Source organism: Ctenopharyngodon idella, chromosome 24 (genome assembly GCF_019924925.1).
Source record: "Ctenopharyngodon idella isolate HZGC_01 chromosome 24, HZGC01, whole genome shotgun sequence".
Taxonomy (NCBI): Eukaryota; Metazoa; Chordata; class Actinopteri; order Cypriniformes; family Xenocyprididae; genus Ctenopharyngodon; species Ctenopharyngodon idella.
Window position 1 is genome coordinate 16,792,869 of NC_067243.1, and position 71,830 is coordinate 16,864,698.

Sequence of the window (71,830 nt, forward strand, 5' to 3'; positions counted from 1 at the left end):
CAATTGGGAACAACAGCAACTCAGCCATGAAGTGGTAGGCCACGTAAAATCACAGAGCGGGGTCAGCGCATGCTGAGGCGCACCGTGCGCATAAGACGCCAACTTTCTGCAGAGTCAATAGCTACAGACCTCCAAACTTCATGTGGCCTTCAGATTAGCTCAAGAACAGTGTGTAGAGAGCTTCATGGAATGGGTTTCCATGGCCGAGCAGCTGCAACCAAACCTTACATCACCAAGTGCAATGCAAAGCGTTGGATGCAGTGGTGTAAAGCACGCCGCCACTGGACTCTAGAGCAGTGGAGACGTGTTCTCTGGAGTGACGAATCACGCTTCTCTGTCTGGCAATCCGATGGATGAGTCTAAGTTTGGCGGTTGCCTGGAGAACGGTACTTGCCTGACTGCATTGTGCCAAGTGTAATGTTTGGTGGAGGGGGGTTATGGTGTGGGGTTGTTTTTCAGGGGTTGGGCTTGGCCCTTTAGTTCCAGTGAAAGGAACTCTTAATGCTTCAGCATACCAAGACAATTTTGGACAATTTCATGCTCCCAACTTTGTGGGAACAGTTTGGGAATCGCCCCTTCCTGTTCCAACATGAGTGCACAAAGCAAGGTCCATAAAGACATGGATGAGTGAGTTTGGTGTGGAGGAACTTGACTGGCCCGCACAGAGTCCTCTGACCTCAACCCGACAGAACACCTTTGGGATGAATTAGAGCGGAGACTGTGAGCCAGGCCTTCTCGCCAACATCACTGCCTGACCTCACAAATGCGCTTCTAAAAGAATGGTCAAAGATTCCCATAAACACACTCCTAAACCTTGTGTAAAGCCTTCCCAGAAGAGTTGAGGGTGTTATAGCTGCAAAGGGTGGGCCAACTCCATATTAAACCCTACGGATTAAGAATGGGACGTCATTAAAGTTCATGTGCACATAAAGGCAGGCGTCCCAAAACTTTTGGCAATATAGTGTATGAGATCCAGTAAAGATTAAATAATCCCGAATCAGTGTGACAAAGTCGTTTTTTTTCTTTGTTATCTATTCTAAGATCCAGTATCTGTTTTTGTTGTTATTTTTATCATTTTCTGAGGCATGAATGCTGGGCATTAGAATCTCATCACAGTCAGAACAGAAGCTATGGAGATTAAGATGTGGTGTTTTGTATCTTATTACCTGATTTCACAGCGGCTTGTAGCCTCAAACACACGAAACACAGGGCAGTGAGTCCTCAGGATGGATTAACTCAGGTCTGCCTCTCTCATTAACTCCATCCCAGACAGCAAGGCACTGCTTCAGAAAAGAGCTCCGAGCTCTATGAAGCCATAATTATCATCTCTACAAAGAGATTATGTGCTGCATGCAGAGATGGGAGGCAATGGGCTGTAAACTCAAATCATTAGGCAGGCAGAGAGAACCTGAGGAGTAATTCAGAGACCCAGGGAGAGGGCGAGCTGTCTCCAGAGCCCACACTACACTTACACACTGAACTACACGCACTTACATGCTTAGCATTTCCCTCCATCTGAGAGGTACACACAATAGATTATGCTGAGAAGAAAGAAAATGGAAAAATATAATGTTCTTGCACATGTTGCCCCCACCCACCATATGCCCCTTCACAGGAACTTGATTAATTGTTCTCACAGCCACTTTTGCTGTATTGCAAATTGATTGACCACATGTGGAGAGCTTCATCTAAATCCACTCCACTTCCTCTTCATAGCAAAGCCATTAACCCACTCCAATCACTGTGGCGACCTACGACCGGCCACCCGCAGGTACAGGAAAGTGCTTCAGCAGTGTAAAAAAAAATGTCTGGCCATCCCTGGATGCATAACTAACTCTATTATTACTAGCTTCCTAAAAGCTTTTCAATTTGAAGTCCGAAACCCTGGAAAAGATTTAGCATTTTCAAGCCATCTTTGAATGGATTTTTACAATGGTGGATTTCTAGCACTACTACAGTGTGTTTACATGTTTGACAATCAGACACACCATATGTAGCCCTGGTAGCTTGTCAGCAACTTTTAGTAATGTTTTAAAGCACAAATTCATGTTTGAGGTATGACAGTGTAATTACAAGTTGTTATAAGGTGTACACAACAGTTGTAGTGTTTATGTAGCATTGTTAGCATGTTAGCAGCTTTTGATTGTAAAGCACAAATTCACATTTAACTGTGTGTTTCTTCTCTACAAATCAGACAGACCAGCTTGTTAGCAACTTTTAGCAACATCTTTACGTAAAAATTCACGTTTGGGGTACAACTGTGTCATTTTAAAAGTTGTGCAGGCCATCGGAGTCCTTATGTAGCATTGTTAGCTTGTTAGCAACGTTGTTTGAGTGCAAATTCACATTTGAGGTGTCCGACTGTAGGCTTTATGCTGTAGAACAAAACTAGAAAGTTTCTTTTTTTACAAATCAGACAGGCCAGCAGCATTTTTAGAGTGCAAATTCACATTTGATGTATGACTGTGCATAATTTATGCTTTACAACAAAACTAGAAAGTATCCTCAAGTAAAACACCCCTATTTTACTTATAAAAGGAGAATCACTAGTCTAAAAAATTTAAAATCCTAGAGTCAGCTGAGTTCTTAGCCTTCAGGTTGGACTAGTAATTGAGCAGCTCTTTTTTTAATACAAACATAGCTTGTACTGTAATATTGAGGATAATTTCATAGGTCCTATATTAAGTGTTCTGGACACGTATCTGTTTGATGTGGAAGTCCCAACACTGAGGACATCAGTACGCTTGTTTGAAAAGCAAATGTCAGAGGAATACATGTTTTTATGACAATACTGTCCAAATAGAAGAAGGTCACCACAAAAGGTCAAGAGACAGAGATGTGGAATGAAAGGAAGCTTTGAAGTCTTGTGTTCATTCCTAAATAAAGCATAAGAAAACCAAATTGGCCAAAAGGCACCTGAGGAGAAATAATAAGGCAGCCCTTCCTCAGCAATATTTCACAAGCCAATGTTATATAAATTCAGACTGATGATTAAGGAAATGTATTCACTCTTAACATTTGCAATGACACTAATAAATTCTCTGAGCAGTTTTAAATGGCAAGCCTGTGTCAACTCTTATAAATGACATGAAAGCTTTAAAAAAAATTATATTACCCCAGACTAAAAATGCATGCTCCATGAATGATATGCTTGCTTTGATCTTCAGTCATTACTTATGCCATACCATGTTTTTGCATTGCATGGGGTCATTAAAAACAAATTAAAGGACTATGGCTGTACTTTTACCTGGCACAGAGAATGGATCAGCATATCACCCAGTGTGTGTGAGTCTGTGATGCAGCTTGCCGACAGCGTTTGGAGTTCATCCTATGACATGATGGATAATTGCTATAGAACAAGTGTTTATAGAAATAGTTGATCCACGTCCTGAGAGAGAGAAAGAGAGAAAGAGAAAAGGATGGCACAGTGATAAATTAGGCTTATGTGAATGCATAAATATGTTCAGTACGCTCTTCCAATCCATTAATGACGGTCAATAAATTCAGGTAACGACTCCATGTCAAGACTTCAGTAAAGGTCATCTTGACTCTAGAACTTTGGAGTCCTTTAGAGCACAAATGTAGAGTTTTGTGGAGTTTTTTTGTGAGCTGCTTATTTGCTTTAGTAACATTTTCTTAGGTCAATTATCATTTCATGTCTGCATAAAAAAATCCCATAGATTTACATGGTACACTCTAAAAAATACTGGGTTAAAAACAACCCAAGTTGGGTTGAAAATGGACAAACTCAGCAATTGGGTCATTTTAATCCAGCGGTTGGGTTAAATATTTGCCCAACATGCTTGGGTAGTTCTTTACCCAACTATTTAAACCAACTATTGTTTAAAAATGACTATATGGCTGGCTTAAAATGAACCCAAAATAGAAATTAAAAATCAGACACATAATTACTAGAGGCAACAATAATAATCAAAAGGTGAACATTTATTACACTGTAAAAAGTAATATGCTATATCTACTCCATAAAATTTTGGCAATAGACTACAAGCAATATTATTAATTAAATTCAACAAACAAAATTGAGTTAGAATTAATCAAATTAATTCCTTAAATGTCAACCATTTAAAACTAGTAAAATTTAAGTAAAATTTAAACAAAAATATCTGAATAACAGACAGACGTCAAAGATGAATTAAGAATTCTTTATTTTTTATTGCCTGATGAAAACAAGCAGAATCACTGAAGGAACGAGAAACACAAGAATTAACAGAGGCTTAGATGTTGATGTTTGATCACCATTATTGTGATCAGTGTTTCATTTAGTTGGCCAGTTTGACTCTTTACTTTTTATGTCAGTTTGTGGTTTTTGTAATGTTGTTTGCTAATTTTACACATTTTAAATGGTTTATGTTGAATTTAATGAACAATATTGCGTGTAAACTGTTGCCACAGTTTTATTGAGTAGATAGAGCATATTACTTTTTACAGTGTAATGAGCAATTAAATAAATGTTTATTGTTTAATTATTATTTAATTAAATTATTTAATTATTTAGTTTGTTAAATTTAAATAATTTAACAAACTAGCTTAGTGAAGTTCCTGTGATGCTCATTGTCAAGAGGATGCATCATTAAACTTATTAATAAAGGTTAATTTATTAAACATATTAATACATGCTAATTTCCAACATATTTTGGGTTCATTTTAAGCTAGCAATACAGTAATTTTTAAACAATAGTTGGGCTAAACAAAACTACCCAGCAGGTTGGGCAAACATTTAACCCAACCGCTGGGTTAAAACAACCCATTCGCTGAGTTTGTCCATTTTCAACCCAACTTGGATTGTTTTTAACCCAGCATTTTTTAGAGTGTATGGAGACCGGATCGATATCTAGAGACCAAAATATAATAGATTTGGGACCACATCCACCTAGCAACAGCAACACCTTGGTTCACATTATTAAGTTCACATTACAAGCTTTGCATGTGAATCACAGACTTGTTTTGCCCATTTCTGTCCAGGATTAAAACTGCACAGGACGGTTGCCTCACTGACTGTCTCTTGCAGTAATGCAGATCTTTATATGGATCTGAAGAATTGTGACAAATTGTCTGAAGAATTATTCTGCATATGGAAGCACCATGAATGCCGTTCTGATGGATCTGAGGGCTTTGCTCACTGCCCTCGTCATCCTTATGGCAATGCTTGCCCAGTGTAATGGTCGCAAATACATCATCAATCCATATTTATTCAAGCTCTTATATTCTCTACCACATATCAACAAGACAGTGTGGATCACTGCAGTCCTGTCGACCCTGAAGATGGATGGTTTCATATGAGCAGGTAAAACTGACTTCAACAGAAGAACAACAAGAGACTAGGCCAAAAAGTGGGAAATCTTTTATTCATTGATTTGTATTCTGCATAACATCAAGTTCTGCATGAAACAGTGATATTTCATTCTTGACATTTTCCTGAATATTAGAGAATTTTTTTAGTCATGATCCAGTTTACAAAGACCAAAGCTAACAAATCCCTGTCAAGCACGTTTCCTTGAAATGGAAATTAACAGATAACTATTTTTATCCTGCTGTGTATACAGTAAAACCAAAAACATCCTTCATTCCAAATGAGTGAGGAATAAATGACTGAAGGTGTGGCTTTTTGATTTCACTTTTTTAAGGTATAAGTGGTTATAATATATATATATATATATATATATATATATATATATTTACTTACATTATTTATTTCATAGAATGTTTAAAGCTGTACAAATGCTCTTTTAAAGATCAAACTGTAAAAGGCACCTGTTTAAGAGAACAATCCATTTCATTTTTTCGTGCTGTTGGAAGCCCAGGGCCTGATTACCTATGGAGATGCAGTTCAGCTGACACATATTCATTATTCATGAGCTTTGGGCATTTCTTATTACTTTTGTTTGTGATGCTTTATATTCACAAAGGAAATATGAAACAAGATATTGGTTCAGACACATTGCATGGGACAGTATGCAAATTAAACAAGCATCAGTCAAAAGACACCAACGTGTATTTTGCCAGCAAGGAAGGAGCCACAGTAGATCTACTGGTAAAGTAGGACTCAAACTAGCTTAGTGAAGTTCCTGTGATGCTCATTGTCAAGAGGATGCATAAAAAGGTAATTAATAAAAGCAACAGACATGTAAATGCCACTGAACAATCAACTAACAATGTTTATAGTCACAAGAACAAAATTATTCAGGTACAAAATGATTTTTTCTAAAAGAATTTTCTAAAAGCCTGTTAGCCTATTATATGAGTGAGTTGTAAGCTAGAAATTGCTATTCAAAAAGCACTCTTTATATAATTAAATATTCATAATGAATCTGTGCATGAGTGCTTTAATTGGCCTGAAAAAAGAATAAAGAGTTTTAATGAGGAACAGATTACCAGAGGCAAACTATCCAAGAAAAAAATAAGACTACTATATGCTGGACATCTATGTTTGTACATGCAGTAGATGTCTGGCTCATAAATTTGTCTGGCAGAAGAGATATTGCTGCATTGTAAGTCTTTAATGATAAGAAGTTCATATGGTATAAGTAAAGTAAATATGGATTTCAAGGTGAATGTATTTCTATGCTTCATACAGATTGTAAACACTATAATGACAGACTAAGAGCTTGGTTCAAAAACATTCAAACTTGCAGAACAAGTGCTCTGACTCATCTTACAGTGTATGTGCCTACAACTGTCAAACTATAACCGCCTGGTTGACAGAAATAATTCTCAGCTATGCTAAAAAAAAAAAAGTGGTATTGTTGCTTATACCAAATATCTAGTACTAATTAAACATCTATCATGTTGGCTAACACTTTCAACAATCTTTCAACAATTAATAATGTGCTGTGAATGATTTTAAGATTGTAATATATACTGTTATCTCACAGCTCCTCTGTTCCACCCTTGTAGCTGCGCTAAAAAGCAATGAACTGAAATGCCTGTGTACTAAATCATTTCTGACAAGTCAATTTCCTTTAATTCACCTCTTTAATGAAGATAAACAACTTTTGTTTTGTTTGGAATTTGTAGCTTAAGTAAACAGAGCTGAAACATATCTGCATAACAGCAGCAAACTGAAGAGGTTTTTTTTCGGAGCTAAGCTTGTCAGTGGCACTAATGTGTGGGAGTGAATGGATGAGCGATATAGAGACTGAGAAATACTCTATATATTTGAGGTCTGGAGGAAGTTTATCTAAAATCCAGCCTCTCATGGAAGAAGTCTTTCACAGATCAGGGCTTTTTGACTAAGGAGCAAAAGTTCAGAGCCCATCTTTCCGATTTGTGCCGATTGCAGGCAGCGCTTTTATTTGAATGAGTTCCATCTGTATGCACTCAGCTGGCCTTTGATATGATTTCTCAAGCAAATAACTCAAAGGCTTTTGCTGAGTCTATAGAATTTTTATTTGAATAGAGAATGTTCTGAGAAGTAGACATATCAAACAGGCTGTGAAAATCATAATTTATAAGACTAGCCTACATTTATGCCCAACTTCAGAAAATGAGGTTTGTTCATCAAGTCAGAAATGTATGAATCCACAGAAGTTATTAAAAAATAACAATTTGCAATATATAGTTTTGCTATATCCTGCTGCTCAAAATGCCTGTTTATTAAATAAATAATAAATAAAATAAATTGTTACGAGTCAAGATACTTGAGCTCAGAGAATCATATCACTCTCTTGACTTGTTTTGAGTCGGACTAGACCGATTCAGTGATTTGTGAACTTGAGCTCGCCCCAATCATTGAATCAGTGAGTGTTAAAGGGTTAGTTCACACAAAAATAAAATTTCTGTCATTAATTACTCACCCTCATGTCATTCCAAACCCGCAATACCTTCGTTCATCTTCAGAACTCAAATTATTTTGAATTTTTTTTATGAAATCTGTGTGCTTTTTGGTCTCCAACAGACTGCAACATTATTACCACTTTCAAGGCCCAGAAAGGAAGTAAAGACATCGCTAAAATAGTCATCATAAAGCGATGAGAATACTTTTTGTCCTCAAAAACAAATAAAAATAACGACTTTATTCAATGGTAATAACGTTATAGTAATGTTGCAGTCTATCGGTACTCAGAAAGCTCTCGGATTTCATCAAAAATATCTTAATTTGTGTTCCAAAGATGAATGAAGGTCTTACAGGTTTGGAACGACATGAGGGTGAGTAATTAATGACGGAAATTTCATTTTTGTGTGAACTAACCCTGCAATTGTAACTGCTGCAATTGACCCTTCGCAAAGACCCACCCCCCCTTAGTTACTGTTGCTTTGTCCGACAAGCCATGGTGCTGTCACGCCACACAGAGTGAAAAATACATCAAGGAGCAAAGAGGACACTGACAACACGTCAACCGACAAGACAGAGCAGGTTACTTATAATATTATTCAAAATCCCAGTTTTGAAAAGAAATTCGAACAATAAAAACCGTTTTGTGGCTCATTAATGTGTCCTAACAGATTGTTGTAGCGCCTCAGCTTACGCAGCTCGTGAACTGATCATCTCTTCCTACTAGTTAATTTATAGCATCAAATAAACATGAATGAACATCAGAAGGAATGTTGTTTCAAACGCGGAAAGACGTCAGTACACACCATTTTTCAAGTTCAAGTCCACCAAGGTTAATCTTCTAACTCCTGATGACGTTATGATTGGTTAGATCGATTGTCAATCAAACTCCCGGCAAAGGGTTCAATTGGATCAATCGAATTCACAAATGAAGCATTCAATGTGATATGTGAATCACACTCAAAAGAACTGTCTCAAACAAATATTTGTTCACGAGACAGACATCATTGTCGGGTATCGGAGCACGTCGTTTTCTCTTTTAAGTACAATAATTATGTTTTTTAAAAAATGTTTCATTAGAAATTACAGCATTGCATAGGCCAACATTATACGATATAATGAACAAGATAAACGATGTGTATGTTATTTCCAGCTATTTCAGTCTGCGCATATCTACATTATTTTCTTTTAACTGTGTTCCTTTGTGATTCCTTTTAATGTCAACAAGACTAAACCTGTGAGAGAACATTGCTGAGTAAGTCACTGAAGATCATGTGACAAAAAAAAGCTGAGACTGGGGAAAGCAAACGGTTCTCTTGCACCTGGTTGATCCAGAGCCAGAGTTTTGTCCCAGGAACTTTTCTTTTGGACTTTTCAGCAATACTGTCATCCTCTTAAACTGGAGAGGTGGCGAGGAGTGTCTGTTTACAGAGAACAAATGTCTTTTTCCTCAATGTAAGTGCAAGTAGGCTATCATACTTAGAAGAAACACCTCAAATGTGCCACGAATTCAAAGAGAATGAAGGGAACGTTTGTCACAGTGTTGCTTAGCCACATATAGTGATATAAAGCTGAACAATTGATGTCATGACATTTGACCATATTTGATTGTCGTGTTTTTCGTTTACTCTTTGCCAGTGGACAGTAACTTAAGTATTTAAGTACATTTTTCAAGTAATCTGTACTTCATTAGAGTATTTTTATTTGGAGAAACTTTACTTCACTACGTTCCAAAGCATAATATAATACTTTTACTCCACTGCATTTCACAAACACATGTTGTTACTTGTTATTTTGACCTGAAGAAATCGTAACGTGCTCTGAGACGCAAAAGCAGTGTCCGATTCGTGGACGAACTGATTCTTTTCAATTAAAGGGTTAGTTCACCCAAAAATGAAAATAATGTCATTTATTACTCACCCTCATGTCGTTCTACATCCGTAAGTCCTTCGTTCATCTTCGGAACACAAATTAAGATATTTTTGATTAAATCCGATGGCTCAGTGAGGCCTCTATAGACAGCAATGCCATTGAATAGCTCAAGATCCAGAAAGGTACTCAAAACATATTTAAAACAGTTCATATGAGTTCAGTGGTTCAATCTTAATATTATAAAGCGAAGAGAAAAAAATTTGTGCGCCAAAAAAAACAAAACAACGACTTTTCAACGATATCTATTCTAGTGATGGCCGATTTCAAAACACTGCTTCGAATCTTTTGTTTCGAATCAGTGATTCGGATCGCGTGTCAAAATGCCAAACTGCTGATATCACGAGACTTTGGCGCTCCGAATCACTGATTCGAAACAAAAGATTCGAAGCAGTGGCCATCACTAGATATCGTTGAGAAGTCGTTATTTTGCTGTATAGGGCCTCACTGAGCCATCAGATTTAATCAAAAATAACTTAATTTGTGTTCCGAAGATAAACGAAGGACTTACGGGTGTAGAACGGCATGAGGGCGAGTAAAAAATGACATTATTTTTATTTTTGGGTGAACTAACTCTTTAACCTGTTAAACCGGTTCACAAATCGCACCCGAGTTAACAACTCACTGATTCAATGATCCGTTCATAGCCCTTCAGACCGAGTCTCTAGTTAACTTAATTTACAAGTCTGTCTGACTCGAAACAAGCCAAGAACCGGGAGATCCTCGGAGCTTGAGTGCGCGAGCGACTGATGGCGCGAAAAGTAAGTTAAATGCCTAATTTTAGGATTGATTATTGTAAGTGAAACTCATCTTTATGTCACAACTGTCAATTGTTTGTGAACTAAATCTGCTGTAAAAGGGCGAGTAATGCTTGAATGCAGGCATGTCCATATCACCATCTCATCGGTGTAGATTTTAAGTAAAACCAAAAAACAGCATTAAAATAACGCAAATTGTTGCACTTGCACAGTTTCAAATGACATAAAACTAGTATGTTTGCATAGCGTTAATTTTAAAATGTTATGCATATAGCCCTATGTGACGTCTGTTTTTATTGTTTGTCAACACACATTACATATGCCTATTATACATCCACTAATCTTCCTTACTGTCTAGTGCTGGCTACTTGACAATTCATAATATTTCATAATGATGTCAGACCCAGACCCCCCTCCCCCAGATATTTTGAGCAGTAGGATAATATAAAATTTATTTAAAAGTATACAAAACAAACATTCATTGATCAGTACCTTTTACTTTTAATACTTAAGTACATTAAAAATCAAGTACTTTTGTACTTTTACTCAAGTAAAATTGGAAAGGAGTAATATTTTATTAGGGTATCTGTACTTTTACTCAAGCACTTGATTTGTGTACTTCGTCCTCCACTGCTCTAGCTGAATAGTTTTTAGTAAACAAGTTTCTGTGATGAAAAGTTCTCTTGAGCTTCTTCTTCAGTTTAAGTTGATGTCATGATTAGGTTTCTAAACCAAGCAAGCCTAGAAATATATTCAGCTTCTTTGCTGACAAAGAGATATATATGTCCTGTCCTCCAGTAATACTGAAGTGAAGCTCATGAATACACCTGGAACAAAAGGGTTTTTTTTATTTCCCATAATCTGTTTTCAAGAGCATTCACTCCATTTCATTACCTAGTGCTTCACCATTGGGGAATCATGTCAGCATTCCTATTTGCATCTCTCTGTAGAGAACACCACAATGTGGAGATTGAATGTGGTTGCAGGGGTGAATTGTGGAAATGAAACTCCTTGAAATCCATTGACTTGCCTCAGCATGGGGCTCAGAGTTTTGTAATCGCAACCTGGTGGCACATACTCTAAAAAATGTTGGGTTGTTTCAACCCAAATTTGGGTCAAAAATGGACCAACCCAACCGTTGGGTTAATTTTTTTGATTAAATAGGTTTGTCTTGGTTTGCGGTTGTTTCACTTGTTACCTATGAATTATCGGTATCTTTTAAAATTATTAATAAACCTTTGCTTATTAACCAATTGTGCCAATATCTACGTTTCCATCCACCTATTTTTGTGTACATTTTGGGATATTGCATAAAAAAAAAATGCTGGATGTAAGCACCAAGATGCGCATAAATTCTAAAAATGCGCATAAAAAAACTAGTACGCTCGATTGAGGCCGATAGTTTTTTTTATCCGATAATAAAAACTCACATGACGTTGCCTCAACGGTGGATGTGATTGGATAACTGAACTAACCAGCGGACCACTTTCATTGTACAGCATCTCAAATGATGGATTGATCATTCTGAAATGCCTGAGCCAAAGTCTAGCATCACAATGATTTGGTTTAATTCCCTCCCAAAAATGTCTCACATGCGTTCCCAAACAGCAGCATCCGAATGCACGATAACATGACAGCGTTTATTGAGTTTCCTCTGAGAAGCAAGCCATTTATGATGTAGAAGAAAGAGCCACAGTCGCTTCCCTGATTGCAGCAACTTTCATTTTATTACAGATATTTTGCACCAATTTCCCAGGAAGTGACGGATTTTGGATGGAAACATAGCTAATGTTGATGTTGCACAGAAGAAAGTCATACAGGTTTGAAACGACATATTGGTGAGTAAATAATGACAGATTTTCATTTTCTCTCTTTGTCAAACGTCATTATCTTTTAACATGCTACAAGAGTTCTGTATAGATTTGATCTCCAATCTTTATTTGGCCATGTTTATCTTGTACTAAGTGATTTTTAGACTTAAACAACTCCCATTTTTTTAAATGGTGAAAAGACTAGCTGAATTAGGTCTACTTCAAAGCACTGCAGACCTTTACCCAAAAAACCTTGTATGTCTAAGATGAGCTCCTGGAGATGTAACAAAATGAAGTATTGACTGCTTGTCAGAAAAAAGAACACAATCATTTGTCTCCACTGAGAGGCAGGAACCAATCTTGAGAATGCAGGCCAAACAAATGATGGTGTGTTTGTTTGAAATAACGGAGTGTCTGCCACGCCAAGGTGAATACTGCAAACAGTGAGGAGAAAAACTTCTATTGGATCATCAGGAAGCAACAGAACCAACTGCAGTTTGCAGTGAATGTATTTTCCCACATCTCTATGAATAATTATTTATTGATCATTGAAGGAACTATGATTTATGAAACTGCTAGCCTAGACAAAACCCTCCATCATTGAGTCACCATGATTAGTATTTCAGAGTAGGGTGAAAATGCAGTGCCACGCCTGGCAAGAAATGTAATCATTTTCTGTCATTTACTCGGCACATGATTTAAGAGACTGCTGCAAGAGGATCCTTGACTGCTTTAAGCAGGGACCGTATTAGGGAGGAAGTCATAACTTTAATAAAGATGGCACAAATAAACATTTAAAGCGGTAGCTCACCAGAAAATGAAATGATGTCTTCATTTATTTACCTTGATTTCTTCTGTGAAATACAAAAGGATAAATTAGGAAGTCTTGCACTGCCTTCTTTTGTGTTTCACAGAAGAAAGTCATAAACAACATTCAAACATCTATGACTTTTGTTGGAACTCTTGCCATTCTATTATCAAGAAAGATATTTTATAAGTCAGAAACTTCATATTACTTGAAATTGATGTGACTCAAAGGTGGTTATTTCAATTTCCCAGACTTCTCAACTGTGAAAGGAAGCAGAGATAAAGCAGTCAGTGATCACGGTGGTCATGTCGACTCTGATCTGCTATAAATAAAAGAACAATCTTTGATTATTTCTGCATCAATGCACAATTATTGAATGCAATATACAAAGGTTCAGTACTGTTGTTGTTACCTTTAATAGTTTATCTTTTGAATCTATTAAAATTCTTTCTTTCTTTCTTAAATAGCCAATAGCATTTAGATACATTACAGGGGGCGGGACATTCTCATTTTATAGCATTTGATTGGACAACATATTATGTAGTGCAGGATGAGTCATCAATATTTTTGATCCAGCTTCCCCGGAAGTGAAAGACTACATTTTTAAATGCGTTTCTGTCTATCTCCTAAAACATAACACACTAGCATATATATGGCTTCATTTTGATTTTATAAGCTCTGTGAAAGTTCAGATTTATTTAAACTTGACTATTTTATTGTGTACTCTCAAACTACGCATGAAAATTTAAAAAGACATGATACAAACAGTATTAATTAAAATGATGCACAACACAATATTTTCAGACAGTATTATTCATCTGGAAATAAACAAACATTGCATAACTCTGAGCAGAAAAAACAAACCGTTTGCCTGAGGGCAGCAAGGAAAGTGGGAACTGGCTACAGGGTCATTTGTCATCTCTGTACAAAGCAAAAGCCCCCAGGACCTTCATACTGAGACACACTCATATATAAGGACTTGCTCACAGTGAGAGGATCCTGGAAAGCAATATATAATGATTCTCATTCAGACAAAGCAAGAGATTGCCGCCTATTAATCATCTTAGTCCTAGACAGAGAACAACGGCTTTTCGTTGAGCATGTCTCCTATTGTCAGCCTCTTTATGGGATTTGGAGGAAATGGGTCATGACTTCCTGCACTCATTTTATAGCTGAACGATCTCACCTCCAAAGGTGAGGTTTAACAAGAACTTATGAGCCTGTGTGTGGGGAACATAAAGTATGTAGGGAAAATTCTCCAAGAGAGGCTGGTATAATGCCATTCAGGGTTGGATTTAGTAGAGTGCTGGGGTGGGCTACGCCCCCAAAATTTCTCAAAATGAAATTCATTCAAATTATTATTGTTTGCGGAAGTGACAGATCATGTTATTCATATTCATTTAGGAGTGAGTATGCATCTTTTCTACCTACTGATTTTATGTCATGTCGGTGTAATGGAGGCCAGCTAGGGTTATCTGAGATTTTGTTGTGCAGATAAACACTAGCGACTGACACTAGAGGCTGTAGTATTTAGCCTCATTGTTAGCTCGCCCTCCTCCCTTGCCAGAGACCCGGGTTCGAGGCCCGCACAGAGTGGGGCGAGTATGACCTGAGAGGTTACATTGGTGCCGTGACCCGGATAGGAGTGAGGTTTAGGGGGGTGAATGTAACAGAGGCCAGCTAGTAAGCGTGCCTGCCTCCCATGCCAGAGACCTGGGTTCGAGGCCCGCACAGAGCGGGGCGAGTATGACCTGAGAGTTTACATCGGCATGAAGTTGTGATAGTCTTTTCTTCCCTATTGTGCCATTTGTCAGAGTGAACTGACTTCTTTAAAAAGAAAGTCTTGATTTTAAATGAATGACCGCGTGTCCCGAGTTAGTAATTTGCATAAAACACGCACACACCATAAGGGTTTTCCGTATACCTCACTTTTCATTTCCTGCTCGCTCGTGCTCTCTAGCATGACAGGATTCACGACAAACTCTTTAAGTTGGTTTAACTCAAAACATGCCATTCTCAAAACCAGTCAAACATAATAAACAATTTTTATCTATGTCTAGACTCTATGTCATCTATGTCTAGGCAATCATGTTTCGGACCACCCATTTCCCAGCTGCATTTTGTTATGTATTTTTACACTTATATTTTATGTATTGTTACTCAGAAATAATTAATACTTTTATAGAGCCACTCAGCTATCCCATTTTTATTAAAATGTTTAAAAAAGTATTTTGAATGGCCATCATTGGAGGAAGTTTTTTTTTTTTTTTTCAGAATGGTGTAGTTACATTATCTTACCAGTAGGGTTAAGCAGATAAACCCAGACACCTTGTTCACAGCAGTCTAGATCCAGATATAATTTATTTTTCATTCAGCTTCAATAGCGCAGTCTTTTCACCACAAGATCTGATTAAATGTAGTCTGAGAGTGTTGCTGAAACTCAACAAGATGCACCTGACAGCCTGAGGAGTGGGAAATGATGAATATCTGAAGTTTTCTGCACAGCTAGAACAGCAAGCCTTGAGGCAGTCTGAACTGAGCAAAGGCACAGACAAAGAACAGTTGCACACTGCATATCAAAGATCATCTCCTGCAATCAATTATTAATCCAATATCATTGATAGCCCACTAAAGAGAATGGCAGTTTCTCATTCTACCATTTGTTTTATGTCCAAAGTTGCATCAAAGCACAGCCACTGCCGAAATGAGCCAAAGTTTGGCTAAAAATCAGTCAAGTGAGAAGCTTTTGAAAAGCTAAGCCTGAACAAGTGTTCACTCTAAGATTTTTGTATTTTCCTCTTCCTTTTTGAAGTTTGTAAGGAAGTACATACTACCCAAACAATGTCCCTAGAGAGAATTAGGGTGTGAGCAAAAGCCCTAGTGAGCCAATTAAACCTTACAGAGCAAATGCAAAAACATAACATTGCATACGTAACAATCTCCACATGGAGTGCATGACTTCAGTAAACTAATAAATGTTTTATCAAACCATTTACACTGTCTGTCTCTATAGAGACTTTCTCTCTAGTGCACTATACTGGACTTTTCATTGTTTTTCTATTTACTATTCTGTCTGTGTACACTGCAAATATTGCTCTGAACATCTGAGCCACTTATCTTGAACTTGATCGGTGAATGGTGAAACATGGTTTCTTATCTTATATATTGAGTTTATAATGGTGGAGGTGAACTTTTTTTGCCTTATCTTTCAGTACTCTTAAGCAGAATATTAAAGAAAAAGTCACCTTGACCTTGTTTTATGCCATGCGCTTAAAGTAGAAAGACAATTCATTGACCGTTGGAAATCAGAGAAAATGTTATATCCTACTTGCCCTGCAAGTTTTAATTGTTGGTTTATAAATCATTGGCACCTGGACGTACAGGTCGTTGAACCTTCATCTGGGTGCAGTATTGCCAGATTGGGAAGGTTTTGATAAAAATGCTGGGCTGTTTTATGATGATTTTGGTGGGTTTTCAAATATTTTGGCATCCGGTTACCTAGTTAAAGGTACAATATCGAACTTTTTTTGTTGTTCAAAATGAACAAAATTTAAATAATGAGTCAATATATCTTCAATTATTCTTCCACAATGTGTTTTTGTCTTACTCTGATTTCACTATGGTAAGCCTATTGTAAGTTTTTATACTTTAGACCGGTTGGGATGGTTTTGGCGGGAAATTTCATACATGCGTCACTCACCTGTGCGTGTCTCGTCATATTCGTAACTAGAGAAAAGTTGCTCCAGCTACTTTGGTGTGGGAGTGGCATAGGTTAGTTGTCATAACGAGCGAGGAAGCTTTATTCAGAGCAGCTAAAACTCGAACCTGTAGGGAATTACCCGTTTAAAAAAAATGCAGAAAAGATGCAGAGAAGAGTCTGCTAACAAAAAGAAAACGTTCACACAGAAAGCGTATTTGGGTCTAAAAACGCAAGGAATGGTTTTAAAAAAAGTACAGCGCAGAGCGCAAGGGTCTCGAGATGCGCTTTTCAGGCATGATGCAATAACAGAAATATTTTTGACATGGAAAAAAAAGAAAATAATCGCACTGGCTATGGCCTCCTCCGCCATGTTGTCGTCAAATAAAACAGTTGCCATGCCAATTGCTACTGTAAACAGAAGCTCGCAACGCTTGCCCCGTCCCAAGTTCTTCTGATTGGTCCACTGTTTTGGAACTGATATTGATGAGCGGCACTGCGTGTAAAAGTTGAAATTCTTTTAACTTGACACGCCGTCTTAAAAACGTGGCACTCTTGTGCGAGGCGCTGCAAAAGATACGAGCATAACCGTCATACATGTCTGTCTAGCGCGTTTACATAGGAAAACAATGGAAAAGTAGCGCATTGGAATAGAAAAACGCATTCTGTGTGAACGATCCCTCAGAGCTCGTAATAAAACAAGAATCAACATTAGCTTGGCTTTTCAGAGATGGCATAAACTTAGGGTTTTGAAATGTTGTAAAAGCGAGGTGAGAAATGGGGTTTTTATTACTCAGCAGGTGAGTATTTTATTAAAAAGATAAATTGCTCTCTAACAGAGTTCATTGTATACGCATTATCTATTGTGAGGGTCATTTCATTATGGGTTGTTGTAGCGCTGTGCTGGAATTTATTTTCAAGGAAATACCCTGTCTGTTAATGGGTAAAGCTACAGTAACGTCTTTAGCTAGTCAGCTTGAGATCCTTTCCAACTAAACTGGTTATATCTCTTAACCCAAGTAGTAAATGTTTTATAAGCAGTAGGATAATCTCTTTCTCTTGTTTTAGTTATGAGAAAGAACATCTTCATCCACACAGTCACACAGAGCTGAAGCGCACACAGAGTTCTTCTGCGAAATGAAACCAGAAATCACATGGAATTAAAGCTTCTCTCCAGTGCGTCTGGCCTACTTGGGATATTATGGTTAAAATATTGAAATTCGTTTGATCATAGAGCATAGAAGAATATATTTAGGTTGAAAACTCAAACTATTCCAGGCCAAATTGTTGTTCAGTGTGGATCAATCTGCAATAAGAGGACTTGAGAGAAGCGTTATGATTAATGTGAAGTTTGATGTTTCGTGTGGAATGGAGAATGTTCAAAAGAATCTGTGATCAAAGGGAAGTTTCAAAAGCAGATGGGCTGATCTTCACGTCTACTTCAGACAAACAGGGCAGTTTCAGTGTTCTCATGTCAATAGTGCAAGCGTGCATTCGATCTAAAAGCTAAAAAAAAAAAAACATAAATTGATCTACTAAATAGACAAAATGCATTTTATAACAATAGCCTTAGGCTTAGTCTACCTTCATGCATTTTTAATAAAATAAAATCACCCTGAAACCTTTTTAAGGTGTGAAAGAGATCAAATTAGCCTGTTGTTATCTAGAGTAAGTATATTTTGGTGGAATCTAGTAACCATGGTAACTCTTTGTATGGGGTATATTTTTGTGTAAAATTAAAATATACTATTTGAATGAGCTCATTTTAGTCATTTTAAACATTACAGTTCTGAATGCTATGCATAAAATAAATTCTAGTTTTTCAAATGTTCCCCGTCTGAGAATCGAACCTCAGTCTGGGATCTGAAAACATATTATCTGTAATGCTTATCTTCCCTAAACTTATCCCATTCATTTTCTATGGTAGTGCTAAGCACTACCTATGCGATATATTTTTGGCCACACACGAATTTCATGGCGCTGTTCCGAGTTGGTTCCCCTTTTGTTTCTATTTAATTTAGCAGCCCATGAATCATAAACAGCGATTAAGAGCTGTTTTCGTTTAAATAAAATAACTATTTGTGTATGTTTCAGTTTAAAATGAAAATAACGTGTTGAGCTTAGTCATTTGTGTTTTAGTTTAAAATTTAAATAAAGCGTTCAAAACTATAAACAAGCTTAATCAAACAGTTTAAAGCCATCGCATGGCACGATGTAGAACTACTGTATAGACTCTATATGGACGCGGAGAAATTAAGAAAACAAATTGACCTCCCCGTCGGGGAATCGAACCCCGGTCTCCCGCGTGACAGGCGGGGATACTTACCACTATACTAACGAGGAGTGAGAAAAGGGTTATTTTTGGCCCTTTAAAAAATGTTGGAAAAACGTTTGGTCATGTGAAACTCTTAAATTCCTCATGAATGAAATTCGTAACCTCGCACTCAAATTTTGGATTCGTTATAATGTAATTTTGTCAATCAAGAAGCGTCGTCTACAGAAATGACAAGTTCTCGCACAGCCTGACGTTGAAAGGTTTTTCTTAGAAAAAGTAATACCATAGCGCCACCTGCTGGATTGTAAAAGGTGAGTTTTTCTGTGGATCTCGTGATGACAAAAAGCATCGGATTAAAGACAACAAAAACGATATAATGATCATGTTCCACTTTATTGTAACTTTGTCTTCACATTACAGAAAAAATGGCTTGCATGTACATAAGGCCAAGAGTAAATGTGTTAATGTGGAAAAAACAATGAAATGGACAAGCAGACTCCAATGGGAATGCTAAGAGTGAAAATTATTTGATGAGGATTGTGTGAGAGATAAAATCACAATACAAAAAAAAAAAAAAAAAATTGTCCATTCAAGACACATTTACAGTACATGTAATGTTTTAGATTAAAAGTTCCTAATAATAAACATTCAGGGGTACGTGCAGGGTGATCTGTACAAATGTTCTGGAGAGGGTTGCATTAAACCAGCGAGTTGGGAATGATATAACCATTGGCCCTTAATCTGTAACAGATTACCAAGTCAAATTATGTCCAAGTGTGTATGTAGTACATCAACTCCAGCACCTGAACATAAAGCACTTCACGTAGCTTAAAAATAAAGCACATCAAAGTCCCTCATGTCTATAGTAGGTAGAATACATTAAAATCTGAACAAGATGAGACATAAATGCCCACTACAGGTCATATTGAGGCACCGGTCTCCTGTGTACCATAGTTTTCAGACAAAGGCTACGTAACCTCGTCCTGTCTGTGACCCTTTACAACATCAACTTCCTGTCTGGGTGCTCAGAGCGGCCCGCCCTCTGATGCCTCACTTCCAGGTGTTTGCTCTGGACTCGGTCGAAGTGTTGGAGCAGTTCACTGTAGTCAATGTGCGGCTGGGTCAATCGTTTGTCCTTGATGGGTGCCTTTGGGTCTTCTCTGGAAAATTAAAACACTTGAGAATAGGCCAACTATTCAATTTAGAAGATATCAAACTATTTATGAAGTATGAGAACAGACCAGCTTTGGCTGTTCAGGTACTTACACGGTCCTCATGAGTTCAGGGTTTGGCACACAGCTGAGCCGATGCGAGAGCAGCTGGAAGGCCTGACTCTGAGGAAGCAACATCAACAGGCCGTACAGAGCCTTGATGAGATACGGGTTATGCTCTACATCCAGTAGCTGCAGACGAAGGTCTGCAAAGAGAATGAGTGTTAGCGTGGAGAGCTGAAAACGATCCTCAATATGAATAACAGTTTGCAGAAACACTCACAGGTGAAGATAGGGCTCTCGATTAGCTGCACAAGTTTATCCACCTCCATGAGGAAGTCCACAGTTACCTCCAGATCTCCGCTGATCAGCTCAAGTAAAGGGGTTTTTTCATAATTAAAAGTTTCAACACTCCTTGATTAACTAAATTCAGTAGTTTGTGACTTGATAAAGATTTTTTTTTTACATATATAAACTAGAAACTAGCAAACAAAATAGTCTGGAACAAAAAGATATATTATAGACGGTTTACAGCAAGGATACAATTTCTGGATGAGGTCGTAGGCATGCCGATAGTTCTGGGTCAGGAAGCAGAGGGACACAGTGGCTACTGGATTGTGACACCAAGAGCGATATAGGCAGCAGAAAAGAGCACAGCTTTCCTGAAGGGTAAAAAGGAGAACAATGATTATCAGCACGGATACACAACCTCAAGTAGAAACAATTTGACTAGATTTCAATAGTGCGTTGGATCTGTTTTAAAGATTCTAGACCTCAAAGCAAGTGTTACCTGGGTGTGCAAGTCCTTGAGCTGGTTCCTCAGCTGGAACAGTTCGGCCGAGGTAAGCAGAATAGCGTTAAGTGTCTGCACCATGGTGGAGGCAAACTTCAGATCTTCCTCCTTGAGTAAGATGTCCGCCATAGAGTGAAATATGTTCTCCGCGTGCAGGAGGAGACATAACTGCCTGTTGGGGAGTAGATGAAACTTGCTGACTTTGAAAGATTAGACTTACAGGAGTTTCTACTTGAACTACATTTCATATGGATTTGAGGAACTAGTCTTCATTAAATGGAACTAGGACGGTTTTACCTGATAATGAAGGCCCCTCTCACTTCTAGAAGTTTCCGCTCTAAACTGAAGCGCTTGAGCAAATTAATCATGAACTTGTAGAAGTATGAGTTCATGCTGGGAGTTGAGGGAGATAAGTCTGTCATCTTAGATCCTGGTAAATAAATGTTGGTTTGATTTCACAAATCACAATTTTGGTATTAACTGGCTTATAACCAGATATAAATAATACCAGGAATTGGTTACTCACCAACCACCATTGGCTGCCCATCTCTGACGCCACCTGGAATATGGAGCTCTGTTTTGCTATCCAAATTGTTGTCGCACAACCCAGAAGTGTCTGTCTGCCCAGCGGGTGATGATGCAATTTCTGCTAAAACCTCCAAGTCTTTTAAAATCACCTGTGAGACATATTTGTTCTTTAAAATAGCTTTCACCTTGTAGATTGACACTAAGATGATTTGAAGTTATGATGACTTACTTCATCAGACTCATCTGATAGTGTCTTCAGTAACATGGGGAACAAACTATCTGTGTGCTTGAACATCTGCCATGAACATACAGTGAAATGAATCAGCATTGCATGTTTTAGTATCACCTGAAACTGCTTATTTAAAATGACATTTAAAGAAACCTTGCGAGGGGTCTTGATGTACAAATGGTACAGCCACTTCAACACAGCGATGCGAGTCATCATTCCAGTGGACGAATCGTGTAAATGTCTGTCCAGTACTTGCACTATGCCATCCAGATCCAGATTTACCACAGACCTGTCAGAACTACACAACATAAATCAGAGATCTTGCAGAACTCCAATGGCTTCTGATCTTTTAACTAGACAATTTGTTGTTGCGTTTATACTGAGTAGTAAACGACTCAGGTTTAAAGCTACTGGTGGACTCTTCTATTACAATTAGTGTTAAATAATGAATTATTTACTGTTTAATGTGTCACACATCAAAAAAAGAAAGACACACAGTGTTTTCTAGTCAGTGACTGCCGAAAAGTACCTTGCTGGAGTGAAGAAAGAGATGTTGCTGAAGCCTACGGACTCCTGAGACTCATTTAGGGAATCTAAAACCAAAAACAAAGATATCAAATCAAAGCAGGCAATGTTTTTTTTTAAAAGTTTGAGTATTACAGTGTATTTAACATTAAGCATTTCTGGATCATTTAACAATAGAACTTTTACATTAAGAAAACAATGTGTAAACAATTGCTGGCAGTATTTATTTATAATCTCTTATAATTATCAATTATGAAAACATTGGGAACCATGATACATTTTCTTCAGGATTCTTTGATGAATAGAAAGTGCAAAAGAACAGCATTTTAAATTTTTTGTAACAATGTAAATGTCATTTTTGATCAATTTAATGCATTCTTGTCGAAAAAAAAAAAAAAAACCTGACCCCAAACAGTGTAAATAAATGACCTATTTGGAAAATATAAAGGAGCATATGCAAAAAGAAAAGTTTGGATGCATTGGCCGGGAATCGAACCCGGGCCTCCCGCGTGGCAGGCGAGAATTCTACCACTGAACCACCAATGCGTTCCTGAAAACTTCACGTCGCCCCCTGGCTTCCAAAGTGAGGCCACTGTCAAAGATCCCTCGCATGACCTTTCCTCCTGTTGATAGACAGGGGGCGACAGAGTCTTTGCAGAAATGCATTGGTGGTTCAGTGGTAGAATTCTCGCCTGCCACGCGGGAGGCCCGGGTTCGATTCCCGGCCAATGCAACAGATTCTTTTCATACTCTTTCCCCTCAAGTTTCTTTCACAAATATAAATAAGTAAAAATTAAATTATATATATTAATTATATAATTTAAAAAAAAAAAATTACCATTCAGATCTCCCTCTTTCTTTAGAGTCTCATCACTTGGAGGGGAAGTTTTGGTCTGTGATTCTTCATCATCTTCATCATCTTCAGGAGTCACAAGCTTCATCAGGCTATGATTACATGCACTGGCAGCCTCTTTAGTACCTGGAGATGGTTTATTGAGGAAATAGATCTGAGCGGTGACAACCTAATATTAACAGAACCACATTAACATCACAAAAACAGTTAGCTAAAAGCCACTGCACACAAAACATCTAATATAAAATGGATTCCTGAGAGTATATGCAAACACAGTGTAGGATACTCTTTTTGCGGTCATCATATGAAAGGCAAGGCAGCACTGCTGTCAGTATGCCAGAGGAATATGGCAATACAACCCTCCCAGCAAGCTGGATGAATTCTCTCATCCATGTCATAGACGTCAACTGTATGAGATCGTTAGCTGTGGAAAGACAAAATAGATAATTACACTACTTACTTATTCACTACTTATACATATTTTTTACATCTGACTCACTGGACTTTGATTCATCAGACACTTGACAGTGAATGACTAATATGTTGGCCATTTCTGCAAATTTGACGCTGGAAGGATTCTTCTTAATTTCTTTCAGGAATTCCCCCAAAACCACCTCACACCTATTGAACAACAACTGTTAATGCCTTTTAAAAATGAGAAAAGGAAACAGAAAAGAGGAAGAGGCAAAGACAATCTCAGGTTAAGCAGAAGATAAAGAGACACACATCCGCCTGATCTCTTTGCTGCTGTCTCCGAGAATCTGAAAGAGTCCGTCTAGAATTTCTGGAAGATAATCCAGGAGGTTGATATCAGGAACTGACTCCAACACATGGATCTGGAGCAGAGTCAAACCATCACAGGAAGTCACAATAGCATAATGCAACTATTATCAGTGTTGTTAATATCAACTGAAACTAAGTCATTTTCGGTTATCGAAAGCTAAATAGATAAAAATAAAAGCTAATTCAAAATATGAATAATAAATACTATAAGATTGGGGAAAGTGCTCAACTCACCCAGGAGATAATGAATTGGCGGGCATACTGGTTGTTCGAGTAAATCCTCTCACGCAACAAGGGGACAAAAGCCACTAGGTCAAATTTGTTGCTCTCTGTAACAATGTCCTTAAAATAAAAGACAAATGGAAGTCAGATTATGTCACCATTTCATTTGATATCTTCAAGCTTTAACTGTTGAAACCACACGTTTCTCATCAAACTCACCTTAAGAAGCCGATCCAGGAGCTCAGATCCACTCTTTACGTTTGGATCAGGATCTGCAGCAAGCTGTAAAGAGCAGATCACACGCGAGGTGAGTTTGTGGGTCACTCAACAAAAAAACTGACTGAAGCAGGAAAAAGGTATAAGAGGAATGATGTTCAAAATTTCAGTAACACAGTTAAACAGGCCTGTGTTATAACCTCTTACATATTAAATGTTTTTTTCTATCATTCAGTTTTTACTGTCTTTTAGAAAAGATTATAACAAACTTTTTACCAGTGTTATTTCAGTATTATGTATAGTATTTATTTTTATAATTAATTTTTTTTTTTTTAATTTTAGTAATTTTGTTTTGTGCGTTTGTAATTTTTTTTTATTACTTTAAGTTTGTTTTTAAATATTTATATTAGGGGTGGGACGGTTCAGATTTCTCACGGTTCGGTTTGTATCACGGTTTTAGTGTCACGGTTTCGGTACAGTTTGGTATGTGCAGTAAAAAAAAAAAAAATAGGACAGTTGTCAAATAAAGATAAAGAAAATAAAAACAAATAATCTAACTACAGGAAACAGCACAAATAAATACATGAGAACTAAGATACAAATAAAATAAACAATGCTTTTTCAGGTATCTAACAGCTTTCAGGTACAGAAATTGAATAAAGTAATCAAATATAAAATAACACTGCATATAAACTTCTTTGAATAGTTAAATAAAGATGAAACATTATTGAAGTTACAAAAGCTATTCAGTCAAGAGTGATTTCTTAGTGCTTTGTCGTTCGATTAACATTAAAACACAGAGAGCAGGAATATTAGACTGCTGTCCCTTTAAGACATAATTCAAAGATCCAGTACACTGATACTGATACACATACGCTGTCTGTCTCGTTTTCCTCTTAAGACATAACCTACTATGTTTGTTAGGAATTAGGATACTCGCTAAGATGGGCGTGCTGACATAATTTGTGAGTGAATTTGTCCGTTTAGGTGCAAGACTTGAAAGAGGATTTGAGCGAGAGTATTTGTGACGCGGCTCTCCATGTACGCGCTTCGGACGAACGCACACACAAATCTCCTCACAGCGCGCGAGAGTTCTCTTTCGCGTCTTACGGATGAATGTTTAAATTGGCAAGGTTTAAATGAGTTTAGTTTAAACACAGATAGCAATGTGAGATGTTCAGGTCTCACCTGCGCTCGCGTCGCGCGCTATCAACATCCGGGTGATGACGGTGTAAATGACTGGTCATAGATCTTTCAGCACGTCATTGAACATTTGTTTACAACGAGTGACTGTTTTGTCCATGTTCTTTTGATCATCGCTGTTGTAACGTATTGGGAAACTATAATGCATATCCATCGACTGAAACATACATTAGCCGAATCCGTCTGTCTGTTTTGCACATTGTTTTCAACAAACCAGATTATAGATGCGTCGTCAGATTTGGGATGAACCGCGGTGCAAGCGCGTGCCGAACCGTGGTTGGAGAACCTAACGGTTCGATTTATTACAGCGAAATGTCCCACCCCTAATTTCTATTTAGCTTTATTATTTATTTTATTTCTAGCAACTTTAGTATTTCAACTTAAACTTATTTCAGTTAGTTGCCAATGCAACATTTGAAATTGACATTTAAGTTTTTGACCTAATATTTATATTTTATTTCAATTACTGAAAAACGAGTCAATTATCGAGTTTCATTGAGTGTTATTTTAGTATTTGTTTTTTTGTGTGCTGTCAAATCCATTAATCGCATCAAAAAGTTGTTATATATATATATATATATATATACACATACATATATATATATATATATATATATATATATATATGTATGTGTATATATATATATGTATGTGTATATATATATATATATATATATATATATATATACACACACACACATACATACATACATACATACACACATATATATTTAGTTTACATTTTAGTAATTTTGTTTAGTGCATTTGTCATTTTTTTTTTTTTACTTTAAATTTGTTTTTAAATATTTCTATTTAGCTTAGTTTTTTTTTTAGTTCTAGTAACTTTAGCACTTCAATGTAAACTTGTTTCAGTTAGTTGCAAAGGCAACATTTCTAATTGTCGCTTAAGTTCTTTAAGTTTTTGACCTAATATTTATGTTTTATTTTAGCTTTATTTCAATTACCAAAAATGAGTCAATTACCAAGTTTCATTGAGTGTTATTTTAGTATTTAGTTTTTGTGTGTGCTGTCAAATCGATTAATCACGATTAATTGCATCTAACATAAAAGTTTGTAAATATGTGTGTGTGTGCGTATATTCATAAACTTTTATGTTAGATGCGATTAATCGATTTGACAGTTTTAGTTCACTATAATAACCCTTTATTTGATGACAACACTGCTTTTTACCCCTAAGAAATTTAAATACTTGGTATATATGGTACTGATTAATAAACTATTCAAAACTAGCATTAAATACCATATGTGATTCATTGTGACTGTGATTCACAGTTTACCTTGCTAAGCCCATCAAACAGCACATTGAAGTGGGGCAGCACTGCTCCCCTGGCAACCTTCACTATATTGTAAAGGGCCTCACAGGCGTAGTAGCGCAGACGGCTGTCAGAGTCATTGAAACAGGTAAGAACCGGATCAATGAGTTCCTTCAGGTACAATCCAGAATCCTGAGAAGCACAAAAGATAAACAAGCAAAGTCACCATATTTGCTTTGGAATTTCATGCATACTGAACATCTAGCAGTCAATTTCAATAAGTACCAATAAATCAAAGACTCTCAGTTTTCACATACTTTTCCCAGGGCAATGGAGCATGCCGCCAGCCCAATGAGGCCTCCTTTTCGGCTGTGAGGGTGCTGGGACAGGGCAAACTCTGTGGCCAATATCTGGATGACATGTCTGATCTGTGCAGAGTTGTTCTGGGCTACAAATTCTCGTACTAGCCTGGCAGAAAATTGGGGGAAAACATTCTAATGATTCATTTAAAAACACTGGCTAGACACTGTTTGGACTATGGGCTATTGATCATAAGCATGACTAATGAGATCATGTGGCATGTCAGATGACAAGCTCTCCATAGGAGCAAAATAACAAATGCCAACGACTTGTTTCAGAGAAACTAACTATGCATGTTAAACTACTTCATGCAGTGGAATGTTTTTCAGTGCAATAAAAATGAATAAATAAGTCTAACAGGAACTGAATGCAAATAAATATATCCATATCATCTTATTCATGAGTATTTTGACCAACTAAACACCGGATTATGACTCACTTTTCAATCTCAAGAGCTGCCACCTTCCTCTTCTCGTACAGTTTGTCGTTGAGAGCTCTCACAATGTTTGGTGTCAGTGGAGAAAAATCCTTTTCTGTGTTCATTTTTTCAAAGTATTTCAGAAAAACCCCTTAAATTACGCATAGAGCACAACTACAAATGTTAAAACTGATCTCTGAATACAACTCAGTGAGTGAATTAAGAGAAAGTCTCATTAGATGACAGTTCGGTTAGTGTATAACTGAATAAATGTGTCAATGTTTAATCTAAGAGATTTTCCTCATCACGCGCTTGTATTATTATAGACAAGACGACGCCCTAAAATTTGTTTCCGCGGGAGACTCTCATCACAAGCATCACTTATAAAATAACAGGACCTGCTGTCTGCGACACTGAACTGAAAGCGGAGAGCAGAGGATGAGCAGTTACAGCCAAAGCAGAATAAAAGCCTTAACACCTCTATAACTTAAATAATGTAGAGCCGATGATCCGGAAAAAAACGCGATTGCTTCTGTACAGAACATAAACCAGATGAATATTTCCTCGCGAGTTATGACAGAATCAGATCGCAGTGTTTTTCAATGTAAGAAATTGACCAAAGCCGCCATATGTCCCGGCTCACATGACTTCCTACAAACATCAACGCCTGGTAAATCGAGCGCCGATCATTGGATTTGTTTTGATTACGTCAAAAGAGTCACATGTTCTTTAAAAATATGACTGGTGCTGAATTCAAAACCGCACTAGGTAGCATACTACTTTCATGCCCGTAGGCAGGGGGGGGTTCGGGTGGTTCGAACGAACGGGTGTTTCTTTTTTTTGTGTGTGTGTGATTATTGTCATCATTGTTTTAATCAATGCTTGTGACAAATATTCTGGGTTGCTGTTTTAAATTAATATGATACATTATTGTAGCTGGACGTGTGTGTGTGTGCCGCGCGTGCAGTTCAGAGAGAGTTCTCGCAATACACTTTTCAAAGCAACGGTGAAGAAGCATCGCCTCTGAATGATGGGGGGGAGGGGTTACATATATACACATATATATATTTTTTTATTAAAAGGATTTTTATATTTTATCCACTCAATAGTCTACAATATAATAACCATATAAATGTAGCGTAATTATAATAATAAAATATAGTGGTATATTCAGTGATATTGGCTGTGCAATATCGACTTTTGTGATTGGCCAATACCGGCAGACTGGAGCCAATGGAAATGCTTCTCCTTCGGTGCGCGTCTTATTCAAAGAGGCATTGACAGAGAGTCAAGAAATGATGATGAGAAGAATTATTATTAATATTTCAGTAAAGTTCATTAAATCTATTCTGTTGTTAGTGTGGTCTTTAAACTTATGAACTGTGTATGGACTGACAAAGGTGGTACATGAGGAAGCAATTTGACAACAATGCAGTAAATATTTTAGGTGCATCAAAAAGCGTGCTCGTTAAGATACCAGCAGACAAGCTAATCCAGCACAAATTAGTGCATAAAAGGTCACCAAAATGAAGTATTTCATAATTAAATACAAAAGGAGGAGAAAACTGCAAAAAGGTCCACTTTTTGAAAAAAAAGACCCCCCCTTTTCAATAGGCTGGCTACGGACCTGACTTTTACTATTTCTGCCATAGAAAGATATGGTAAAAATAGCAAGATTAATAGCTGAGAGGTTTCATTTCTTGAAAAAAATAAAGATGTTGTATGTATATTTACATATTATAATGTTTGTATGACCTAACATATAGGCTATTATTTATGTGTCATTTTAAGAATTATGTTTATTAATCATCACTTTATTTATTTATCTATTTTATATTATTTTATTTTAGTTTTTATTTATTTATTGGTCTATACCGACTTCAAAAAAAGTGTAATTGTTGGTTTAAAGGATTCACTTTCTCACCCTCAAGCCATCCTATGACTTTCTTCTTTCTGATGAACACAATCGGAGAAATATTAATATCCTGACGCATCCGAGCTTCATAATGGCAGTGAGCGGGATCAACGAGAATGAGCTGAAGAAAGTGCCTCCATCCACATCCATTCATCATAAACGTGTACTCAACACGGCTCCAGAGGGTTAATAAAGTCCTTCTGAAGCGAAGCGATGCATTTGTGTAAGAAAAATATCCATATTTAACAAGTTATGAAGCAAAATATAGCTTCCGCCAGACCACCTTCCGTATTCAAGTTACGAATAAAGTGTAAACTGGCGTCACGTCCGTTAAGTTTTTTTCCGTAAGTTGAATAGGGAAGGCGTAGCGTAAGCGTTTTGAACTGCGAGAGTTTTACACTTTCTTCATAAGTAGAATACGGAAGGCGGTCTGGTGGAAGCTAGATATATATTTTACTTAACTTGTTAAATATGGATTTTTTATTTTTTATTATTTTTTTTACACAAATGCATCGCTTCGCTTCAGAAGGCCTTTATTAACCCCCCGGAGCCGTGTTTATGATGGATTAATGGATGCGCAGGGCCGGCCCAGGCTCTGTTGGTGCCCTAGGCGAGATTTTAGATCCCCAGCCCCCCACCCCCCCAACCACCCCCACCATTAAAAAATTCAGAATATGCAGATTTTTCAAAACTTTACTATAACATAACATCCTGATAAGTATTAACATAAATAAGTAGTAAATAAATTGTGATAATAAATCAACAAAATTGACAACAAAAAAGTGCAAAAAACTATATATTTTCAGAATTACAGTTTCAAAACTGAACACGCCTCAAGGCAACAAAATAAAGGCTACATATAGTAATTTATTTGTAGATGTTAGCCAGCAAGCTAACTAGTTAATCTAATTAGCTTACCCATTTCATTTCCATTTTGTGCACACAGTGGAAAATGGCACACTTAAACTTAAATTATTTTAATTAATGAATGCCTGATTATAGTCCTAGTCATGGTCTTTTTCAAAAGACATTTAGTGCACTTTTTGGTGAATTAAAAGCAAGCAGTAATGTAACTGAAATTAAAACAGCATTACAGAAGCTTACTTACTTAGCTTGTGATTCTTACCTCTATATTGCTCCTATATATCTGCTCCTCTTCTTTGCGTCGCTTCCTGCCTAATTTTCTTTTTTCACTCATTTTTTAGAAATGACACTTTCAGAGCACATAAATGTCAAAACTATTTTAACTGCGTGCGCCATGCATAATTAATACGTTATGATACTTACGTCATGACGCAGAAAGTGTTTAAATTAGTCTAACAACATGACATGTTGTCAAATCTTATGATTTTTCGTTTGTCAATTTTATTTTATTCTAACGTTATTTTAATCAGTTCGATGATCGATCAGTACTAAAATTGTTAATTGTCAGTATTTGCTTAATATATAGGTGTAGGAGCGCACGGTGGTCACAAGAGGTCGCTCTTCCGAGAGAAAAAAAATTCGTGCGGCGCCCCCAGGTCATTTTGCGCCCTAGGCAACTGCTTATGTCGCCTATGCCACTGTGGATGTGGATGGGGGCACTTTCTTCAGCTCATACTCGTTGATCCCGCTCACTGCCATTATAAAGCTCGGATGCGTCAGGAAGTCATATACACCTAGGATGTCTTGAGGGTGAGTAAATCTTGAGGTAATTTTCATTTTAAAGTGAAGTAATCCTTTAACAATCAGACGGCCAGCACACGGGGTTACTAGTCAGTTTTCTACTTGAAGCGGCGCAGACTGTATTACAAAGTACCGCGAGAGCGATTCGAAAGCATACGGAGCCGTCTGCTCTCTAACCGCTCTCGCGATACTTTGATTGACATACTTCGATCTGTCTGCCCAGCTCCGCTTCAAGTCGAACACACCCGTTGTCTCGTTTTCAGTCAGCAGGTGTCACTCATCAAATTCATTTAGGGTGTCGTCTCTGAAGTATTTAATCCATGTTTACTTGTGTAAGAACCCTTTGACATTAGACTACTTATATTAAAATTGCTATTTTCTAAAACAATTTTCCAAACGCTTATCAGAAAACTAATTATAAATAAAGAAGGATTTTGCGATACAAATGGCACGCTACCAGAAATCAAAGGTGTGAACTCTTGATTTAATTTTATTTGGGTTGCAATACAATATCAGTGTTTTAGTGTAAGATTTTAACAGGCAATTTTTCCTCTCACAGGTGTTTCTGCATCTTGCAGCCTTACTTTGTGCTGTTGGGAGTATATCTGGTAAGGTAACATGTGATGGAAATTGTGTCAACTCAGTGAAGTCTAGTTTTTAAAGCCATTTATATATTCATCCAGGTGAATGTGAGATCTCACAATGTTCTGACCCGACCACCTGCATTTTGTCACAGAGGCAAACTTGTAAATGTGCAGTTGGCTACTTCGGAGATCTCTGTGACCAGGGTAAAGGACAGTCAGCCTTGCTGAAAGAGTGCTTAAATCAGTCGATTTGCTTAGCTGGTTTAAACTTATCTCCCAGCCTGGTGTTTAGCTGTTTGTTTATACAACTGGCCCCTGGTCTCTTTGCCAACTAAGCACCAGCTAAGACTAATAAACCAGCTGTTTTCTTTACATTGTTTTAACTAGATGATTTAAATATGTTTCATATATTTCTTTTCAAGTTGCAACAATGAATGTGACATGTGGCAAAGACTTCATTTCCATCCTGGTGGAAGAAGAGTTCTTCAAATACTACAATGTGGGAGTAGAAGCGGTTCATTTGGTTAACGCCAGCTGCCGTGCACATAGAGAGGAGATCTCTGGATCAGCCTATTTCACAGTGCACACACCTATGGACCAGTACACTGCCTGTGGAGGTAAACCTCTGGAGGTAAAGTACTATTTTTCTCATTTTAAAAACAGAATTTTACATATTACATATTTCTAAGTGGGATCTACTCTCAACAGAAGAATGTAACACACATTACATACTCCTTAACACTGATGTCTGACCCACCTGTCTACGGAAACATTGTAAGAGATCCGGTTGTGCAGATTGAGTACAAGTGCATCTATCCATACATCCGCAGACTTAGCCTGGCGTTTCCAATCATCTCTTTCTCAAGGTAATGCTCTGATGGTAAATTATATTGATAACGGATGTGTATTTAACTGATTTTATTGTTTTTGAAGTGAAAGAATGTTCAAGGTGGATGAAGTGGATGCCAAGGTGGAGATGAGTTTGTTCAAAGATCACACATACACTGAGGCTTTCACCAGCCCACCTACTATTAAGCTCGGGGATCAAATCTACGTGCAGATCCAAGTGACGGAGCCGGAAGACTTCTTCCATCTGAAAGTCAATGAGTGTTGGGCTACGCAGACTCCTCAAGCTAATGATAAGTCAGGCTTTAGCCACACACTGCTGGCAAACGGGTAAGCTAGTATTGGGAATCGTATGTCTGTAAATGTAAAATCCACATGTCTCTAATTAGCATTAATAATCAACACACTCTCATGGCAAGTAACTTTTTTTATTTATTACTAGTTTTGGTAAATTGGTAAGGCCTGGTCACGTTAGTGAATCTTTTTGTGGGCAAATAAAAAGTCCATTTGTCCATAATCAACAGTGATGCATGAAGCACAGCTCACACAGAAGTCACTTTCAAACCGCAGCTTTCTGTTGGTCAACATGGCAAATTTGTGTGCCCAACTTGAACATGAGCAAGATCTCACAAAAAATTTTCACTCATACGAAACTCCAGATCTTGCAAATTTCTATTTAAATGACTGGGTATTGCATGCGAAATTTCACTGAACAAGGACAAGTGTGACTGGACCTTTACTCTGAGGTCACTTCCAAACGAAGTAGTCTTAGTGGTAAACATGGCAAATTTGTTTAAAGTTTAAAGGGTTAGTTCAACCAAATATTAAAATTGTCATTTAATTACCCTCATTTCGTTCTAAACGTATAAGACCTTTGTTCATCTTCTAAACACAAATTAAGATATTTTTGATGAAATCAGAGAGCTTTTTGGCCTCTGATAGACTGCAATGTTATTACCACTTTCAATACCCAGAAAGTAGGGCTGGGCGATTTTTTTTTTTTTTGTTTTTTTGTTTTTCTCTTTACGATTAATTCAAATTTATTGTTTTCCCTCGATTTTATTATTTTTAAATCGAGAAATCACGTTTTTGAATAATGTTAGCAAACGTTACAATTAGACATGTTGACAATACAGCAATGATAACCGTTAAGAGAACCGTTATCCGACCTCATGATGGCGCCGGCGCGCCTGGTTAACCGCTCTCATGTGACGCTCTATGAATGTAGGACACATCACACATGTTGCATCACTACAAAACTTTTCAGAATGCATTCAGAGTATATAGGATATGTTTAAGATAAGTTTGTACAACATTTGCCTTCATATTTAATGCATATTTTCTGCAGAGATATTTAACAAATAAGTCATTTGTTTTACATTTACACTGTTGATCACTTCAGGTGTGGTGCACTTGGAAAATAACTTTTTTTTTTTTTTTTTTTAAACCAGATGGTTAATAAAGAGAATGTTACTTGAATCATAATAGTTACGTTTTGAAGCGGACTAGTTAAACCTTAAAAAAACAAAAAACTTTTACTTTAGAACGCCGGCTCAGTATTGGCCAACATGATGCTGACGCAGGAGCCGGCCAATACTGAGCCGGCGTTCTGACAGAAAACCCGGAAGTGCTGCACTGTATTCACTACGTGAACAACGTAAGAGACTGACATGGAAGAGAAGAAATTGTTGAATAAAGTTATTTTTGTTTACTTTTTTTGTCGACAAAAAAAGTATTCTCGTTGCTTCATAAAAGTGGAAAGTGGTAATAACATTGCAGTCTATTGAGGCCAGAAAGCTCTGGATTTCATCAAAAATATCTTAATTTGTGTTCCGAAGATGAACAAAGGTCTTACGTGTGTAGAACAACATGAGAGTGAGTAATTTAATGACAGAAATCCGCATAGGGAAATGTTTCGTCTCACTTGTCCCTCATGTAAAATTCCCAATCGAATCTAATCCCAATTCGAAATTACTTTTATACCTGCAAAAATTCACACACGGGAGCGTTTGAAAGTGGGAGCGGGAACGTTTGATAGATTCCTGCTTTCAAACTCTCCCCTGTGTGTCTATGTAAGTGCTTGGTGTCAAAGATGTCTATTTAAGCGTTGATCATTGTAGCCAGTCACAGACACATCTTTTGAGTGCGTGAACACAACGGCCAATCAGAGGTGTTTAAGAATCCACTCAACAGCACTCAAAATGCTAGGAGGAAATGCTGGTACCGAAATGCTCGGTTTAACAGTACTAAAATATTTCACCCTTAAAATATGTCTTGACATTTTCTTATTTGTCTTTAAGGTGCGCAAATGACAAAACAACTTCATTTGGTAACGGTACGCCGCACCCTGCAGGAAAAAACGGTGAGGGGTCGACTGTCCGTTACTCATTTGATATGTTTCGGTTTATACGCGAGCCTCACAGTTTCTACCTGCACTGCACTGTGCATCTCTGCACACCTGAGGATGGACGGTCTTGTATTCCTGTAAGCATTTAATTAACCTGCTAGGTTTTGGACGATCACATTTTCCATTTTTAACTTGACCTGATTTATTTTCAGGAATGTAAAACTATATCCAAAAGAGAGGTGGTTGTGAATGAGCAGGCTCAAGCCCTACTGTCTTATGGACCAATCAAACGAGAGCTACCAGTTAGATCCAATATAAGTATGTTTATATATGGCATTTAAATATATAGATACCATATGTAGTATGTAACTATGGATTGTCTCATTTTAGATCTCCTCACATTGGTGCTTCCACTGGGAGTGATTTGGACTCTGGGCATCTTCCTTCTCATCCTTATCAGCATCGCTAAAGCTGGAATCAGACGACACATGACAAATACCTAAATAAAACTCATTTTCACCCAACACACAGTGGTTTGTGTTGGGTAAGCTACCCCAAGTACACAAGCTAACTAGAATGTTAGCCTCGAGTGAGCACTCCATGATGGGCGCCATTTAATACGCTCTGTCAAGAAAATTCTGTTTTTGAATTAAAATAAGCTTGAATGTGATTTCCAGCATCAATCAGGGCTGCTGTTATTGTTTTCTTGCGTACTATAAATCGAACTTTATATTACAGTACTGCATATGAACAACAGGTGGCAGTGAGAACTAAAATTGGAACGAATTTGCTTAATTTTTTTTTGTTTTTTAAATAAACGGACTTCATTACAGTTCCCTTCATCTGGTTTTTCTTTTTAAATATATGGATTTATTTATTTATTTATTTTTTTTAATTATAAAACCAAGAATGGCGTGCATAATGTCACAAAGGTGAACAGAGAAAGTGGGCAGGGAATCGGGTGCGGCTGCGTGCTGCAGATCAGCATGAGATCCTGATGAGCTTTCATGCTCATATTTGGTGTCCTACAAAAAAATTGAGGATCAGTTCGAGGACGCGCCGCCTGGTCCTCGTCGATTCTAGATGGGTTTATCCAGGCGGCACTTACATCAACATAGACAATGCAATGCAAATATCAACAAGTAGTCTTTTATTCAATATTTAATGGGTAGCTGCTGCTCATGCTAATGTTATAGTTTACAAGCGTGCGCGCGCCACTGGAGACCTTTGCGAATTGTTTGCACGAGGGAGAACTTGACGGGAGAAGAGAAACGTGCACTAAGTTGTAGTCAGTGAAGAACGATGACCATGTTTTGGTGGTAAAAGACTCTCAGGTGTCCATTTAAACGGTTCCAGTGAGGGAGAAGGTTGTGCGTTCATTTTTCATTGCTGTCCCGGGAGTGGAGAGATGTCAGCCCGCAGGAGTAGATCGCATCGGTCGCTGAGACCCATTTGTATGATTTTCGTTCTGCTGTTTGTCAACATTGCTGAAACAGCTGCAGAAGATGACGCTTTCAACGCAGAGGTTTGTAGACTGACTCGTTTTGAGTGTTGTACAAAAATACACGAAACAAACTGTGTGGCGTTTGTATTTTTTACATGTGGAGTTGTGAAATTTTGTTTGGCTGCATTTTGTTCTGGTCGCTCAGGATTGGAATAATTAGCTTTAGGTTCAGTTTAGGGGAAAAAGCATCACATTTAAAAATAAAAAAAGATTATCATCTCCACTTTTCAATCAGTTAATATCAGGTTTACTGATTTATTGTATTTATTGTATTGTTTAGATAATTACTCAACTTTTTTAAATAGTGAAATGCGGGCATTTTACAATCAGACATCCCAAAACAAAGATGAAAATATATTTGTTATATAGATAAACAACTAAAATGTAATGTATAAATGACAGCAATAGATATTATTAAAAATATTTATATTATATATTGCTTATAAATTATTATTTTATAGTATATTGGTCATTCTATTGTTGGATCAATAAAGTGGTCAGTTTGTCTTTCTTTACAATTAGATCTTTATAAGCTTTTTTTTTTTATTATTTTATTAAAATAAAAGCGAATTTCAAAGTGTTTTTTCCCCGCTCCTCATAGGATCATAGGGTTTCATTGGTTTACTTGTAAATCTGGGGCTGTATTACAGTAACATCAGAATAATATCCTGTTTGTTTACTAACCATGGTAATTTCACAGTCAAGAATTAAGATGGGATGTTTCTGTAGCACAACCCCTGGTGAACATCTCCAGATCTATCATGTGGTGTGTAAGGATGTGCCTAAGGATGTTTACATCTGGCCTCACTCATAGCCTGACCATGTGGCAGGAGTCTTAACTGTGAACATATTCAGATTATTAATATTCAGTGCTTAACCAAACATTCAAAACTTGTCTCTGGTGCATTTTTTAAAAATATGGTTTGAGTTTAGACAGTGTTTATCTAGTTTTAAGGCTTTAAGGACCTCCATAACATTTGCCTTTGGATTCTTGTGGATAGTTGTGTAATAAGAACGCATCTCGTGTATTAATGTCTTCCTGATCTGTAATTTTTTTTTTTTTTTCCTTTCTCTTATGTAATCCCATCCTCACCACAATACTTTGTAGTTTTAACACATTGTCCTCTCCAACATTTTCTGTGTCTGTTGTTCCTTAAAGTCATGGCTGAGGACGTATGGCTACCTGTCCCAGGCTAGCAGACAGATGTCCACCATGCAGTCAGCCCAGATCCTTTCTAGTGCCATCAAGGATATGCAGCGCTTCTATGGCCTGGAGGTGACCGGACACATGGATTTGGCCACTCTGAAGTATGATTTCCTCTTATTCAACTGCCCATAGAACAACAACAAGAGCTCAGTCTGAGTTCAGTCTGTAATTGTGTGGAGTTAACTGAGAAAAAAAAGAGTATAAGTTATTGTCCTACAGTGTAACCAGGTCATGTAGATTATCCATAACGCTTACTACTTAAAGCAGGGTTAGTTCACCCAAAAATGAAAATTCTATCATTAATTACACACCTTCATATCGTTCCAAACCTGTAAGACTTTCGTTCATCTTTATAACACAAATTAAGATTTTTGTTTTGATGAAATCAGAGAGATTTCTGTCCCTCCATAGACAGCTAAGCAACTACCACTTTGATGCTTCAAAAAGTTCATAAAGAGATCGTAAAATTAATCCATATGAATCGAGCGGTTTAGTCCAAATTTTATGAAGAGACACAATCGCTTTATATGATGAACAGATTGAAATTAGGCTTTTATTCATATATATGAATATATATATTTTATTTATTTATTTATTAATTTTTTCAGAGCCATGAAAAGACCTCGCTGTGGAGTGCCTGATCGTTTTGAGGAGTCAACAGAGCGAGGTGCTCGGCGTAAGCGGTATGCGCTTACTGGCCACAAGTGGGATCAGGACAAGCTGACTTACAGGTGAATGAAACATCAATACAAAAACAAATTCAACATTGATCAAGCTAATGATGACCAGAAAAAACATCTTTATTTCCTGCTCAAGTATTCAGAACCACTCACCCAAAGTTGGCCAGGAGCTGACCTATGAGGCTATTCGCAAAGCCTTTAAGGTTTGGGAGAAAGTAACGCCTGTGCGGTTCGAGGAGGTCCCATATCACGAGATAAAGAATGGCAGTGAGGGGCCAGACATAATACTACTGTTTGCCTCTGGGTATCATGGCGATATGTCTCTCTTCGATGGGGAAGGAGGGTCTCTGGCACATGCTTTTTTCCCAGGTCCCGGAATGGGAGGAGACACACATTTCGATGTAGACGAGCCATGGACCTTGAACCAACGGGAGGGCTCAGGTGTGAACAATTTTCTGCAGTCATTTTCCTACTTCAAAGTAAATTAACTTTTTTTCACTGTATATTAGGTTAGCATTTACTTCTCACAGAAATTTTAGATGTTAGTGTAACAGAGGCCAGCTAGTGAGAGCCTCTTTGTTAGTGTGCCCACCTCCCGCGCCGGAGACCCGGGTTTGAGGCCCGCACAGAGCGGGGCGAGTAGGACCTGAGGGGTTACATTAGTACTGTGACCCGGATGGGAGTGAGGTTTAGGAGGGTGAGTGTAACAGAGGCCGGCTAGTAAACCTCACTCCCCTTGCCTTAGAGACTGTGTCTTTAGCGTCCTTGTTAGCACACCCGCCTCCCATGCCAGAGACCCAGGTTCGAGGCCCACACAGAGCGGGGCGAGTAGGACCTGAGGGGTTTCATTAGCAGCATTGAAATGTCTTAATATTTTCACCAACAGATTTAACCCTTTGTTTCTGTGGTTGTAGGTGTCGACTTGTTTCTGGTCGCAGTTCATGAGTTGGGTCACGCACTGGGGTTGGAGCACTCCAACGACCCTTCCGCCATCATGGCGCCTTTCTACCAGTGGATGGACACAGAGAGCTTCTCATTGGCTGAAGATGATATAAATGGCATTCACCAGATCTATGGTAAGCTAGTCTAATATACTTCCTGTTTCAGTTAATTTATCTTACTATCCATTATAGTTAGTTAAGTTAGATCCATTATATGAATTCACATTAATTTGTGTATGTGGTACTGTGATGCTTTTACACAACAGTTCAATAAACAAGAGGTTAATATTGTAATAACTTACATTTGAGACACAATATTGACAGCTACTGTCAATTTCGCCAACAAATACAGTTCCAAACAAAACAACAACAGAACCGTTGTGTGTCTGTGAGTAACACAGTAGTGGTGCGTTGTTCCTAAATAAGTGAATGATTCAGTCATTTACTCAAAAACACAGTTAAGTACCTGAATGAATCAATGTTTTTTAAATAAATGGTTATAATATCGCAGTTATGCAGAGATTTCACTCATAAAGGTAGTCATTTGCTTTGTTCCTGAATGTATCAATGTTTTCTTTAATGAATTGGTTAACTGAATGATTCAGTGATTCACTCATGAAGAAAATCACTTGTTTTGTTCAGTGTTTCTGAATGAATCATTTGAATGAAGATTCGGTTTCATTTGTCTAGTGTAATAGTGAAACCTGCAGAAAGAACCACTGAAAAATCCCCACCACTGTCACAGCCAAGCAATCCAGAGTGATACATGTGGAACGCCACCAAAAAATGTGTATCTGATGCAACTGTGAGTTCTCACAATGCAGATCAGTTAAAATCTGATGATTTCTTTAAGCTTTGCCACATTTATGATACAGTTATTATCCACATTCTGCTGTTTTATGAGTTTGAAACTTCAGTCCAGTTGCATTGAGGTCTGCTCCAGTGAATTTCTCAGTGTATGTGTCTTTGTTTGAGTCTGTTTTCTCCATTTGAAAGCCTTCCACTGCAGACTAAATGAGCCTCATGGGCCTTTTGGTGCTGGATGGAAAAGTGTGACGCGTTTTGTGTCAGTGTGTGTGGAAAAGAGGATGATTAGCTGAGTGTGAAAATGCATTATGGTTTGGTATGTACAGGCCCTCCAGAGATTGTCATCACTCAAGCAGCTCCCACCACAACCCTGTTTACAACCACTGCCGAGCCGGAGCCCACCACTACAGTGGCCCAACCGAAAACTACCAGACCCTCGCTGCAGCCCACCAAGCCCTGGGTGCCTCCGGTCAACCCCACCAAGAGGTCCCATAGACCCCATCCCACAGCACGCTCGGATCAGGATGCACCTGACATTTGCGAGGGGAACTTTGACACGGTCACCATGCTGAGAGGGGAGATGTTTGTGTTCAAGGTTAGAAAGAGTTATCTTCAGTAAATGCGGTTATAGTCAGGGGTGAACATAACTGGTACGCAAGCGTGGTAAAAATAAATGATGCGCTTTTGAGTACCAACATTTTTAGGGACAGGGACAATTTTACTTACTGGAGTAGGATTTTTCTCCATCTCTGGTAATATAGCAACCATGATGATATTTGTGTTCATTAATTATTAGGAGTTCAACAGATCGCAGTTGATCCCACGGTTCGGCACGCATGTGATTCGCGGATTAACTGCTAAGTTTAACCATCATAGAGTGAAAGTTTATCATTTGGACGTGTTTTATCTTGCTAGGTTACGATTTCAAACTATTTTAAACTCTGAAAAAGAGGAAAATCTGGACTTTAGCGTGTGCACGCAAGAGAGAGGTGTGTTTCAGACAGCGCTCAAACACTGAATTAAAGGATTAGTCCACTTTCAAATAAAAATTTCCTGATAATTTACTCACCCCCATGTCATCCAAAATGTCCATGTCCTTCTTTCTTCAGTCGAAAAGAAATTAAGGTTTTTGATGAAAACATTCCAGGATTATTCTCCTTATAGTGGACTTCAATTGGTCCCAAACGGTTGAAGGTCAAAATTACAGTTTCAGTGCTGCTTCAAAGGGCTTTAAACGATACCAGACGAGGAATAAGGGTCTTATCTAGCGAAACGATCGGTCATTTTCTTAAAAAAAATTAAAATGTATATGCTTTATAGACACAAATGATCGCATCACAAGTGCTTCCGCCAGACCGCCATTACGTATTCTTCAAAAAGCTTAGGTCCTACACCTTCCCTTTTCAACTTACGGAACGAACGCAGCGCCAGTTCCGTTTTTTCCATAAGTTTTATAGGGAAGGTGTAGGACATTCAGCGTAAGCTTTTTGAAGAATATAGAAACGCGGTCTGAAAATGACCAATTGTTTCGCTAGATAAGACCCTTATTCCTTGTCTGGTATCGTTTAAAGCCCTCTGAAGCTGCACTGAAACTGTAATTTTGACCTTCAACCGTTTGGGACCAATTGAAGTCCACTATAAGGAGAGTAATCCTGGAATGTTTTCATCAAAAACCTTAATTTCTTTTCGACTGAAGAAAGAAGGACATGGACATCTTGGATGACATTGGGGGTGAGTAAATTATCAGGAAATTTTTATTTTTAAAGTGGACTAATCCTTTAATTCCTCTTTTGCGTTTACTTGAGCTTGAACGGACACATACACCCAAATTAATGTCAAAATACCTGTCTCGGCAAGTATTCTCTCGGTTATGTCATACTTAAACAGTTGAGAAAGAAACCGGATGTGTGTCAGTATATTCGGTCTTAAAGTGACAGCAGCCTAAAAACCCACTCAAAACATCTTAGCAACATCTCTCTGGACAACTGCATAAAAATACTGTAAACCACTAGCAATGTCTTTTGTTTTGTTTTGATGATCATTTGGATCAGGTGTCTACAAGAAGATGGTTGAAATTTTCCAACAAAGCATAAATCTCCACACATCTTTCTGTTGAGCGTTATGATTAAGTGAATGATGTTTTTCTTTGACAGGGGCGTTGGTTCTGGAGGGTTAGGAGGAACCGGGTTTTGGATAATTACCCAATGCCGATCTCTTTCTTCTGGATGGGGCTTCCAGAGGACATAGACGCTGCCTATGAACGGCATGATGGGAAATTTGTATTCTTTAAAGGTCTGAGTCATGAATTAAATATTTAAGAACTTAATTTTACTGAGGTTTATGCTTAAAAAAACAAATATTATATTAAAATAAATTATTTTTATTATAATATTTTTTTTCTGAAAACAAGTCCTACTATCTTACGCAGTTTTGCTTCTCAAGTATGTAATTTTTTAAGGAGGTTTACAGATTTTTTTTTAAATGGAAAACAAGACTAAAATACTAAGTAAGATTTTTTTTTTTTTTTTGCAGTGAAGCTGTTACTATTATGATCCAAAAAGCCGAGCATCTTGCTTGTATGAGAATGATAGACATCTTTAAAAATGTCAGCACCAAAATCATTATTTCCTAGATATCAGTCCTCGTCTCCTTTAAACATCTGTTCCTGCTGTAACAGGATCTTGAAGTCAAATTATGTCACTTGTAAAACACTCCGAGAGGAGTGAAGGAAAGTCTGGCAGCATCGCAGGACTTGGTCTGCATTGCGTCAGCTTCAACTCCAGATGCTGACTGCTCTGTTTTCATTCTGAGAGAAGAAACCTGGAGAAGTTGGAGTAGGGAATGTGTAGTGGAAAGAGCCAGTTATTGTCTTGTTTTTTATGCAGATTGTGAGACGTTAGGTTTCATTTGTGCATTTGTTTGAAGGGAACTTTGCTTTCATGCAACACAAAACAGCTTTTGTGCAATCTCACTAGTTGAATAGAGAGCTCTGTGATATCATCTCTCAGCCATGCAACCCCTCCCTTTCCCTCTAATGTGGCTTTTTGTCCATCCCCTCTTTGTGTTTTGTATCACTCCTGCAGGAAGTAAATACTGGCTTTTCAGAGAAGCAGACGTGGAATCTGGATACCCTCAGGACTTGTTTCGTTATGGTCAAGGCATGCCTGACAGAGTGGACACGGCAGTGTGGTGGGAACCATCTGGCTATACGTACTTCTTCAGAGGAGACAGGTAAACATGCTGGGGCCCTTGTGGAAAAGGCCAGATGTGTCAAGAGGTTGGGAGTTAGCCATCAACAGAGCCATTAGCAGAACAACATAATATTTCATTTAAATGTGTTTTAGAGAGCAGTTTGATCTGGGACTTAAATACTAAAGAATGAAAAAAAGTTGTCAACATGCCACTCTTTTTCCCCAAAACATGTCCAGGTCACATTTCACCATAAAAATGTCAAATGCACAAAGAAAATGTAAAATTTTAGTACCAGTAATGCCTTTGCAATATATTTTCATAATATTTAAGCATGCCCCCCTCCTCCTCATTACTGAAACGTGATGTGGAAAAAAACTGTTTAATAATGTATTATTTTAATGTGAATTAAAGAAAGAATAGTATAAATTAAATTACAGCACATAAAACTATGATATTATATTAAATTAGAGTTTATTTCAGGTTTTTTTTTTTTTTTCAGCTTTTCATTCATAAATATATACAGTTGTGGCCAAAAATGATATTACATTATATTAAATTAGAATTTATTTCAGTTTTTTTCAGCTTTTCATACATAAATATATATAGTAGTGGCCAAAAGTGATGTCCGACCTAGGAAAATTGACATCTTCACTCTTTATTCAAATTATTAAAAATCTGTTTTTTGAAAGCATATTGCATAGTTGTGCTTTGAGTCAGTTGTTTTATCTGTGATAACGCAATGAAACATGACAAAATGTGCAGACATAATTTTTAGCCAGGCTGTCATACAAAGAAATTACAAACACATGCAAAAACTACAGAGAACCAACTAAATTTTAATAACTTATTATGTTGTAGTCAGTGTATGCTTTTTCCTGTGAGATTTTTGTTTTTCTATGCATTTTGTTTTGCATAGTAAAATAAAACCTGTAGCTGTAGTTTACCCCTTTTTTGCCAAATAATTTTGTCAGATAAATACCTTAACCAAGTTTTTTGTTCTTCCCTCATAATTAAAATATTTAAAAATATAAAACATTTTCCTCAGATTTTGATGGTTTAATCCAGTGGTTCCCCGTTTTAGAGGCATTTAACATCCTTCTGCATGTACCCCCTCTCTTCCACTATTATATTTGCCCTCTTAAAGGGATAGTTCACCCAAAAATGAAAATTATCCCAAAATTTACTCACCCTTAAGCCATCCTAGGTGTATATGACAGTGAAAGTGACATTACGGCCAAGTATTGTAACCCAGTGGTAAGTATGGTAACCCAGTCCCAGGGAGTGACTGGGGGTTAGGAGAATCAAACCCGCAACCTTCGGGTTACAAGTCTGACTCTCTAACCATTAGGTTAGAGCCAAACACAGTCAGAGTTAAATTAAATAATAGGGTTTGTAATGGCATTGAAGAGTGAATTTTGAAGCTTTGTAGTTTGAGTCTTAAATCACAGTCTGTGTCTATACTTGTTCTTCATGCTAGTAAATGCTAAATCCCCACTTTACAAAGGTACCTTGTGGAGAACGGCAGTAATGTAGCACGATTTGCTAAAGCAGCATACTCTACATGCAGCCTATCATATGCGCGCTGCTTGTGTGATGCAGTCAGTTTTGACCACAGAAGATGCTGTAATTTGATTGGATGTCATGTATTTGACCTTTTACGGTGCTACCATTTTCCTGTTTTACACTAGAAGCTGAATTTTGCCTGTTAGAAATACATGCTCTGTTTTAATGTTTTTTTAAAGGGGACCTATTATGCCCTTTTTTACAAGATGTAATATAAGTCTCAGGTGTTCCCAGGATGTGTCTGTGAAGTTTCAGATCAAAATACCCCATTTAATATATTATATAAAAATGTCAATTTTTGAGTGGAAGGAAAAACATGCTGTTTTCGTGAATGTATCTTTAAATGCAAATGAGCTGCTGCTCCCCACCCTGCTTTCCAGAAAAGGTTAATGAAAGTTAATTTGCATGTGTTTTAAAGCTGTTTAAAGGGTTAGTTCACCAAAAAATAAAAATTCTGTCATTAATTACTCACCCTCATGTCGTTCCAAACCCGTAAGACCTTCGTTCATCTTCGAAACACAAATCAGATATTTTTGATGAAATCCGAGAGGTTTTTATCTCCCACAGAAAGCATTGTAATTACTGTTATTCATGGTCCAGAAAAGTAGTAAAATAGTCGACGCGACTACAGTGGTTCAAACTCAATGTTATGAAGTGACAAGAATACTTCTGTGCGCAAAAACAAAACAAAAATAACGACTTTATTCAACAATATCTTCTCTCCCCTGTCTTCTACACTGTTTACGTCCAGCGTTTCCAGGTTCTATGTCAGAATGCCGACTCAGTATAATAATTTTTTGGTGAACTAAGGCTTTATATATTAGCATAGAGAGAGAATTCAAAATGAGTTCACATTTTTCCCATTATTGCTTTCTCTTGAAGATATTGGCGGTTTAGTGAAGAATCCCGTGCCATGGATAAGGATTACCCTAAACCAGTGAGCGTGTGGGGTTCTATTCCTGCCTCCCCAAAAGGGGCCTTCCTCAGCGATGATGGAGGTGAGTCAGGCTGGGGGGACGGCTGCCCGAGAAAATGTCACAGCTGAATGCAAGAAAAAAGAGAGACAAGTCCATTAATCCAAAGCTGAGAGGGAAAATGTGACCTCATTGCTGAAAAACTGGGGCGCAATGAGACCTTTGACTTAGAAATGTTCTGCTCTCACTTCTAATTTCACGCCATTGTTCATGATCGTCTTTGGCACATCTTTTTATAGCTGTGAAATTCGGAGCCTGTCTACGATTGGCTAGAATCTCCTTTGATCAAGCATTTGGTGATGATGATATGGAATTTATGTCATACTAGTCACTAGTGTATTCATTTACTGTACTAATTCACATTTTAACTCTTTCCATACAGCATACACTTACTTCTACAAAGACACCAGATACTGGAGGTTGGATAACAAGCGAATGAAGGTTGACACTGGATACCCGAGATCGATTTTAAATGATTTCATGGGCTGCCGGGTGCACTTTGATGTGGAAACGGATGTAAATCCCGACCACCGATCACCAGAGACGACCAACAACAATCAAGACCCTGACGACTACAAAAATGGTGATGAAGAAGATACAGAGGACGGAAATGATGACAAAGAGGACGAGGAAAAAGTAGATGTTATTCTAAGAGTGAATGAGACTGATGGGCACATCATGACCCTCATCTTGGTGACTGTGCCTCTGATTCTGGTGCTGTGCATTCTGGGAGTGATATACATCATTATCACCACACTTCAGAGGAAAGAGACACCTAAAGTGTTAGTTCACTGCAAAAGGTCCCTGCAACAGTGGGTCTGACAAAATCCACACACTTTCGCTACCCAATAGCCAAGTATTTCTGCACATATGTTTTCTAAGAGACACACACCTTGTCGTTCGATTTGTTCAATGGTGCTCATCCAATCAAAAACCCTGTTCTAGAATTTGCACTTTTGATAGTATTTTGATTGTTTTGTGGTCATTTTACGGTTGTGTGTGATGTTGCAAGTGAATCGTCCGTCTGCGAGGTTTCTGTTTTCCTGTTGAGCCCGAACTGTTCGGTTGTACACTGTGGGAAACATTGGATGTATGAAAATAAGCTCAGATCAGCACATTTCTTTCACATCCTCTGCTAATCGGTCTCAATAATGGAGAAAACCGCAAACTCTGCATCGAGGTCTTGCAGAAAGTGCAGGGTTAAAAGAAAAGTCAGGCTTAATAAATTGTCTCACGCACATTTAGCAGGGTTTATAGTCTCTTCCCTGTGGAGCCTGGCTTGCATTACACAGATGTTGCTGATTTTGGACTTTATGGAGAGAAAAAGAGGGGGATGGGGGCTTGTAGCCTGCCAGCATTTCCTCTGCCGGAGTTCCACTGAGCGTGCCAAAGACGAGGAGGAGGGGGGAATAGATTTGAGGTGTGGCTGTACTGTCTTTGTGACCTACATTAGCGCTCCCCTACTTATTTTTCCCCCCTCAAAGTTTGTCTTCCTGTGGGACTTTCCTTTGTTTTCCCCGCCACACTTCCAGTCTCCTCATTTGTGAAGTTTTTGTTTTTGAGAGGCAATTCTGGCCTCTGATTGTGTCCATCAGTGCCTTTCATGACTGAATCTGTGCCTTAATAGTGCAGACCATCACCACTGTGTTGGAAATGTCTTCTTTTTTTTTTTTTTTTTTACTGACCGCCGCAGGCTTTTCGTAGTAGCCGCTCGGTTTGAGCGAAAAGTGCAAATGCTTTTCTTTGTTCACATGGCCTTCTGTGTTTTAAACCTGTGTCATTTTTGTATTTCATGTCAGTATGAATGTCTTTGTGCTTTTTGTAGTGCCAAATGAAAAACTCTCCCTTGACTATTAATTTGATTGTTTTATTTGATTTATTTTTGATTTGTATTGTTTTATATTAACAGTTGAGTAAATCATGCAGGGCATGTATTGCTTATGTTCACAGATATTATCTGGTATGTAGCTTGCTCACAATAAAATGGAGTATACAGCTGTAAGTATGCCTTTAAGTTTTAACTTCCTCCACTGATTATGTACTTCCTTTGTTTTGGTTTGAGTACAATAACACTTTTAAACTGTATAGCGAGCATTTTTTTTATTCTAAGCATATCAGTTACGTAATGGTAGTGTTGTGTAAATGTTATTTTCCTACTATTGTGTTGAAGGTACCAAATGTAGCTGTCCACCAACTGAAACAAATTTTAGAAAAAGCCTCGCAATTAAAATCCTAAGATTTAGATTCATGATGTATGTCACCTAAACTGTTAATTTGACCATAAAGTCTTTTAAATTACATTTATATATAATATTATGTAATATACTATGTAACCAAAACTAAAGATTGTGTAATCAAATATTTCTCATTAGTTTTGGCTTAAAGCTAACTAGTCAGGATGCCAGTTAAGCATTCTGATAGCTAATTAGCCTGCTAGGTTAACAGTTACTCTTTGCAAAATGTTCAATTATACATTTTTATATGTATTATGCATTTTTTGTTTGATCAAACATTAAAAAGGCTACCAAAGCAACCCCTTAACTGAACTATCTTAGCATACTGCTAACCAATTAGCTTAGCCTGTACCCTTCGCAAATGTTCAGTTGTACATTTTTATAAGTATTATACTATTTTGTTTGATCATGCGTTAAAAAACGCTATCCTAGCTACCTTTACAGTGAACTAGCTTAGCATACCGCAAGCCAATTTGTCTGCTAGCTTAGCCTATATCCTTCGCAAATGTTCAGTTATACATTTTTATTTTTTTGTTTGATCAGGTGTTACAAACAGCTATCCTTTCAGTGAACTAGCTTAACATACCGTTTTCCAATTAGTCTGCTAACTTAGCTTATATCCTTTGCAAATTTTCAATTACACATTTTTATATGCATTACTATTTTGTTTGTTCATGCATTAAAAAACGCTATCCTAGCTACCTTTCCAGTGAACTAGCTTAGCATACTGCAAGCCAATTTGTCTGCTAGCTTAGCCTATATCCTTCGCAAATGTTCAGTTATACATTTTTATTTTTTTGTTTGATCAGGTGTTACAAACAGCTATCCTTTCAGTGAACTAGCTTAACGTACCGTTTTCCAATTAGTCTGCTAACTTAGCTTATATCCTTTGCAAATTTTCAGTTACACATTTTTATGTATTACTATTTTGTTTGTTCATGCATTAAAAAACGCTATCCTAGCTACCTTTCCAGTAAACTCGCTTAGCATACGTTTGCCAATTAGTCTGTTAGCTTAGCCTATACCTTTTGTAAATGTTCAATTATAAATTTGTATACTTACACCTTATTGTTTGATCAGACATTACGAAACGGCTACACCAGCTACGCTTTCAGTGAACTGGTGTAACACACCGCTACTCAGTCCTGCCAGTGTAGCCTTCGTAAATGTTTAATTTTACAATTTTATACGTATTATATAGAGCTGCACGATTAATCGTAAAAAGATCGCGATCTCGATTCAAGCACCCACGCGATCCTACTTTATTAATGACAACGATTCTCCCGCGTCTATTAAACCTTTGACAAAATCATACCGGAACGTTCAAATCTGTGTTCGTGCTGCCAGAGCCAGAGATAGCCGTTTTAAATTTCTGTATTACAAATAATTCACATTATCACAGAAGTACTGAGATATAAGTTTTAAGTTAGTATTTAAACACCGATGTCTACGATAGCGATCAAAATAGAGCAAACTACCTTTTGAAACGAACTTGGCACGTCAAATAACGGTTGTATCAATTACATCTAATTCTACTAGGTGGCGACAACTGACTGTTAAAAAATGCAATTGTCATTGAATCATTCAAAAGATTTGTTCAAAAACACTGATTCATCCACCAATGAAACAAGTATTTATTAATGAGTCATTGAATTCATTCAAAACCATTTTTTAAATAATTCATTCAAACATTTTCCAGCAGTTAGAGTCAGAAATGTATATTTTGTCAGAACCTCTAGTAAATTACACGCTATTTTGTTTGGTTGTATATTCAGAATCGTGGGAGAATCGTGATCTCTATTTGAAACCAAAAATCGTGCAGCTCTAGTATTATACATTTTTGTTTGATCAGGTATTACTCTCAAGGGTTTTAGGTGGACTTAATAGTTTGATCGAATTTCCCATGACACCATCAATCATGAAAAGATGTTTTTTAGAGCCAGAGGGTGTAGTTACGACATTTACCAGCAGAGGCTGACTGGATCAGTGGTTGAGGCTGCAGCCATTTTGTTTCTTTTTACTTTGCGTCACACCTGTCAAATGAGGCAAATGCGTAATCACCACAATAAGCTCCGATATTCTGTATTTTCCTCTATCTATGGGTATCTTAAACGTACTCATAATTTACTTAAATGACCACAATTAGTTATAACAACCAGACCAAACAAGCTACGCCCTTCATTTCTCATTTTAATTCCCAAAACAAACTCGCAGGACCCCTAGCTTCACTCTCTCCACCAGTATCCTGTTAGAGGATTAGATCTCTCTTCTACATTTCCACCAATCACATTTGAGGACACGGTGGTGACACTGGCCCTGGGGCTGCTGATAAGAGATATGCTTTAGGGGCTTACCTGAGATCAGTTTATAGTTTGCCTGAAAACAGCTGCCCTTGATCAGTTGCATTGGCCCTTCACTGGTTCAGAGCTTATCCTGCCTTTATCTCATTATTGGATCTGTTGCCGTTTAGCTGCTCAGACCTGTAGCCATGGCATTGGCTTCCGAAAGCAACGAGTTAGATGCAGTCACCCTCAAAAGTCAAAGAATCACAGTAAACTGTGCTACTTGTGTCGCATTTGATGGACCATGAATACATAGCTCAGGTGCAGGACATAGAGAGGCACCTTAAGCTAACAAAATTAGCATGTAGCATGAAATAGTTTATTAATAGCTAATTTCTTTTGCTGTCAGCTTTGATTAGTTAATCCAACTATCTTACAAATTGGGTGTATGTATTTTCTGTTTGTTGCATACTTTTATCTGTAGCTTAGCTACGAGGTTATTCTCAGAGAGGGGAACTGATGACAGTAGGCTATGCTTCAATGATCTAAAACTGCAGTTGTGTTAGCCTACTGACACAGAGCTAATTAAGTAAGGATAATCACATGGCAACCACTTAGAACACCTTAGCAACCTCATAGCATTACCCTAGCAACCACTTAGAACATCTTAGGATCAAGTTTTTCACCAATTTTACAACTTTTTGCACATTTTCTCAGTCAAATTTTGTCAGTCAAAACAATATAGTTTTAGATGTATTGTCATTTCAAAGGTAAAGATAGCAGTTTGCACACTTACATGATTTAAAAAAAAAACCTTAAGTAGAGCAGACTAAACAAATTCTTAAACGAAACCTTACGCCTTCAGCATATAGGCCATTGTCTTCACATTGACTGTACCTGGTTAACAGCTCCCACTGTTTTAAGTATAATCTTATGAGGGGTAGCACTGTCCTTCAAGATTTAATCCCGTTTGCCCAGTCCTGCCTCAATCCTAATCCTCACAGACTGCTGAAGTCCGCTCTGGATGGTGTCAATCCCTACGGAATGCCCATCCACTGCTGAGCATTCAGGTAAGAAATCTGATATTTGATAATATATGTTTTTTTCCCCAGAATCACTCAAATTATGAAGCTTTATGATGATGGTGCTCTAGAAGGGAGCAGTGATTTAGATCTGATGAGTGTTTTAAGATATAACAAGTAATTGTGTATATTAATCCTTTTTAGCACAGGAAAAATTACAATTCTAAAAGCTTTAGCAAGTGGACTTGCTTTAAATATCCGATAAGGTTGTAGCATATACACTCCTGGGAAAACAAAATGGGCCAAGCCCAAAATGGCTAAACACTAAGCTTTTAATTGTCTTAACCATAAATGATTAGTCAGGAAATTAGAAAAATTTAAGCAAATGCACTACTTAAAAATCCATTGCTGTCTCAGAAAAACATCAAAGACAGAATGAAGTTTTTGGCAGAATACGGGAAGTTGTTTGTGGAGTGATGAATCACAATGAAACGCGAGTTGCATGGGGATGATCCAGAGTGGTGTCTTCAAAAATGTACTAAAAATATAATAATGCTGAAGTGAAGCAAGAAGGAAGAGGTGTCATTGTGTGGGGAGCCTTTTAGCTGCTGGTATTGGTGAGCTACTTCACTGTGAAAAGTCATTTAAAGCTTTAGAGTACAGGAGAATATTGCAGCATGGCTTGCTTCCCACAAATGCAAAGTTAATATCTAAAGAGCAATGATCAGATTTTTCAACTAGACAATGCTCCTGCCCAAATTGCAAAGACAACCAAGAAGTGGCTTGAGAACAAGTCCATCTGGCTCATGTTTTGGCCTTGGTCAGAGTCCAGATTTGAACCCTATAATAAATATATTGTCTCATATTAAACTCAAACAAAATGGGAGACATTTTTCACCTACTCATGAACTGTCTGAAGCCATTAACATTGAGCGGAAAACAACACTGACTCCTCTTCCTGTAAAAAGCTGTCTGCAAGTAGGGGAAGGCTATTCCTTGCCAAGTTACTTTATATACAGTATTTGCGCAACTTGCTAATTTCCTGACCAGTGGTTTGTGATTTAAAATTGTATTTAAAAAAAAAAGATCTTGTTTTCAAGCCTTGTTTACACTGCACACGTCTGCGGTGTGTTACGGCTCCGGCAAGGTTTTGTTCCATCCTCTACACGGTGTCAACTCACACCAGAAGCATTTCAGAAGCGAAGCGGCTGGATTCGCGAGACTTCAGATTTGTCTTTTTTTCCTTGATTTTTTTTTTTTGTTGTTGTTTGTTTTTTTAATGGCTAAATGGTTATATTTTGTCCGGCTTTATTGTGTTTATTGCTATGCCATACTTTATTTTGTTGTAGGTAACAAACAAAGTTAATACACTTAAAAGTCCAGTTATGGATGACAAGAACAAAAAAATTTCAAGTTTTTCAACTTCGAATCTCTTGTCTTCAGTTTCTGGCCTCCTAGTGATGTGAAATATGAGCGGGAGTTTACACAGGGTGATTATTTTGACTTTATTTTGTATTTGAGCTGCGGGTCTTGGATGCGGCGTCCGTCAAAAATAGGCGAGGCGCCTATCTTTAGCGAAGCGGCGCGGCAAGTCGCTTCTGGGACGCTTCTGAAACGTGCCGCAGCGCGGCTGGTGTAAACACAAGCATTGACTAGAGTGGCTGCGGATCAGCTCCGGTAGTCGCGTCGCAGCCGTAACGCGCCGCAGAAGCGTGCAGAAAAATAGCCGCATCAAAGCCGCGTAGTAATACAAAATAAAAGATCAAAAACCTGTCAATTTCAAAATAAACACCCAGTGCAGACTCAGACGTGGGATAGCAAAAAAAATAGCAAAAACACAACAATAAACAGAATTAAACTGGACAAAACAAACATTTAACTTACCCATTTTAGAACACAAAATTTGAGAAAAACAACGTAGGACAGGCAAATCACGTGGTCTTGCGAATCCTGTCGCTTCGCTCCTAAAATATTCCTGGTGTAAATTGGCATCGCCTAGAGGACGGAACAAAAACTCGCCAGAGCCGTGACGCACTGCAGATGTGTGCAGTGTAAACAAGGCTTTAGGGGTTACACTGCACGCATCTGCGGCGCGTTACGGCTGCGACGCGGCTACCGGACCTGATCCGCGGCCACTCTAGTCAATGCTTGTGTTTACACCAGCCGCGCCGTGGCACGTTTCAGAAGCGGCTAGCCGCGCCGCTTCGCTCAGATCGAAGCTGTGCGGTAAATACAAAATAAAAGTCCAAAATCCTGTCAATTTCAAAATAAGCACACCGTATCGCGTCTAAAAGGTGTGGAAAGCACGACCGCGCCGCTTTCTCCTTCTTTCCGAAGTGCTTGCGCTTCCGTGGCATCTGTCGTTGCTATGCAACCATGAACTGCGCTCTCCACGAGGACGAGGAAGTATCAGCAAAGGATAAATTGATTTCTAGCCCTTGCATTAGTTTTACTACTAGATATATTTATGGAGATGAGATGTAAAAAACACCCTGTACAGCTATGATCAGCTGTTCAGCTGAGATTTCGATGTTTTGTTACGGAAAGGCCGAAGCTGATCGGTTGGTTCTTGTCACATGACCTGTGGTGCGCTTGCGGCATTCTGAAAAGTTGAGAATTTTTCATCTCGATGCGCCTGGAAAACGCACCGCATGCACGTCGCGACCGCGTCGCTTCCATTATGAGCGCGCCTGCCACGCGGCTACATTTGAAATAACGTATTTGAGCATGCGAAAGACGCCATATGTGAACGGCCCCTTAAAGAATTTTTTGGGTCTGTAAGATTTTCAATGTTTTTGATGAAGTCTCAAGTTATGCTCATCAAGGCTGCATTTATTTGATTAAAGATACAGTAAAACAGTAATATTGTGAAATATTTTTACAATTTAAAGTAACTGTTTTCTATTTTTCTATATTTTAAAATGTAATTTATTCCTGTAATCAAAGCTGAATTTTCAGCATCATTACTCCAGTCTTCAGTGTCACATGATCCTTCAGCAATCATTCTAATATGCTGATTGCTCAATAAACATTTCTTATTATTATCAATATTGAAAACAGTTAGTTTTGCTTAATATTACTGTGGAAACTTTCATGATTCTTTGATGAATAGAAATTTATTTGCATAAGCATTTATTTGAAATAGAAATCTTTTGTAGCATTATAAATGCCTTTACTGTCACTTTTGATCAATTTAATGTGTACTTGCTGAATTTGTATTAATTTCTTCCCAATTTTTTTGAACAGTATATAAATTATTAACATTGCATTAGCAACGTTAACATGCATATATTTTGTCATATATTGTAAAGTCTTGCAAACTTAATGTACATTCAAATAAGATGTAAAACCACAACCTGCAAGGCTATCAGCTGTGCTACATATGCTAAGTATTTTTGCCATTTTAGACGCTAACACAGATAGTTAGTTTTAATCGTTTTAATGGCTGCCATAATGGGCCTAAACAATCTTACAAAATATCTTGGTCGCTTCGATTATTCGGGACAACTGGGTCCAAACCTGTCTGAGAATTTTATAGCGAGTCTGTCGTGAGAATTAGTCTAGACACAGAAAAAATACTTTCATTGTTCTTTAACAAGTTATGTTTGCTAAGGGATGTGGCAAACATGACATCATTCTATTTCTGAAACTGTTGCGGGGTTTCCCTGTTTGGATAAATAGGAACTTCATTAGGCTTTCCTAGAAACAACTCTCTTTGAATATTGTCGACTGAAGCGTATGAAGCAAGCATTATCTCTCAGCGAGGGTCCCTGGGTTTTAGGTTAAGCTTGACGAGGATGAAACATAATTAACTGCAACTTGTTTCAGGTTAAGATTATCTATACTTATACTTCATGTTGATTCAAACAATGGGAGTTTATGCCATTATTCTATAGTCTATTCTATCATTACAGACACTGTATGTGTGTTTAAGAGATAGTCATTGATTTAATAGAGTTTTTTTCCGTCTCTCAGGATGTTTAACTGGGTTGTGAAGGTCGTACCTCATCCTCCTGGTACACAGGACGATCTGAGGGACGAGGCGATCACAGCGGTAAACCCAAGCCCATTAACCTGCACTCATAATACACACCTCAAAAATATTTGTGACTGTATTTAACAGTTACAGTGTGGTAGTTTGGCCTAGCGGTTAGCGCACATGTTCTGACATGGTGCTCATGCGGGTAATGCAGGTTCAAATGTGGCTCGCAACAATCCCTCTTCTTTACCACTATCATTTCCTGTCTCACCTTTCTCTATAAAAATGTCAAAAAGGCCAATTCTAAAATGAGTCTGAAAGTTCATTCTAACTTCACAAACCCCTAGACATAAAAAACATGAAATAAGTCATCCTCTCATATATTAAATCTCTGATTCTTTTATCTCCCTCTGTTTTTCTCTGAAGAATGGGAAAACATCAAATCCAGGTACATTTACAGCACCCTTACTGCTTGTTTTTTTTATGTTTAATGTAAAATATAATATCTATATATATACAGTACTATAAAATCAATCAAAATATAGTACACTAATGCACAATGAGCCTCTTTCTATCTTCTTTTCATGCAGATAAGTTCAATTCATGCAAAACAGGCAGGGAGGAAGACCAATCATCTCAAACCTCACAGGGCAGGTGAGTCTTGACTGATCTTATCCATAAAGTACACAAAAGACATTCTTGTGAATGTTTGAACCTGAAACATTTTTAATAATTCTGTATGTTTCAGTGTTCAGAGTGGTATGTTGAACTGGCTTTCCAATGGTTTTGCGAGTGCGCTGCCCCAACCTGCAGGGAGTCCTCTTCTTACGAGAGCCAACGCTGATGCTAAAGTATTGATTTCATTTCAACTAATTGATATTTAATACTATTTGGTATTGCATATTGGTGTGCATTGAAAGCAAATCTTTTCTTTGGAAATTAAAGGATTAGTCCACTTTCAAATAAAAATTTCCTGATAATTTACTCACTCATTTGAAAGTGAACTAATCCTTTAACTCTTCTTTGAACCATCTTTCAGTCACTGCAGGAGGAAGGTTCTGCTGACAGGTAAGGCAATGAACAGTATTCTTACCAGCAACATCAGTCCAGTGAAGAATCGTTGTGTATGAAAAGTCCATACAGTGAGCTCTCTCTTTGTCCATCAGGGCTAGAGTTATTGGCTGGATCTCGCAGGGAATTGGAAAGGTGGTCCCGCAGCCTGATGAGAAATACATGCAGGAAGAGAAGCCAGAATGTGAAGAAGTTACAGAGGTGCAAGTCTTTGCTTTTATCAGACATAATTAAACAGACTATTAGAAATAACAGAAGCAGATAAATCTAATCTGAACCTTCATATATACAGTAATTAAAATCTGAAAGGCTGTTAACACAACTAAAAACGGAAAACTTTTTATGCGTTTTGGCCGTTCATTTACACGACAACGGCGTTTTGGTGGCCTGAAAAAAACTGAAAACGGGTTATAAAGTGGAAGTTTTTGAAAACGATACAGTTATCATATCCGTGTAAACTGCAAAAGCGCGAATCTGTTTAAACGGTTACCGGTGACGTCTTGCACATGCGTATTACGTGTTAAGGCTATCCACCTTATTTTTCAACGCAGAAATAAGTTGTTTTCTGTGTGTTAATGTGTGAGACTTCCTATTTATTAGCCGCTATAGGGAAATAATGAGAAGAATATCAAAGAGCAGTAAACTGTAAAAATAAAGTGGATAGTCATGCGCGAGGCGAGTGCTCTGTAAAAGAATGCGTATGTGCGCATGCGCGTAGTCTTTATTTACAAAATTATATCGCCAACTACTTTTCAGGCATGCAAAATACAGCGTTTTTAGTCGTTTGCGCGGATCCGTCTGAACAGGAATAGTTTTGAAAACGTTGCCATCTGTACAAAGAAAAAACTTTTCCGTTTTTAGTACATCGTTGTCGTGTAAACGTACCCTTAGATACAGTACATGAAAGTGTTTAAAAATGGTTAATGTTTTATTTATTATATTAAGAATATAAATATTACAAAATACATATGTTTATTATTATTATTATTATTATACACATTTACTATTATTATTATTTGTAAATAATAACTTTAATATATAGCAAGAAAAGGAAAGTTCATCAAGACAAACTTTTCTGATTGTTGGCTTGTCTGAAACTATATATTATTATTAGATAGTTATAATTAATTAGAATTATAAATATTAACTTTATACAATACATTTTAAAAACTTTGAAAATCAATGATTTTCTGCTGTTTCCTTTGTCTAATTTTTTCTGTTTACTTCATAACTATGATGTAGAGCTTAGATACAGTGCAAAAAAGTTTCAAAATCAATAATTAATGTTTTAATATGTATTCTCAAGTTGATGTTATTGTGAATAAAATATTAATAGAAAATCATAATGCAATTGTTGTTATTAATTTGTAAACAATAACTATTTCATTATATATCGCTAGAAATGGAAAGTTCGAATGGAAACTTTGATTGTTCACTTGTCTGAAGCTATATATTATTATTAGATATATAATCATTACAGTTATGAATAGTCAATTTATATGACATTTAAAAAAAAAAAAAAACACTGAATTCTTTAATGATGTTATGCTGTTTTCCTTTTGACTTATTTACTGTTTTCATTTTCTTTTTTCTGTTTGCTTCAGGTTTATGATCTCAAGGACATCCCAGGTGTGTATCAGTCAGTTTGCGTTATGGAAAACAGCAAAAGCATGAGCTGACTGAATAAGCTCTATGGTTGATTAAGTATCAGTGAGTTCATGCATGTGTATCTCTTACACCAGATCAAGAGCCTTTGCCACATATACCAGTAGTAGAGCTGGTGTCAGAAGATGAGGTGTCTGAGGTGGAAAACCCTGCTCAGTTCCCTCCCAAGTGAGTGCCATTCTGTAAAGCACACAGGGGAAAACGCTGACTTATTAGGTGCAAATTAGGTGCCTTAAAGGGTTAGTTGACCCAAAAATGAAGATTTTATCATTTACTCACCCTCAAGTTGTTCCAAACCTGTGCGAGTTTCTTTCTTCTGTTGAACACAAAATAAGACATTTTGAAGAATGTTGGTAACCAGACAGTTGACGGCACCCATTGACTTCCATTGTATCTTTTTCCTGCAATGCCAATGGGTTTGTTTTTTTTGCTAAGGCAAGCATCATTATTATATTCAAAATTATATGTAGGGAATCTCACAGAGACATAAAGTTGGCATGAAATGGAAGATCCAATCGTCTTTTCTTCCATATTTTGATGTATATGCAACTGAAACAGCTTGTAGCTCGAACAAGAAAAAATGTAGGGCGGGACTTGATTCTGTCCATCGTTAATTGATTGGATGGTTGTGGTTTGCTATTGGTCGATCTCATGTGAGTGACAGGTTGTCCCGCCCTCACACCAGTAAACATGTCATCGGGGAAGAGAAGAGATGTTGCTGCAAGAGGGAGGGGAAGTTATTTTGATTAAAGATTATTACACAATAATTAAAAAAAAATAATGATGCATAATAATAAACAATGCCATATTCCATAAAAAATAAGAATAGCCAGTTTTGATTTCATAGTGACTTTAAAGGTGCAGTGTGTAGATTTTAGCGGCATCTAGCAGTGAGGTTACGAATAGCAATATAGAGAAGCTACGGTGGCCAGTACAGGACAAAGATGTCATCGTCTGAGACAGCAGAGAGTAGCCAGTCAAGCAAACGCGCTCTGTAGAGCAGTTTGTCCGTTTAGGGCTACTGTAGAAACATGCCGGCGCAAAATGGCGACTTAACATGTAAGGGGACCCGCGGTGTATGTAGATAGAAATGGATCATTCTAAGGTAATTAAAAACATAACGATTCATTATGTAAGGTCTTTATACACCACTGATAACATAGTTATGTATATTACATTGTATTTCTGTCAATAGATCCTCCTAAAATGTACACATTGCACCTTTAAGCCCCTGGCAAATGTTCTTTTTTGTTGCTTATTTCAATGTGTGAACAGTGTAATGAGCTGGATAAAGAGCGGCTTCCAGAATGCCATACCGCACCATGTGACCAGACCCCCAAATTCCAATTCCTCAACACCGAGGTCATCACAATGCTCAAACAAAGGTATTGTTCAAACGGAAAAAGCCACATTTTTAAAGACTGTAACTGTTTGGTAAAAAACAAAAAACTTTTTCTTAAATCAACAGTATATTCACCTCCTCCAGAGTCAGTAACCAGCATGACGGAGATCGATCCAAAAACTCCCAGGTGAGTCACGTCAAATTTGATTCATTCTTTTGCAACTGCTTACAGGCATATTGACGTAGATGTCCAGGTGATGACCCATGCGTTCTCTTGTTTTCAGTATGGTGGGCTGGATTGTTCAGGGCCTGGGACTTTCAATGCCACAGCCGGTGCTTAAAAACAAAGAGGTATGTTTGGTAAGTAAGGAGTAATGCTTAGTAATGCTGAGTAATGTTTAATAGTTTTTTCTCCAGACTGACTCCCTTTCTTTCTACCAGGAGGATGGGAGGATTGCGCAAAATGGTGAGTAAGATGTTTGTCTTTCAACACTGTTTATGCTGTTTTTCATAACAAAATCAGTTTGTTTCTTGGAAGCTCTAGTGTGGTTTCAGTTGAGTATGAAAACACATAAAGATCATTGCATGCGTAACAACATGACCCACTCTGTGAGACATCAGAAAACAAGTAGAAAGACTTCAGGGTGAGCGATTCTGTTGCAGTGTAGGACAAACTCATAACTCAGTCCATCTTCTCCTTCTGTTACAGGGGGGAGGACACTGAGAACCCCTTAAACAAAAGGAGAGAGAGCGCAACAGCATTACACAAAGTCACAGACAAATGGACAGTGGAGACACATGCATTTGAATAGTGGCTTTGTAGCTCTTTTGAATGACCAGGCAGCTATGAAAATCTACTGAATGTAATGCTTGACCTTCTCTGTACTGTATAACTAACTAAAAACAAATGTATTTTTAATAAGATTGATGTTTAACTTTAAAAATAGACTCTGAATATTGTATGAATAGCTGGAATCTCTCAGATGGGTGTTTGTTGTTTGCTGCAGTGATCTTTGTGAATTGATGTTTAGATTGTACTGACTGTACTTGTTTCCTTAGTTGATTAATATGTTTTAAAAAAAATACTTAAATGTAATAAGTAGCTAGAAACCATTATTTATGAAATATTAAATATTATTTAAAATATAAATATTTATAAATTAAATTGTATTGCCTTGACTTATATATGTGGCTGCTTTTAAGTCATATACGAAAGTTTGGGGTTGGTAAGATTTTTTGTGCTCAGCAAGGTTGTATTTATTTGATCAAAAAATGATCTTTTATGTCACTTTTGATCAATTTAATGCATCTTTGCTGAATAAAAGTATTATTTATTTTTTTTAAAAACATACTGGCCCCAATCTTTTGAACAGTATTGCACACTTTATATGTTTTGATTTATTGTCATTTAATCTTTATGTATTTAATGTATATTAATATTTAATATACTTAATGCTAATAATTATTAATATTGTATTAATAAATTGCATTAATAAAGGAAAATGCATGACTGCACTTGTGTGTAAAGGGTTCTGTCTCTTTTGGCTAAAATAAAATAAAAATAAATTCCTTGGAAAACACATGCAGATAACTTTGCTTTCATCCAAAGTAATTAACCATAAGTAATAAAATAAATATTAAAATATTTTCTATTTTCTAAGCTCTCAAATGCCAATGTATCCTAATGTTAAAGGATTAGTTCACTTCTGAATTAAAATTTCCTGATAATTTTTTCACCCCTATGTCATCCAAGATGCTTATGTCTTTCTTTCTTCAGTCGAAAAGAAATTATGGTTTTTGAGGAAAACATTCCAGGATTTTTCTCCATATAGTGGACTTCAACAGTTACCAACAGGTTGAAGGTCCAACCTGCAGTTTCAGTGCAGCTTCAAAGAGCTCTACACGATGCGCCAGAAAGGTCACGCGTGACGTAGGTGAAAGTACAGATTTAGTGTCTACAAAGCGAACATGCAAAGATGAAGCCAAACGGCCTTTACAAAAAAAAAGGTAAAACAATGAAATCGGATGATTTTGAAGTTGGAGGAGAAAATAAGATGGAGTTTTTTACCCTACCGCGGTACTTCCGCCTACGTCACACGTGACCTTTCTGGCGCATCGCAGAGCAGTGCAAGATGAGCATTTGTGGTTAAAAAGTATATACATTTTTTTTTTTTTAGAAAATGACCGATCATTTCGCTAGATAAGACCCTTGTTCCTCATCTGGGATCATGTAGAGCCCTTTGAAGCTGCACTGAAACTGCAATTTGGACCTTCAACCCGTTGAACCCCAGAGAAGTCCACTATATGGAGAAGAATCCTGGAATGTTTTCCTCAAAAACCTTAATTTTTTTCCAACTGAAGAAAGAAAGACATAAACATCTTGGATGACATGTGGGTTGAGTAAATTATCAGGAAATTTTAATTCTAAAGTGAACTAATCCTTTAAAAGTAAAGGAAAAACAGGCTTAAATTATTGACTTGGATGACTGTTCTGTTCAAAAACGCCTTATCACACTAAATTTAAAGAAACAAAAACCAGCACAGTAATGGAAATTAAATATTGTCCCCCACAGAATCATGTGATGACATTTTAATTAACAGAGAAAGTCCTCAAGCATAGTTGTGTCTTCAGCAGGCAGTGCTCGATCAGATCTCATTCTTGAGGAGGTTGACTCTGAAGATGAGGCTCAAGCAAACGAAACATGTCCAGCAGCAAACTCCCCTCCATATTCACAACATCAGTCCCAACCCCAGACGCCTTGGTCCCCAGAACAATCTCTTCCACTGAGCGTCACCACACCCTCACAAGCGCACATAGAGCTGGAGGACGCAGAGACCCAAACGGCACGATGGACACCCATGATCGAGAGCATCAGGAGAGAGGCGGAGGACACCGCCATATTAATCATGGAGGAACGGTAATAACTTTCACTCTGTGGCAGCGTGATGATTGAATAATTGAAGTAACTTTAGGAACAGAATAACTTGTGGTGGTGTTTTCTGGTGCAGGTTGATACAGGAGCGTCTAGCAATGGCCCGCATGGCAGAAGAAGTGGCACGGCAGACAGCAGAGATGGCTGTCAGGGAGTTAACACAGGCCCGGCTCGGCATTCAGACCATTGCGGAAGAGCCAGAAGATGTTGATCAAGAGTAATTCATGCACAATAACAAGAAATCAATCAGACCTATACAAACCCTCTTTGTGTTTATGACAAATGTATGTACTGTATATGCATACATACAGTGTTGGGGTAACGCATTACAAGTAACGCAAGTTACGTAATCGGATTACTTTTTCAAGTAACTAGTAAAGTAATGCATTACTTTTAAATTTACAACAAAATATCTGAGGTACTTTTTCAAATAAGTTCAACAAGTTACTTTGTTTTCCCATTTATTGACTGATACTTCTCCTGTTCCCATGCTAAGAGAAATCGGGTGTGCAGAGGTGTTGTGTGCGCTGTGTGAACATGATGGTTATTCTAGACTATTTCTAGACTAAGGCTGCGTTTCACTCCAATTTTAGACACACATTCGCAAACTTCCCTAAGCACTTCCCCTTGGGGGAATCCATGCCGAGAAGGGCATAAAAATTTGGCACCCTCTACCGTACAGGCGTGAATTTACATTTCCTTCAGCCTGAGGCTTATTTATTTCACTTTTGGTGTGAAAGGGCCTTTACATTTGCCAAAAATACAACTTTTTGTTGTTATAAAAACAAATAAACAAGCAGGCCAGCCCTGATGAGAAAAAGTAACGCAAAAGTAACGTAACGCATTACTTTTCATAAAAAGTAACTAAATAACGCAATTAGTTACTTTTTTAGGGAGTAACGCAATATTGTAATGCATTACTTTCAAAACTAACTTTCCCCAACACTGCATACATATATAAATATAGCAAAAGTATCCAGTGGACCCAAACTTTAAAAAAATATTATATTATATTATAATATTTTAATTGTAATATTTAAAATATTAAAATTAATTTAATTAAATTAATTTATTAATTTAATTATTAACAATTAAAAAGTGCCATTTATCTTAAAGTAAATAGCGCAGATGCACTTTCAGAATATAAAAATACATATTTAAAAATGAGTGCTGTCAAATCGATCAATCGCGATTAATCGCATCTAACAAAAGTTTATGTGTGTGTGTATATGTACATATATATATACACGCATATTATATATTGACAAACTTTTACGTCAGATGCGATTAATCGATTTGACAGCACTTTTAAAAAATAAGATCAGATAAAATTACTTTTAAATGTGGTTTACAAAAATGTGTTTGCATACATAAAATATCAAGTGGCATCTGCAATGAAATTCAGGCACTTTCAAGTGTGACTTTTAGGGGCTACTGTATGTCAGGGACAAATCCCAATATTCAGATTATTCACAGCAAAAAGTGACTTAAAATTGTACCCTTTGTCCTCCTTTTGTAACATCCTTCTTATAGTCTATTAATAACTTGAATGTTTCTGTGTCACAGACTACAAGTGCTGCAGGAAGAGGACAGTGATATAGAAGTCATACGGAATCAAATCACAGAGTAAGACATCTGAAAATATTATAATAGGCCTAAACATCTCTTTCAGCTGGGATGACTCATTTTTTATCAGTTTTTATCAACTGTTGTCATGCTTTCGTTGTTTGATCTTTAAATGCTTTCAGTGTTGCACTACAAAATTAAACTGAAAGTAGCGTCTCCGTATTTGTAGATCTGTGTTTTATATAAATATGGCCACACATAATTACAATACAGGCATTTCCTAGCAACCGCATTGCATCCCATAGAGGCGCGCGGTGCCCCCTCTTCGGTTGCTATAGTCACTAATCCCGCCTCTGATGCTTGTTTTCTGCCTCGTCGCAGTGAAGGATGGCGCAGGTTCTTTACTTCCAGAATGAACATATGTCTTTCTAATAAATCGCGTCAACATATCATACAATTTCTATAGCGTTCATTAATAAACAAACGCCACCAAAAATGGATGGATATGGACACTGCATCACCTGATGCGCTTAGAGACCGCGTCTGATTTCAAAGTAAGTTAATCATAATAAAACGACGATAACGCGTGAAAGCTATCTTATAATATTTTGGGATTGTTTAAAATAAATGACCATACTATTTAAAGGAGATTTTTGGAAAACAAAACAGGCACATCTCGCCTCGTGTTGTTCCATCATGCGAAAATTGTGCTTATGTGAGTTTATTTATAGCTGACACAGATGTGGTAGTTGCTTACCGATGCGATTAGCCTGTTGTTTATGTAATAGCTGATATCCGCGTCATGCTGTGTGTATCCACAGGTGTCAAGCACCTTCAGTTAAGGAGTTTGTTCCAGAAGGACAGGAGGCAGAAGCTGTAGACACTGCGTTCACAGTTGAAACCCCTGTGGAGGAGTTCAAGTCCTCTTCACCTCTACAGGAGGAACCAGAGCCTGAATCTGAACCTGAGCCTGAGGAGCTTCATGAGGAGGAGGAAGAGCCCAGAGACTCCAGTGAAGCTGAAGAAGAACCTGACCCCATCACTCAGCAACCTCAGTCCATTACCAGCACCTCCGTTTCACCAGCTGATTCACCGGTGATGTATTTGTACTGTCCAACTTTAAACTTAAAATATCATCATGTTGGTCCTCCCGGTTTCTATCTCTTACATAACAGATGTCATTTTAAAGGGTTAGTTCACCTAAAAATGAAAATAATGTCATTTATTACTCGCCCTTATGCCGTTCCACACCCTGTAAGACCTTCGTTAATCTTCGGAACGCAAATTAAGATATTTTTGTTTAAATCCGATGGCTCAGTGAGGCCTGCATAGCCAGCAATGACATTTCCTCTCTCAAGATCCATTAATGTACTAAAAACATATTTAAATCAGTTCATGTGAGTACAGTGGTTCAATATTAATATTATAAAGCGACGAGAATATTTTTGGTGCACCAAAAAAAACAAAATAACGACTTATATAGTGATGGCCGATTTCAAAACACTGCTTCATGAAGCTTCGGAGCATTATGAATCAGCGTGTTGAATCATGATTCGGATCGCGTGTCAAACCGCCAAACTACTGAAATCATGTAGACTTTGGCGATCCGAACCGCTGATTCGACACGCTGATTCATAATGCCTCAAAGCTTCATGAAGCAGTGTTTTGAAATCTGCCATCACTATATAAGTCGTTATTTTGTTATTTGTGTTCTGAAGATGAATGAAGGTCTTACGGGTCTGGAACGGCATGAGGGTGAGTAATAAATTACATTATTTTCATTTTTGGGTGAACTAACCCTTTAAGTTGAATGTTTTACCTCTGTGTAAATGACTTTTCGCGGATATTATTATCCATTGTGTACACCGAGTGCATAAAACTCCCTCTGGAGTTACACTGAATTAAAGTACACTGTGCTCATATGCACCGTACTGCATTGATCAGATTTTTTCTTTGTACTAGAGCTGCTTTTTTCTTCTATGTGTTACAGTGTTTGAAATAAATGTCTTATATTTCTGTTATTTTGCTTTATGTAGGTGGAGAGTGCAGTTACCGAAGAGGAAAGTAGTGGTGAGTGTTTATCTCAGTCATTCAGAATAGATCACAAAAACACCTTAATGTTAACATGGTAAAAATCCACAGAATGACATCCCAACTGACATATATTTCCTTCACATTTGTATTACTCAGATGTAACAAATCCCATACAGTGGCTCTAAAAAGTATTTGGACACTTTCAGACACTTAAGCTGCACCTGAAAATGTACTAATATCATTGCATTGTAGTTTATGTTAATGATTACAAATGTTTGACAACCAGAAAGTGTAATGTAAACCAGTATGTTTTCCAGAAAAAGTGTTTATTAGTTAATTGCAGTCTTGGAGTTTCCTCTATAGGCCTAATTATTAACAGTATCATTTTTTAGCTAATTTAAAGGGATAGTTCACGCAAAAATGAAAATTATCCCATGATTTACTTCACCCATCCTAGCTATCCTAGGTGTATTATTATAGTTTATAAAGTTTTAAATATGGATATTTTTCTTACAAAAACGCATCGATTCGCTTCAGAAGGCCTTTATTAACCCTCTGGAGTCGTATGGATTACATTTATGATGGATGGATGAACTTTTTTGGGCTTCAAAATCTCACACCCCATTCACTACCATTATCAAGCTTGGAAGAGCCAGGATATATTTTAATATAATTCCAATTGTGTTCGTCTGAAAGAAAAAAGTCATATATACCTAGGATGGCTTGAGGGTGAGAAAATCATGGGATAATTTTAATTTTTGGGTGAACTATCCCTTTAATGTAAAGAAACCTTTAAAATGTGTTAAACAAAATTGTGTGAAACAAATCATGCAACATACAATATAATTGACTATGTGCTGCTCTCCCCACAGTCCCTTCCAGATGTGATGCTCTAAAGAGCTGTTTCATGCGTGTACCATATGCACCACAGGCCCTCAGCAGCTTCAACCAGTTCCTGAAAGACATTGACGTCACCCTGCCCAAAGTGCCTTCGGTGCCCAATCTGCCCCCTGCTCTATCTCAGATCACCCAACAGCTGCCGTCGCTCCCTCCTCAACTGGCACAGCTGCCGCAACAAATCTCTCAGCTACCCCAACAAATATCCCAGCGTTTCTCCAAAATCACCCCACAATTCCCAAACCAGACGCTTTTTAGTGCTCCTCAGTTTCCCAAGTTCCCTGTGCAGTTATCAAGCCTCCCACAACAGCTGTCCAACATTCCGCAGCAAATATCCAACCTCCCGCAAAAGTTGTCCAACTTTCCACAAAGGCTGACCAGCATTCCACGGTTTTCCATCATTCCGCAACAGGTCTCCAACATTCCACAACAACTCTCCAGCATTCCACAAAAAATATCCAGCATTCCACAAAAGATAAGCAGCATTCCACAGTGTGCCCAGCAGTGCTACACTAACATTCAGAGCCGTCTCAACAAACTTAAGCCGGAACAGGATGCCCAAGGAGCAACCGCAGAAGAGTAGGGATCTGGAGTTGGACCGCCTTGTCCGCCAGTCCCCGCTCCATTCCCCACGTACCCCTTCGCCCTCTTCCCCATGCTCCATCCTAGACCTGCCCAATGTGCCCTCTTACCCCCGTCTGCCACCCATCACCCCTTCCAGGCAGTTGTCAGGCGTCTCCAACCCTGCCTTCCACATTGAGGATGACCCCACCTCTGCTAGACCCTCAGGTGATCCATATTGTCGCCTTTTTCTGTTAGATTAGTCTGTGCTATGCTTTGCTGTACTATGCCTTGCTGCCAAGTGTGACTTAGAGAAAATTAGATTGTGGGTGCCTGTAGTGACCAAAGTGACCTCTATATGTACCAACCTTTGACCTCAAACTCTAAGGCCCTTTTTACCTCTAGGTAAGTAGAAGAGGACGCTACTGAAAGTGTCAGTGTCAAGGTTTCTTTTATGTTGCTTTATCAAGTATCGTCTAATCTTCAGTGAGCTCTAGACTGAGTGTGCACCCGGCTGTGAATGTGGAAGATGTTGATTCCGACCGAGGGAAATCTCGCATCATACCCCCTATAATAAACCCACAGGATCCCAACCTCAAGACCCTTACTGTGCCTGGTGCCCGTAAAGCCAATCGGACCAGGTAAATCTGCCTTGTTTTCATGAATGTAGAAAAATGTGTGGTTACATTAAAGGATTAGTTCAATTTAAAATGACAATTACCCCATGATTTACTCACCCTCAAGCCATCCTAAGTGTATATGGATCTTCTTTTAGATGTTATAAAGTAAAATATCTAGCTTCCGCCAGACTGCCTTCAGTATTCAACTTACGAAAAAAGCGCAACTGACGTCGCTGCGTCAATAACGCTTGTTTCGTAAGTTGAATACGGAAGGCGTAGGACGTAGCGTAGGCTTTTTTAACTGCGAGAGGCATTAAACTTGCTTGCTAAGTTGAATACGGAAGGCAGTCTGGCGGAATCTAGTTATTTTACTTTATAACTTGTAAAATATGGATATTTTTCTTACACAAATGCATCGCTTCGCTTCAGAAGGCCTTTATTAACCCCCAGGAGCCGTGTGGAGTAGGTTTATGATGGATGAATGCACTTTTTTGAGTTACAAGCAGGTTTACAATGATTACAATGATTTCTGAAGGATCACGTGACACTGAAGACTGGAGTAATGATACTGAAAACTCATCTTTGCATCACAGAAATAAATTATATTTTAAAGTATATTAAAATAGAAAACCATAATTTTAAATTGTAATAATATTTCACAATATTATTGTTTTTTCCGTATTTATTATGAAATAAATGCAGCCTTAATGAGCATAAGAGACTTCGTTCAAAAACATTAAAAATAGTAATGTTTCCAAACTTTTGACTTGTGGTGTATGTTTCCATCCACCTATTTTTATGCACACTTTGGGATATCGCATGAAAAAAACGCTGGATGGAAACGCCAAGATGTGCATAAATTCCAAAAAATGCGCTCAAATGAGTCAGATAAATTTTTTATGCTATACGAACACATGCGCATAAACTACGATGGAAGCACTTTTACCGAATAAATTTCTTAATGCGCATTAAAAAGACAAATTCTGTTTTTGTCATTTAGTAATGCCTGAGCAAAGTCTTTCATTAAAGTGGTTCAGTATAATTCCCTCCCAGAAGCGTCTCACATGATTGCGTTCACAAATTATTATATACAGTGGCTTCTACTGCAGCAACCTCCATTTTTCTTAGTGATATTTAGTGCCAGTTTATCAGGAAGTGACGATTTTGTTCGACTCACTGGATGGAAACGGTGCTTTATTCGCAAATGTTTTATGCGATACTCCAAATTTGCGCATCAGTTAAATTTGCAACTTTGGGTGGAAACATATCTAATGAAGCAAAGCTCACATGGAAGTCACTTTGAAATCAAGCAGCTTTCTGTTGGTCAATGCAGCGAATTCATGTGAATCGTTGTGAAATCTGTGTGGGGAAATCTTTTGCCTTCACGCAAAATTCACGTGGAATTCTTATTGGAAGGGCTGGATTTGCCTATGAAAATTCACTGAACAATGGTAAATGTGACTGCACCTAAAGAGTAAATTTTTTTTTTCCACTGCACCTGACCTGGGGTAGCATAAAGCCCAAAGTATACTTCAGTTTAGACGTGAACGCTAGTGTATGCGTACAGCAGAACATATATTCTTTCAAAGTATACTTCATTTGTTAGCGTGTGCGAATACAGGCGCTTAACCGATGGTGGAAAAGCAGCTAATGATATTGATCTCATAAATATGCAAATTAGAATATACATTTGTAAACCCTGAATTAACAATGCAAAAATCTGGAAACCTGACTACTACTGAGCATAAAATGTGAAACATGGTTGACAATATCATTGACTTCACAAGAACTAAAGCCCAATTGATTTACAAATAAACATTTCATGTTTTGTTTCTTTTCTGTTCTGTTGTCTGTGCACACACTTACGCTCATACACACACTTATTTCATTGGATGCAAAACAGTGTACGCAGAGACAGAAAACCACAGACAATTTGGACCAAGATGTAAGAATCTTTAAATAAGTCTATGTCAGGACTCATCACAATCTACTCCATATTCTCCACTTCATTCTGTACATTTGTGTGCGTATCATTAATTGAGTTTACTTTACTCATCATTACCTTACATTTCATATCCAAATTTCATTTTTTTAAAGCATTTATTGTAACTTGTTGCCCTTTATTTTATGGTGCCAGTCCTGTAGAGGTCCATCATAACTTGTTTTTGTCTTCCTCTTACAGCAAGAGACTTTACTCACAAGATGATGAGGAAGAGGACGAGTTAGAAGCCTCAGTCCGGGCCTGGCCAAGCCAGAGTAGCATCTCAAGTGCAGATGACGGGTAACAAATAAACACATAAAATGTAAAATTAATATAAATGCATGAAAACGATATAATATGTGTTGCTGGAATTTGGCACAAAACACATTACGGATATAGGCTAGTTGGAAATTATGCTAATGTTCTATAATGTGCTTTGGGAAACCCAGCAACAATATATATAAATATATGATTGCTTTGGTGATTTTTTTTTTTTTTTTTTGTCTACTTATTTAAATGCAGTAATTATCTTCTGTCTTAAGGCTTAATCAACGGCCAGCCTCTTCTGCCAGCCAGACGAGTACCGTAGTAAACGAGAGGTTACAGGAGCTGGTCAAGCTGTTCAAAGAGAGAACAGAGCGGGTCAAAGAGAAACTGATTGATCCAGATAATTCAGACGATGAGACACCACCTGCCTGTGAGTTGAGCCCAAAATATCACACCAATGGCATTTATTTTAAAGAACAACCTCAGAATCACATTTTTCAAGCAAATTATTTCTCAGAAAGGAGTTTGTTGACAAGACAATAAATATACTGGGGATGCACAATTATTATATTTTAATCAATAAATTAAATAAGCATAATCATCTGCGATATTAGCCCGTTGGTAATTATCTTTTTTTTTTTTTTAAGGTTTTAAGATTTATTTTTGCCGTTTTTGACTTTATTATAAAGGGCAGTAAGCAGACAGGAAGCGAAGTGGGAGAGAGAGAGGGGGACGGGATTGGGAATGGTCCATAAGCTAGGACTCAAACTCTGGTCACTCGAAGTGCAACGACGCTATATGCCGGCGTGCTGCCCACGAGGCTATCGGCACCGTCAATATATACTGTTCGTAAAGCTGCAATATGTAACATTTTTGCAGTAAAAAATCCAAAAACCACTAGGCCAGTGTTATATATTTTGTTCAGTTGAGTACTTACAATATCCTAAATGTTTCCAACTATTTGTAAATCGTGAGAAAATTGCTATTTTAACCGGCACGTGTGAGGGAGTTAACTGTCAATGGCATCATACCCGCGTTACCCTCGGTTTCCGGTTTTATTTTGTAGAAACCATGGAAACACTAAAGACACTTTAATATATTACATGTTTTAATAGACAAGGGAACAACTGTTATAGAACTGTATATAGAAATATAGCTCAACACGTTTAGTCTTATTGTTTAAATCTAATTTTCTTGATTTTTTTTTTTTTTTTTTGCGAGTACAGTGCTTTACCATGCCTCAGAGAAAAACACTATTTTGTGAAGTAGCTAACATAGCATAATCAGATGCAGCTTTATTTTTAGTAACAGTAATACAGAATTTTCTCCATCATACAATACGTTTTAAAATTAATTGCATGGCATTTATCAACACAAGCCATCCAGCATTTAATATGATATTCTAAAATTGATCTAGCTTACTGCAGTGTGCAACAAGTGTCTCACAGCAGCCGCCCAGCGCCCGA

The 71,830-nt window shown here is 37.6% G+C and overlaps 4 protein-coding genes and 3 non-coding genes across 9 annotated transcripts in view; 4 read left to right on the forward strand and 3 right to left on the reverse strand.

The window, feature by feature from the left end:
- Positions 1-19,066: 19,066 nt before the first annotated feature.
- On the reverse strand, positions 19,067-19,138 carry trnad-guc (transfer RNA aspartic acid (anticodon GUC)). The gene has a single exon. It is a non-coding gene; the product is annotated as a tRNA-Asp (tRNA).
- Positions 19,139-19,444: 306 nt separating this feature from the next.
- On the reverse strand, positions 19,445-28,365 carry vac14 (vac14 homolog (S. cerevisiae)). The gene is made up of 19 exons (XM_051884686.1): positions 27,707-28,365; positions 27,225-27,375; positions 26,932-27,099; positions 24,434-24,496; positions 24,227-24,334; positions 23,936-24,045; positions 23,709-23,830; positions 23,496-23,633; positions 23,195-23,335; positions 22,361-22,424; positions 21,985-22,129; positions 21,832-21,897; positions 21,601-21,751; positions 21,372-21,504; positions 21,072-21,246; positions 20,825-20,943; positions 20,565-20,644; positions 20,337-20,487; positions 19,445-20,230 (listed from the first exon to the last, which is right to left on the reverse strand). Exons 1-19 carry the CDS (start codon positions 27,808-27,810, stop codon positions 20,068-20,070), a joined length of 2,352 nt encoding a protein of 783 aa, XP_051740646.1. The 5' UTR covers positions 27,811-28,365; the 3' UTR covers positions 19,445-20,067.
- Positions 22,832-22,902, reverse strand: trnag-gcc (transfer RNA glycine (anticodon GCC)). Its single transcript has one exon. It is a non-coding gene; the product is annotated as a tRNA-Gly (tRNA).
- Positions 23,019-23,089, forward strand: trnag-gcc (transfer RNA glycine (anticodon GCC)). The gene has a single exon. It is a non-coding gene; the product is annotated as a tRNA-Gly (tRNA).
- Positions 28,366-31,086: 2,721 nt separating the features above from the next.
- Positions 31,087-35,874, forward strand: zpd (zona pellucida glycoprotein d). Of its 3 annotated transcripts, XM_051884695.1 has the most exons (9): positions 31,501-31,734; positions 31,825-31,873; positions 31,949-32,053; positions 32,272-32,480; positions 32,558-32,715; positions 32,783-33,025; positions 34,996-35,179; positions 35,255-35,360; positions 35,433-35,874. In XM_051884695.1, the coding sequence occupies exons 1-9, from the start codon at positions 31,711-31,713 to the stop codon at positions 35,543-35,545; spliced, it is 1,191 nt and encodes a 396-aa protein (XP_051740655.1). In that variant the 5' UTR covers positions 31,501-31,710; the 3' UTR covers positions 35,546-35,874. The 3 variants fall into 3 exon arrangements, with proteins under 3 accessions (XP_051740657.1, XP_051740655.1, XP_051740656.1); XM_051884697.1 differs by lacking the exons at positions 31,501-31,734; positions 31,949-32,053 and adding an exon at positions 31,087-31,274; XM_051884696.1 differs by lacking the exon at positions 31,949-32,053 and having other exon boundaries at positions 31,507-31,734.
- A 148-nt stretch (positions 35,875-36,022) lies between these two features.
- Positions 36,023-47,912, forward strand: mmp15a (matrix metallopeptidase 15a). The gene is given in 11 exon segments (XM_051884706.1): positions 36,023-36,567; positions 37,706-37,854; positions 38,362-38,484; positions 38,570-38,874; positions 39,348-39,517; positions 40,535-40,670; positions 40,673-40,776; positions 42,335-42,473; positions 43,265-43,412; positions 45,819-45,934; positions 46,293-47,912. Coding segments are annotated over 11 exon segments (1,947 nt in total). The 5' UTR covers positions 36,023-36,450; the 3' UTR covers positions 46,733-47,912.
- Positions 47,913-56,030: 8,118 nt separating this feature from the next.
- Positions 56,031-71,830, forward strand: part of LOC127507733 (titin-like) — a 24,446-nt gene continuing 8,646 nt past the window's right edge. The window contains 20 exon segments of the mRNA XM_051885028.1: positions 56,031-56,081; positions 56,467-56,495; positions 56,594-56,705; positions 58,103-58,127; positions 58,241-58,331; positions 59,439-59,548; positions 59,632-59,692; positions 59,790-59,865; positions 59,947-59,971; positions 62,138-62,423; positions 62,515-62,655; positions 64,005-64,064; positions 64,826-65,099; positions 66,041-66,074; positions 66,911-67,507; positions 67,509-67,724; positions 67,984-68,137; positions 70,020-70,061; positions 70,299-70,397; positions 70,640-70,794. Of these exon segments, the coding sequence (XP_051740988.1) occupies positions 56,031-56,081; positions 56,467-56,495; positions 56,594-56,705; positions 58,103-58,127; positions 58,241-58,331; positions 59,439-59,548; positions 59,632-59,692; positions 59,790-59,865; positions 59,947-59,971; positions 62,138-62,423; positions 62,515-62,655; positions 64,005-64,064; positions 64,826-65,099; positions 66,041-66,074; positions 66,911-67,507; positions 67,509-67,724; positions 67,984-68,137; positions 70,020-70,061; positions 70,299-70,397; positions 70,640-70,794 (2,638 nt within the window).

What these genes read in the sequence shown, in the direction of transcription:
- vac14 (XM_051884686.1), bottom strand. Translation starts at nt 27,810, where the DNA reads ATGAACACAGAAAAGGATTTTTCTCCACTGACACCAAACATTGTGAGA. An exon ending in TCCTGGATCGGCTTCTTAAG is followed by an intron (nt 24,335 to 24,433) that starts GTGAGTTTGATG and finishes TTTTATTTTAAG; the next exon opens with GACATTGTTACAGAGAGCAA. An exon ending in AGCAAAGAGATCAGGCGGAT is followed by an intron (nt 23,831 to 23,935) that starts GTGTGTCTCTTT and finishes GTTGTTCAATAG; the next exon opens with GTGTGAGGTGGTTTTGGGGG.
- zpd (XM_051884695.1), top strand. Translation starts at nt 31,711, where the DNA reads ATGGCACGCTACCAGAAATCAAAG. An exon ending in GTGGAGGTAAACCTCTGGAG is followed by an intron (nt 32,481 to 32,557) that starts GTAAAGTACTAT and finishes TACTCTCAACAG; the next exon opens with AAGAATGTAACACACATTAC. An exon ending in CACACACTGCTGGCAAACGG is followed by an intron (nt 33,026 to 34,995) that starts GTAAGCTAGTAT and finishes TTTGTCTTTAAG; the next exon opens with GTGCGCAAATGACAAAACAA.